This window comes from Arvicanthis niloticus, chromosome 10, assembly GCF_011762505.2.
Source record: "Arvicanthis niloticus isolate mArvNil1 chromosome 10, mArvNil1.pat.X, whole genome shotgun sequence".
Classification (NCBI taxonomy): Eukaryota; Metazoa; Chordata; class Mammalia; order Rodentia; family Muridae; genus Arvicanthis; species Arvicanthis niloticus.
Window position 1 is genome coordinate 11,024,350 of NC_047667.1, and position 72,089 is coordinate 11,096,438.

The 72,089-nt window shown below is 43.5% G+C and overlaps 1 protein-coding gene and 1 long non-coding RNA gene across 5 annotated transcripts; both read right to left on the reverse strand.

Moving 5' to 3' along the window:
- Window positions 1-5,802: 5,802 nt before the first annotated feature.
- On the reverse strand, window positions 5,803-10,789 carry LOC143443644 (uncharacterized). The gene is made up of 2 exons (XR_013112783.1): window positions 9,889-10,789; window positions 5,803-6,045 (listed from the first exon to the last, which is right to left on the reverse strand). It is a non-coding gene; the product is annotated as an uncharacterized LOC143443644 (long non-coding RNA).
- A 5,193-nt stretch (window positions 10,790-15,982) lies between these two features.
- Insig2 (insulin induced gene 2) lies at window positions 15,983-44,291 on the reverse strand. 4 transcript variants are annotated; one of them, XM_076941050.1, is made up of 6 exons: window positions 44,154-44,291; window positions 30,683-31,061; window positions 22,827-22,951; window positions 18,899-19,065; window positions 18,624-18,723; window positions 15,983-17,664 (listed from the first exon to the last, which is right to left on the reverse strand). In XM_076941050.1, the coding sequence occupies exons 2-6, from the start codon at window positions 30,924-30,926 to the stop codon at window positions 17,623-17,625; spliced, it is 678 nt and encodes a 225-aa protein (XP_076797165.1). In that variant the 5' UTR covers window positions 30,927-31,061; window positions 44,154-44,291; the 3' UTR covers window positions 15,983-17,622. The 4 variants fall into 4 exon arrangements, with proteins under 4 accessions (XP_076797165.1, XP_076797164.1, XP_076797163.1 ...); XM_076941049.1 differs by having other exon boundaries at window positions 18,899-19,077; XM_076941048.1 differs by having other exon boundaries at window positions 18,899-19,077; window positions 22,806-22,951.
- Window positions 44,292-72,089: the final 27,798 nt, after the last annotated feature.

The window sequence follows — 72,089 nt, forward strand, 5'->3', positions numbered from 1 at the left end:
CCTAATGACGTGAGTTCGAGTCCCAGAACCCACGTAGTAAAAAATAAAATTGATTTGCATGGGTTGACTTCTGACCTCCACAGCAAGTTGTAATATGTGTACCTGACACCACAGACACTGACTAGATGAATAGTATAAATAAATAATGCAAGAAAATCACTATACAAATAATCTTGCCTTGCATCTTGCATCTTGCATCTTGTAAGGCATTCAACTTCTGCAACACAAAACAGGAACTCTCAGACTCGGACCTAAGAATTACACTGCTGAAGTTGCCCATTGCACCAGTGGGAATTTATATTTGTGCAGAAAAGTTAAGCTCATGACTTTCACACATATGGTCAAATTCCATATCAAATGTTTTTTCAATAATAAGCCAAAGTAAAAACAAAGGCCTGCTGAACATCTTCACTGTGGGGTCTTAGCAGTTTATTCACAACCTTTCTAACTCTGTATTTTCATAAACATATAGCATAATATTTTTAAACAACAGTCTTTACAACATAGCTTTATTGACATAAAAGACATCAGTATGTATGAAACACACAGGGTTTTTGTTTGTTTGTTTGTTTTAGCTACTACTAATTACTGTCCTTTCCATGGATGCTTTTACAAGTAACTATTGAAGCCTGTTCTCAACTGGTTATTTACTGGAACAAACCTCTCAATCTGCATTGCTTGAAAATTAATCTCCATCTTCGACAAACTAAACTGTTGGGTTTTTTTTTTTTTTTTTTTTTTTTTTTTTAGTTATTTTTGTTTATTTGTTTTGTTTGGTGGATATTTTTGTTTGTTTTGTTGTTGTTGGATTTGTAGACTACATTCTGTTTGTTTGTTTGTTTGTTGTGTGGGGGAGAATTCTTGTGCACACCCCAGTGCAAATTGGAAGTCAAAGGAAAACGTGTGAGTCAGAGTCAGATCTCTCTGGTTCTACCATGTGGAGAACTCAGGTCATCGGGGTTGGCAGCGCAGAGTTTCAACTATCCCAGGCTGGCCTGCAAACTGCTACACAGCTGGGGCTGACCTTGAATTCTTGAACCTCCTGCTTGCACCCCTGGAATGCTGGGATCACAGACATACAGCACCACACCCAGTAGTTCAGTACTGCAGATGGATCTCAGGGCTTCCCAAATGCTAGGCTCTATCCACTGAACCACCTCCCTGTGAGAATGGAAATGTCATTGCCCTATTCAAGCAATTTAAATGTTGGATTCTGACTGTGACAGGAGACAAGCACCACACCCCTGCATGTTCTTGCTGTTCCATTTGTAAAGTGACTAGTAGAGACTGTCCTAGGTGGGGGGCATGCATGTCCTTGGCTCTGCTACCACTCTGCTCCATGTGTCAGGCAAGTATTATGGGATAATTGCATCTTCATTTTAAAGAAACTTCCTCATCTCAGAAGAAGAAAAACTGTTGTCACCTAAAATGGTTGTGTGTGTGTCTCCTTTCTCTGCTCCAGCACATGCTAAACAAGCATGAGGACCTGAATGTGGATTCTCAGGACACATGTAAAAACTTGAGAATGACCATATGTGCCTGTAAGCCCAACACTGTAGAGGGTCAGAGGCTTGCTGGATACCAGTCTAACTCTAGGTTCAGTGAGAGACTTTGTTTTCTTACAGGAGTAAGGTGGAGAATGATAGATCAGGACACTCAACATCCTTCTCTGGTTTCTATGGAAGCACACAGACACAGGCACACATACACTGACACACACAGGCACCACACACATGCACACACACACAGGTACCACACACATGCATGCACACACACAGGTACCACACACACACACACACACACACACAAACAAACAAATCCATCTTCTACCTATAAAAGGACAGAAAATATGGAGATGTGCTGACAGAACATTCATTTTTGCTCAGATTTGGAAAAACCTCAAAAATCACTTTCCCCAAATTGAAATTATTATTGTCATTATTTTTGTGTGTATGTGTGTGGTGTGTATATGTATATATACATTTTTGGAATGGGTACATGCACACTCACAGGCCTGTGTTTCTCTCTCCTCTGTGTGTATGTGCATGTGTGTGTGAGTGTGTGTATGGGTGTGTGTGTGTGTGTGTGTGTGTGTGTGTAGGATCTTTCAATAGCCTGAACTGCTCTAGGAATCCCCCTGTCTCTGCTTCTCCAGCACGGGAACTACATGTGCATGCAGCGACATCATTGTTTTACATAGTTTCTGTCTGGGGCTTGAACTAGGGTCCTCATGCTGACCTGGCAAGTGTTTTACTGACTGAGCCATCTCCCTGGGCCCTGCAATTGAATTGTGAGGCACGGCTCTAGAGAACTATGTTTCAGGTCAAACACTTCCCTTACATTTATAACCCAGAGATCAAAGTCAGGTTCCCTGGTTACTGGAAACGCGAGCGGTTGGCATACTTCTACTCCGTGAGCACAAAGCAGGCTTATACAATTATCCATTCCTGCAGCATTTATTTTGACACCAACTGTGCATTTCTTGGCCCCTTCACACACAAATGATGTCAGCTCCCATGCAATTCCATAGAATTCCTCTACCATCCCCATTTTCTCAGCTCATTTTTTGTTGTCTTGCCATCCCTCCCTCCCGACATCATAAATGTTGAACATTTCTGAGGAGCAGTCCCTTTAGAAGGGAGTCTCTCTACCGACTCATCTGTAAGGTGTTAAAGGAAAAAAAAATCTAAAAAAAAAAATGTCTTCACACAAAATGGGAAAGAGAAGAAACAAAAATAATTCCTCCCAGACTGAGTTGCTCAGGAAAGCACTGGGCATGAAGAGCCAGGCGCTCCCTGACAGATGGCAGACAGAAGCGCACAGCTAGACGGGTGGTGCACAGGGCTTTGCTCTGCTGCAAATACAGAAACAATAAAAATGCTTATTGGTTTTATGTAATTAAGTAGGACATTCTAACTGATAGAGCTTTAACCAAGGCAGAGGAGCCAGATTTGAGGCTTCTGCAAAAGGGATAGCATAAGTCTCAGTGACTTATGTTGTCAAATCTAGGATGGCAGAGCTTCCAGAATCTTAACGTGGGTGTGTGGCTATGTGTGCTCATGTTTATGTTTTTATCCAGTTGTGTGAACAGCTGGATCTAAGGTTTTATGTGGCCTGCTGCTATCTGCCATCTTCTTGGCCTTAGAAAAGCGGATATTGTGACCCTTGTACTCAGTTGCCTTGGGCAAGTAAGAAAAAGATCTGTCAAGCCCCCGGTCTCACCGTTAGAGCTGGAGTTGAGAAATTTCCCCCAAACAGCTTCAAGTCAACATTCGCGGTGACAGAAGCAAGACTATTATTTAAGGCAACAGAGAATGTCAAAAACAAACTGCGCCTGGCGTTTTGACAAGACACTATTGAAGGAGAAACACTTTTTCAGCACTTGTGCAACCGTTGGGGAGAACTAGACAATTAATATCCCAGTGTCTGGGTAACAGGATTTCCAGAAGGCTCAGTGGCTGCTTTCTGATCCACATGAAAGGCACAGGCAAGTAGAGAACATGGGCAAGAATAATCCGAGATGATGGGGTCCCTGGAAAAGAGCTGAAGTGTCAGAAGCCAGGCACCTAGTGGCTAATTAAAATGTAACTCTTCCTTCTGAAAAGCACTCTCCAGGACAGGTGACACTAAAGTGGGGAACTGCCATCACCCCTAGGGGAAAATAAGTGAGGAGAACCCATCTCATACATTTGATTTCTTTCTTCCTTCTGGGGGTCTCCCTCCTTCCTGTGACACCCCCATCTGGGCATCCCTCCATAGACAGTAGCTCCAACCTGAGTTGGCCAAGCCAGCAGTCCTCACTGTCAAGTGATTAGTGAATCAGGATGCTGACAAATGGCCAGGTTCCTGACTTCCTGCTTAGGAGCCTGTTCCCTCTCAAGGAACCCAATGCAAGACTCATTCAGTGTAGTCAGTCAGTTGACACCATGGGTTACTGCACTTGGCTTCCACTTGCTTAGACAAAATTGAGGGGTGCTGGCAAGATGGTCCAGGAGGACTTGCCATCCAGACTGAGTTTGATCCTTGGGATTCACATGATAGGAGAGATCCAACTCCCACAAGCTCCAGAGGCTTGCTACAGCAAGGATACACGCACAGGAGCACACGCACACACACACACGGGATAAGATAAATAAAATGTAATTTTTTTTAATTTAGAGAAATGACCTGCTTCACAGAAATGCTCAGTCTAGGCTACATATGATTATGTTTCCAAAAACCAAATTTGGACAGTCCTTATAAGCCAGGTCTTTTAAACAGTCATATGGGTTGTGGCTCCCTGGATAAAGTACTGGTTATAAAGGCATGAGGTCCTGAATTCAGATGCCCAGCACCCGTGTAAAAGCTGGGAATGTCAGCATGCCCCTATAATTCACGCACTGGAGGTAGGGTGGAGACAGGCAAATTCTGGAGTATGTTGACCAATCAGACTAGCCAGAACAGAGAACTCTAGATTCAGGGGGAGACCTTGTATTAAATGCACAAATAATCTGGAGAGGGATAGAGACAGACCTAGCATTAACCTCTGGATTTCACAAGTGAACATATGGGCTAGTGTTTCACATTCACCATTTACACATCCATTAACCAACATACAGACACACACACACACACACACACACAGACACACACACACCAAAGTGATATTGCATCTTTATCATGCAGATCACCGGAAGTACTTGCCCAGTCTGTCAGGAATTTACCCAGAGTTCAAGAGGTTTCTCCTGACTTCCATCCCTGGAAGAAAGTTTCTCCACCACATCTCTGGATCATACCTGATCAGTCTCAGAATGCAGTTTACCAGTGAAAGCCTGACGATGCTAAAGTGAAAGCTACACCTGTTTTGACTGAGGCAGTCCCAACCTCTGTGCCTCCTTGAAAGCCACCTCCACGGGCAACTGTCTGTCATACCAATGCAGACACATGCGATGCTTATAGATTTTAAAATAGCATTTTACAAGATCTTTTATTTTCAATCATGTATAATGTATGTGCATATGAGTTTGGGTGCCCTTGGTGGCTAGAAGAGGGTGTCAGATCTCCTGGAGCTGCAGTTACAGGCAATTGGAGACACATAATGGAGGTGCTGGGAACTGGGCTTGGATCCTCTGCCCCAGCCACCAAGGGCTCTTAACTGCTGAGCCCCACAAGAGCCATTTACAATGCCAAGAGTAGCCAGTCCCTCTTACAATCAATCTCCTACACTTTCTCTGTCTGCTGTGTTCTCTATGCCCATCTCCCAGGATCTGTTATCTGATATGTGCCCACAAACTCACAAAGGGGTTCAATCTCCAAAGTCTCCTATTAGTAATACTCAGAGGGCTGAGACATGATTTATGATGGACTAATAGGACCTCCACAAAGTGATCAATGCAGCTGTTTCTTCTGGACTATAGCATCCCCTATCCTAGAGGGAGGAAGCTCATTAAGTCTTGGGAACACTCTGCCTTCTGTTTTTTATATGTATCCATGTGGCTGACACTTAGGTCATCCTGGTCATATACAAAACTCTGCCACCCAAGACAATAATTCATTCAAGTCTCTTTCAGACCAGACCTTTTGAAAAAGTCAGAAATCAAAATGTGTTAAAATTTTCTTTACTATTCTGTAAGATTGCTCTTTGGGACTGACTGAGTCTAGGGAAATTGCAGTGAAGCCTCTGCCATGGAAAGAAGGCTGAAGACCAAGCCAAGGTGCTCAAGGGAAGAGGAAGCCACAAGGCCTCTGGGAATACTTTTGCTAATGTCTCAAAGAAACCCAGTTACACAATGGAAGAATATGGCTGTGTTAGTTACTTTGCCATTGTTGCAGCTTGTGGAGGAAGAGTTTATTTTGGCTCACAGTTTGAGGGCATAGTCCATAGTGTTGGAGACAACATGGTGGCAGGAGGGTGAGGTCACACTGCATTCACAGTCAGGAAGCAGGGAGCAGACAGGAAGTGGGGCTGGCCTATGAAACCTCAAGGCCCATCCTCAGTAGCCCACTTTCTCCGGCTAGGCTCTATCTTCTCAAGTTTCCATGATCTTCCCAGAACAGCATTGCTACCTGGGAACCAAGAATTCAAACACATGAGCCTGGGAGAACTTCACATTTAAACAATAGTCCACCTAAGGTATCTAGAAAGCCTTTGCTTTTATTATCACTGTGTATGAAGTGTGTGTGTGTGTGTGTGTGTGTGTGTGTGTGTGTGTGTGTTTGTATGGATTGTATGGATATGTATGTTTATGTGTGTGTTTGTGTACATGTGCATGTGCATATATACATGTGTTTGTGTGTGTATGTGCACGTATGTGTGGTGACAGATGTGCATATGCTAAGGTGAATACATGGTGGTCAGAGACATCTTGTAGGAGCCCATTCTCTCCATTTCCCATGGTGCCAGGAATCAAGCTCAGGGTTGATTCAAGTGGCACTTTCACCCCCTGAGCTTCTTGCCTTCCCAGCCTCACTTCTCTACAGGAAATCTGAGGTTGCTTCCTTTCATGGCAACAACAGCTGTGTCAAGCCATTCACTATCAGTAATGAAATAAGAAGCCCCTAATGGCACAATGTATTGGTCAGAGTAGCTGAAGGACTGGCAACACTGGGACAAGAAGAGGCCCAGTCCTTGAAATCAGATAAGGGTCTGAAACTCTGTTTTACCATTAAAAAGCATGGACACAGACAGCTACAAGATTATCAGTGGGGCTGGAAATGTGGGTTGGCCAGAAAGTGCTTATCCAGCATCTATGAGGACCTGAGTTTAGATTCCCAGCACTCAGCTAAGAAGGGCATGGTGATGTGTTTGGAATTTGAGTGCTGGGAAACTACAGACCAGTGGGTCCTTGGAGCTCACTGACTCAACAGTCTAAGCAAACTGGTAAGTCCCAGCTCAGTGGGAGCCTTGTTTCAGAAAGGTAAGGTAGAGGTGTGGTAGAGACAGATTCTTGACATGGACCTCCGGCATCATATGTGCACACTCAGATAGATGCATCTGTGCACACACACACACACACACACACACACACACAGAGTGGAGATTAATCCATACCAGCATTCTGGGGATTTTTATTAATTCAAAGAAGCTCTTGACATATTCCCACCCCCCCCCCCCCACTCACTTCTGCTTTGAGAGGACAGAAAAAAAAAAAAAAAAAAAGCAAACCCCAGCTTTCCTTCTCACCATCCTAGGACTTAGAGTTTTTATTTTATGTGTCTGAAACATTATATCATTGTGACAAATTTTTACCATAAAATATCTCCTTATAGTTATGCTCAGTATGCATCATGAAGAGAGAATGTTCTAGTGAAAATAGAATTTTTTTTGTTTTCACTAATGGCATGGGCATTCATAGTAACCACTCGAATACAGCTGTTGCCCCTCTGAGGAAAGGTCGTGCATCTGCTTGCTGCTGGTCAAGGCTGCAGGATGAATCAGTGTGTAAAGCAGAAAGGCAGCATGTTGCTTCTGGGCTCAGCCAAGAATGGACCTGAAGTCAATGCTCATTGGTCCCTACCTTGGCAATACTCACCACTGGGCAGCCACATACCATCAGTCAGAGCTTTTGAGAAAGGGTCTCTCCTTGGCCTGAATCGTCCAATACACTAGGTTGAATGGGCAGTGAGCCAGAGGCACCTGCCCGTTTCCACCTCTCCAGCACTGGGATTCCAGCCTCATATCACCACAGCTAGCTTCTTATGTGGATTCCAGATATTAAATCTAGGTCCTCACGTTTGCACAACAAGAGCTTTTCCAACTGAGCCATCTCCACAGCCCCGGAAGCACTGTTTCTTTTCATCCCAGACACTACTGGAGCATCCTGGCCTAGTTATGTCTTGAACACAGCATGGCCTTTGAAAAGTCAAATATATACATCACACATTTTTCACTATTTCCCTCCCCTCCCACACACATGGGGGGTGGGGGGACAACTCAACCTGACTCAGCTTTAGGATAGATTTTACATATATTTGGGAAAGATTTGCTTCAACATACATGGGGGTGTTTTCTCTTAGACATGTATGATCTTAACACACATCAGGTTTGGGGCACTGGAAAGTCTCTCCTCTTTCTCTCCTCTCTCTCTCTCTCTCTCTCTCTCTCTCTCTCTCTCTCTCTCTCTGTGTGTGTGTGTGTAGGGGAGGAAAAATGACAAACCTTGAGTGTCAACCTATCTCTGGTGCCGTCAAACTTGCTTTTAAAGACACGGTGTCTCATTTATCTAGAACATATTGATTTAGGGCTGGACAAAAAGGCTAGGCTGTAACACCATTGGGAAGGTAGAAAATGCAGATCCCTAGGGCTTGCTGGACAGGTTTTTTTTTTCTTAAATGTGTATGCGTATGTGTCTGAATGAGCACATGCCATAGGTAACTGCATGTGTGTGTGTAGGTACCTACAGAAGGCAGATATCCTGGAGCTGGAGTTATAGGCAGTTGTGAGCCACTGGATGCATGTGCTGGGAACTTAACTCTGGTCCTCTAGTAGAGCAGCAAGCATTCTTAATGGCTGAGCCATCTATCCAGCCCTGCCAACACACCTAGATTTTTGTGCATGGATTCACATGATCTGGCTCAGGTTTCTTTTTTTCAGGCCTACCAGGCAAGCACTTTACCAACAACTATCATCCACCTCTTTGGTCCTCATTTGCAATGAGCCTGTCTGAAGATTCCCAGGCCAGGCAGGTAGAGACTGTGCACAGCAGGTGTACCCAGCTGACTTGAGGTGACAGAACACAGAGATGGCTCCGTGTTCTACTGCCACATCCTGCTGTAAGATCACAAGCTTGTATCCAAGCAGAGCACCACTGTCATACTTTGGTTGAGCAGACAGAGGGTCCCCAGCAGATCTGTGAGTGGCATGTGATGACTGGGGGAGGGGTGGACTGGAGCCAGTCGGGGCAGGATGAGCTGTGTGTGTTCCATGGCAAATGGTCCCAGGGAATGAATGCACTGCAGAAACTTCTAAACAGACTCAGAGCTCGGGCTCCTTCTTTCCTTTGTCTCCCCCACTGCTCAGCACAAGGAATTGATCAACAGTCACAGTCTGTCCAAGGTTCCTCAAAAAGTCTTTCTAAAAGAATGGTGAGCTTGTGAATGAAACAATCCCGCAGAAGCTCAGTAGCACTAAAACTTCGCCATTTTCAGAGGTACTCAAAATGCATTTTTACTTTCTCATTTATTTTACAACTTCATATATGTTTGAAATGTGTATCTTGATCAAATCCATCCCAACTCTCCAGCCCTCCTCCTTCTCCAAAAAGATTGGAGACAGTTCGGTGAGTAAAGGGCTTGATTTCCAGCTGATTCCAGAAACCATATAAGAAGCCAGGCTGGGTGGGGCATTCTTGCAATCTAGCTCTGTGACAACTAAGTCACATGCATCCTGGGGCTAGCTGGTCAGGCAGCTTAGCCTGCATAGCAAGTTCTAGGCCAGTGGGAGACCCTGACTAAAAACAATATAAACAAACACACACTCAATCAAAAAAAAAAAAAGCTACCAAAGAGGACAGCACCTGAGCAGCCCGGCCCGAGGCCAGCTTCTAGCTTCTATGTGCACCCTACATGCATCTATAAGTACTTCCTGTGTGCACATGCACTCAGTTTCAATGACAGAGTTTCCCAAGTGCTGATCGCTTTTTAATCTACCTTCAGGAAGGCCACAGAACAACGGGCAGCTATATACCGTGCCATGAGAAAGCAGAAAGGGACACGGTTGTTATGGTACAGGTTTGTTCTGGAGCCAGAGCTGCCCTTGTTCACGACAATCCCCACAGAAACAAGAAACAGAGAAAGAGTGAAGGGGAGAAAAATCGCCTGTACGTGGCAATCAGTTTTGACACCAGGCTCATCAATAGCCCAGCCTTTCCAGGGCATGTCGTTATCTATCCTATCTGCCAAAGCTGATACCTAACAACGTTGTCTTCAGAGCCGTTGACGGGCTGGGAGAAAGTCTATCTTGTAAATCACGGGAAGATGACAGGTTTCCCAGATCTCATCAGTGGTAAAAGGAAACAGGGCACCCGGGAGCAGATGCTGGGGCACTTGCTGGCAAGGAATCCAAGTACTGCTTATGTTTTGAATAGGAAAATATCTCTGTCTCTATTTTTCTCGAGACCTCATAAGAAATCAGTGACTTAACCTACGTATCTCAGCTTTAACAAAACAAAAATGGAGGGCCAGTGAAGCGGCTGACTGAACAGAGCACTTGTGATGTGAGACTGATCCCCACAACCCACAGAAATGTAAAAGGAGAGACGCAACTCCTCAGGTGTCCTTGGCTACTTACCTGCACACTGTGGCCTATAGGTTCACACACAACACAGAGGGACAATGATGATTTTAAATGGAGGCTCTGAAATGTAAAGGGAAATGACTAGGAACAGCAATACTTGATGTGGGAGAAGTGACGGGCACAGGCGGGGATACAGTTTAGTAATAGCGTACTTGCCTCATATGAAATTAAGTCAAGGGTTCGATTCCTAGCATCATACAACAGAGATACACACGCACACACACAGGTTGAGTCAGGTAGGCAAAGGCATCAAGATGCAGTTTCTCCTCTCCTACTGCAAAGCCATAGAAGCAAGAACAACAAAAAGACTTTTAAAGAATTTGCATCTGTATTGCAAAAAAGTACCTTTCCTGGACCAGAACCTGTAAGGATTTCTCAGAGGAAGAAAGCAATCACAGGGAAACATGGGGAGATACCCATGGAGAAAACTGGTAAAAAGAACCAAGGACCTTCTAAGTCCAGAGGTAGCTGGTGTCCAAAAAACAAAGATGGCAACCGATCTGCTTGGTCATGAGGAAGAAGCCAGGCTAGCCAGCCAATCCTTCCGTAAGTCTCCTCTTTCCTAAGCCCAGGTAGGCAAAAAGGAATCTGCATCTACCTATTTGAAAGGCGGGGGGGTGGGGGGGCGGGTGGGGGGGAAGGCTGGCATTCAGCTCTGGCTCTGATGCACGGCAGGTCCCTAAGAGACTCAACATCTGTGGGTGGTTGGTGGTCATCAGGCCATGCCCAGCATGCCTCTTTAGAAGACTGAAGTTTTAGAATACAAAAGCAGTATCTCACTCCTATAATGTCAGCACTCAGGGGCCTGAGGCAGGAAGAGAGACCTCAGTTCAAAGCCTGAGCTACACAGATTCCAGGCTATCCTGGGCTACAGAGTAAGACTTGTCTCAAAAACAACAAACAAACAACTCCACTTCCTATCTCCTAAAAGACTTTAGAATTTATCTTCTCTGAAGTTAAGGAATAGTATAACACATTTTGTTAAAAATAGAGACTCTTTGGGAGAGCCGGCCATGTCCCTGCCCCTCACTGGCTGCAGTGGCCCTGTACATCACCTGGGTAGCACAACAGAGCTGATCCTGGTGGCAAGGGCAAGCAGGGGTGAGCCAACCCCAGGGGGCCTGAGTGTGCCATGCAGTGGTATGGGCAAGGAAGAGAAGCCCTCCTCCCACTTTGCTCCTTGCCACCTATGGCAGGCAGGAGAGCTGGCCCTGAGGTCATGAGAGCAGGCCCTACCCCTTGCTGGCTGGGACAGTGCTGTAGTGCTCACCCTAGTGGTGTGGGTAAGGGAAAGCTGGTGAGCTGACCAGCTCAGCTGCTATACAGGGCCAGATCTAGGGCTTTCAGTTGGTTCACTCCAACATCTACCCATCTGTGAACTACTGGAGTGTGTGAAGGGGCCAGTCCTGCAGAACCAAAGTGTCAGGATCTTCATGACACAGGGCAACAACAGGATATCTGAGGAGAGTTCTGGTGAGGAGCCAGTAACAATAGGGTAGCAGAAGCCAGAGGCTTTGAGCTAGACCAATGATTTCTTGCAATGAACACTTGCAAGGAAAAAAAGGTAGACGAAAGGGTGCACTGTGGAACCCACTGTGACACACTACAGATTCCATTGACAAGATTTTTTTTTCTCTAGGGAGGGGGGACATTTTTCCTAGAATTAAAAAAAAAGGTCTTTCCACAGGACTATAAAAGATTACTCAAGTAGATTTTTGGGAGGGGGGCAATGACAGAGGGCAAATATGGAGGGTTGGGGAGATAAGTGGGATTGGGGTACATGATGTGAAAATCACAAAGAATCAATGAAAAGTTAAAGAGAGAGAGAGAGTATCAGATAGACTGACTGACTGACTGATTCTGACTCTTGTTGGGCTTGGTGGCACACATTTAATCCCAGAGGCAGAGGCGGAGGCAGAGGCAGAGGAGAGGCAGAGAAGAGGCAGAGAAGAGGCAGAGAAGAGGCAGAGAGGCAGAGAGAGGCAGAGAGAGGCAGAGAGAGGCAGAGAGGCAGAGAGGCAGAGAGGCAGAGAGAGAGGCAGAGAAGCAGAGAGAGAGGCAGAGAGGCAGAGGGGCAGAGAGGCATCTGTGAGTTTTGAGACCAGCTTGTTCTACAGAGTGAATTCTGGAATTACATTGCTAAAATCTTTTTGGGGGGGGGAGAGGGAAAGATGGAGGAGAGATGAAGAGGGAGGGGGAGGGGGGGAAGAGGGAGAGAGGGGGAGGGGGAGGGGGAGGGGGAGGGGGAGGGAGAGGGAGAGGGAGAGGGAGAGGGAGAGAGAGAGAGAGAGAGAGAGAGAGAGAGAGAGAGAGAGAGAGAGAGAGAGAGAGAGAGAGAGAGAACCTGGAAATTAAAAGTGATCACTGAAAACACCAAATGGATACAGCTGAGGAGGAGCTCTGGGAGCTGGAGGAACAGCTAAGAGAATTTGTGTTGTGTTTTGTTTGAGGCAGAGTCTCACATAGAATTAACATTGAGATACAGTTGAAGATGACCGTGGACTTCTGATCCTCTTCCACCTGAGTCCTGGAATCAGCGCCATATGTCACCATGCTTGGCTTCTGCGGTGCTAGGATCAAATCCGGGGCTTAGTGTGTGGTAGGCAACCAAGCCCCATCCCCAGCCCTCTCAAAGGCCTTTCATAAGGAAAAAATAATGAGATGATAAAGACTCTTATGACAGCAAAGACTGGGAAATGTTTTCCTAGAATTAAAAACAAAAGCCCACAGGACTAAAAGATAACTTAAGTAGATTTTTTTTCTCAGAATACCTGTGTCCCGTGGCTTTATCAACCTCACACAATCTAGAGTCCTGAGAGGCAAGTCTGGGTTGAGGAACAGTGTAGAGCAGATTGACCTCTGGGCACGTCTGAGGGTATGGTCTTACTCACTGCCGCGGAAGGGCCCAACCCACTGCAGCAGCAGTGCTGTCTGTCGGCAGGGTCTGGGGTTGGGGTTGTATAGGAAAGCTAAGAATGATCTTGGGAGCAGCTTTCAACTCCACTGTTGCTGCATCTAAGTTCCAGCTGAGCTCTCTGACTGATGGACCTGCAAGCCAAATAAAGCCTTTCCTCTCTTAAGCTTCAGGTTAGTGTGGAATTGTTCCATGAGTTCCTGCCTACCTACAACCCCACAGGTGTCTTATAAAACAAGGTATATTGGTACTGTTCCTCACTGTAACCAAGCGCCTAACAAAAAGCAATTCGTCCTGGCTTGGTCTCAGAGGGTAGACCATCATTACATGATTGGCATGGTGGTAGGATAGCCTCTAGCTGTAGTGCAGGAGTGTGGGTCACTTAGCATTCGAATCTGGAAACAGAGAGACATGAATACTGATATTTGGCTTTAGTTCTTTTTCTTTTTATTCAGTCATTGGCCTTAGTCATGGTACAGTGACACAGCCATATTCAAGGTGGGACTTTTGTTCCTCAGTGAAATGTCTCTGGAAACACCCTCAGCGACACACCTGCGCCTCCTAGGCGATTCCAGATCAGATCACCTTGACAATGAAGATGAACTATCACACAGGCTATTGACCGCCTTCAGATTGCAATCTTTGACTTCACCTATTCCCTCATGTGCTCATACTAGCTCTCTTCTCCAGTTTGTCTGGATCCTATCACAGCTCTCAGTCTGTCCTTCAGACCCTCCATTTGTCTTTTATGTAGGCTAGTGCCAAGTGGACCCATAAGTATTAATTATGCTAACCTACTTTCCTGTGATTGGTTTAAATTCCCCAGCTGTTGAGCACGTACACAGGACACAAACACACCCACTGGCTCTCATGCTGTGACCTCTCTCCCTTAAGCATGCTCCTTGATGCCTGAACATCACTAACAACTGTTCTAGCCCATTTGCATGTCTATTCAAAGGTGTTGCCTGGAGCTCCATCTTTGTAACAAAGTTCTCCAGCCCATTGCCTCATTCCCAACAGTGACCCAGACTGGAAGGTTTTCTCAAAGGTATTAGTGTATATGAGATATTTTCTTATTTGCTTATCTGCTTATTTATTTAAGGCAGATTCTTGCTGTATAGCTCAGGCTCACCTAAAACTGGTCATCTTCCTGCCTCTGCCTTCTGAATGCTGGCAAGCACTACAAGATATCATGGGTTGGTAAAGTGTTTTCCGTAAGCTGGATCCACAGTAGGCATGTAACAAACATCCCGGCATGGTCGTGTGTGCTTATAAGCCTAGCTCTGGGAAAAAAGTCAAACATGTCCTTAAACCCAGAGAGGTCTGCAGAGAAGGCAGTCAGGAAATTGCACACTGAATCCCAAGTTAGAAGGAAAAAAAAAAAAAAAAACTTAAGAATCTAGAACTAAATAAACCAGAGTTTAAAAAAAAAAAAAAAAGCCTTGAGAGTAAAATCAAGTTAAAACACCCAGAGTCAACATGGCTGGCTACCTACAAACCAAGAATTATACTGACAACAGGTTCATCTTCTGCAGGGTCAGACAACACAAGACAGGGAACTGAAAACCTCCAGAGGGGGCCGGTGCCATGACTCAGTGGGGTAAATATGCTTGCCAGCAAGGCTGACCTCTGGGACCCACGTGGTACAAGTAGAGAGCCAATTTCTGTAAGCTGTCCCCTGAACTCACACATGTGCTGTGGCACACACTGGCACACTCCCAGACACACAAGTGCCAAAGCAGAAAGGAAGAAAGGGTGGACCTAGAATTCTAAAGCCTGGTAAGCTTTTCCAGACACACAGGGTTCAGAACCTACTACTCAACACATCAGAGCAAAACATAGACTGCAGGAAAATGAGCCACACGAATGCAAAAACCCTTCGTTTGATTGATCTGTATCTCACTTAATTAGACAAGATGTGTGAAACGTCTCTGTCACTCAGAGCTCCCCTGGCCTCGGTGTGGGAGGGCTCAGTATGAAGTACCAGATTAAAGCAGAGAGAGCAGAGGGCTGGAGGAAGAAAGGTACTTGCCTCACAGCCAGACAACCTGAGTTGGAGCCTCAGATCCCATGAAAAGGTAGGAGAAAATCAACTTTGTCAAGTATCAGGAGGGCTCTAACTAGGGGACCTCACTGTCTTCTCAGAATTCAGTCTCAGTTTTAGAGGTCCAAATTCCTACAGTTCAAACAGTGAGAGCAAGACACCTGGTTGACGATGTTCATCAGTTTGTCATATTCCCAAGTGCAGAAAGATGCATGGTTTAAAATATTAAAAACCATGTTTGCCAGAATCACCTTCTTTAAAATGATCATTTTATTTGATAACCGTTCTATCCCAATGGATTTGGTGAGGTTTCTTTTATCATTTCTTAGCACACCCAACCACGTGTATTTTTATAAGATTAACCTATGCTACTGTGGTGGTTTGAATATGCTTGGCCTACAAAGTGGCACTATTTGGAGGTGTGACCGTGTTGGAGTAGGTGTGGCCTTCTTGCAGGAAGTGTGTCACTGTGGGTGTGGGCTTTCAGACCCTCATCCTTGCTGCCTGGAAGCCAGTCTTCTCCTAGCAGCCTTCAGAACAAGATGTAGAACTCCCAGCTCCTCCTGCACCAGGCCTTCCTGATTGCTGCCATGCTCCTGCCTTGATGACAATGGACTACACCTCTGAATGTGTAAACCAGCCCCAATTAAATGCTGTCGTTTATATGGTGTCTATTCATAGCAGTAAGACCCACACTAAGACAAGTACAATATCCTAATATTCATCATGAAGAAAGAGGTCTAACACATGGTGATAATTACATATTTAATACAGCTTGCTTTCAACAGCAATTTTCAAAGTAAACATATCATAGACCTTATAACTTATTAAAGATTTTATAGTGTTTACAAATTTGATTCTAAAAATATACCTTATTTGTTCTAAATGAATAACATCTGAAAGACAGAATAATAAATATAGTGGTGTGCTCACCACTGCTACCATAGGCTTGTGTACACATGTTCCATAGGGAGTACTCTTGGGATGTTCACACTCTCCGCCTGAGAACAAAGCACATTACACTCCAGTGTACAAGATTTCAGTCTGACAGCATTGCTTTAAAAGGAAAGAAATGAAAGTGTCTACTTGACACTGTAGGAAAGCATGGGCACATGCACACACACTCATGGATACATTTTCCCTCACACACTCAAAACAGAAGCACACACACACCACAGTCGTCAGAAGAATTTACCCTTGTGTGCTGGACAATTAACAATTTCAGAAATGCAAAGTGAGCGGAGCATCAGCTCATATACTTGACCATAAGTACAGGCAGGTGCTGCTCACGGGATGTGCAAAGTGCGCTTTCCATCCTCTTGTCAAGGATGATGTCTGCCTTGTAATAGACAGCAGCACACAGGGAGTCAGGTTCCAGCATCCTCAGACTGCACTGGTGAAGACCACAACCTCAGCCCGCCAGAGCTGGACAGTCACAAGGCCCGGCCCCACCAGCATGGCCTGCTGTCTAGAATCCAATAGGTTATGACTGTCGCTTTGATCTGCCTGTGTTCCTTATTTATCCATGTACTGAAGCAGTGAGTTGCAGTAGCAAATCATAACTAACATCACTTTGGCTTCTGTGGCAGAGAGAGGGCTAGACAGTGTTCCCAAGCATATTCATCTAGTCAGATCCCCTCAATTTAGTCATTGATACTTTTCCAAATGTAGACTCAAAGCAGGGTGACGCTGATAAACACCCCTGTCCATCACACATCCTTCTGGAGAAATCTGGTAAGTATTCTTTGGTTCCCTACAACAATGCAGGCTTAAAACCATTCTATGGAAGTTCACTGGTACCATATAACAAGATTCAAACTCTGAAACAACAGCAACAGAGAAAACTCGCGTGGGTGCTGTGATGAACACAGCCGATTAGAACAGGAGGAGGCACACCAGCCCATGAGAGGGAACGGCCAGCTACTCATTTGCTTTGTTTGCTTTGTTTTTTGCTTTCTTTTTCGATTTCACTAAATTTCTAAATTGTTCAAAGCATTCTTATTCTCCGTGTCAGTAACAACACAGTTTGGCACATCAACATTGTGATACAATGTATGGTATGTTCAAAAAATTTAGAAATCTCATGTACTCATAAACATATCTTTCATGTAGTGCACAGGTATCTTACATTTATTGAAATCAAATACCGAAAGGTTGGTAACTGATTTACAGAAGCAATCACAGACTGCAAAAACATGTGTGTCGCGTGCATGTGTGCGCGCGTTCACACACACACACACACACACACACACACACACACACACACACACACACCAATCAAGAAAAAACTGTGTCCTCGAAATTTTCCAGTCCAAAGTTCCATTGGTGCACCTCTCACACCCACGCTGCTTTCCCATGGCTTTCCCAGAACAGCTAAGATGGCTGCCCGCTTCATTCTTGATGAGATTTTTCAGCAATAACTTTACATTCATACTGCAAAGATTGAAAGGTCAAGAAGTTAACAGATTAATCTCTTGTGAACTGCAACTTTCAAACAAATTTAAAAGCTCTAAGAATGAATGTTTTAGTATATGTTCACTTTATTCCCCCCAGAATCAAGAGTTACACAATGGTATTCTGAAGGAGAAGACAACAGTGGAAGATAGCAAAAGAGAGACAAATTTACACACTGCAAGCCACAACAGCTGGTGCTGTAGGATATAATGAATATAATATAACATATATAATGGGCACAGTGTGTTTCTTTTGTGCTCAGAGATGAGCCAAGGGCAAGCCATGAACTTAGGATAAAGCTGAATTCTAGTCATTATTTCAAATCACTCTATGTAACAATGTAAATTAAAACAACAGTCTAAAAGCATAGCTACCAAAATGTATGATGTGCACTATGCCCTTTTTGTTTTCAAGTGTTCTTTTTCTAGGGACTGAGAGTATGGCTCAGTTGACAAGAAGACCAGGATTCAATCCCTAGTACCATATAATCTGGGTGTAGTGGTGCAGGCCTACAATCTCAGCACTCAAGAGGAAGAAGCAAGAGGATCAAAAAAACACAAAACACAAGGGCATCCTAGGCTACGTGGTGAGTTCAAGGGCAGGTGGGCTACTTGAGACCTAGTCTCAAAAAAAAAGAAAAAAGATTTTTGTTTATAGAATGAAAAACTGTAAACTAATAAAAACAAAACAACAAAAGCCAAGTGTCAAATACGGTCACCAAATTCTGCCACCCTACCCATAACCTAGTCTTCCTTTTCTCTCCTGTTGTTCCTCAACTATTAATACTTCTCAGACTAAATTCATCCTAATGAGTTATTTCGATGAAAGTGCAAAAGACAGTTCAAAGAACACTATTTTTGCCAATGCTTTCCCTTGAGTGACAGCCATTTTGAGAAGCAGTGTCATGCAATTCACACACTGCATGGGCCTCAGCTTACCATTGCCAGTTGACGGCCAATGTTTCCCATCGTTATGCCTCCAGCAAAAAATATACATGGCAACCAAGAACGGACATAGAGAAAATCTGGAGATGTGTATCTAGAATAATAAAAATATTTCAATAACCCACAGAGCCAGGACAAGGGCACTCAAGACAAGCATAATGAAGGTAAGTGAGTCTGTATATTAAACCCACTAAACCCACTGAGACTCAATTCTGAATGCTGTTATTGCTGATTTACATAGGCAACCAGGCAACAAGGACAATACTTACTGATAAACACCATTGTAGACTAACAGTTGGGTGACAATGGTTGCTAAGAAAGCAATTCCAACACCAAGGCCAAAACCACTTCTAGATCTGTCAAAAGTCCACCACAGTCCTACTGACAGTGCAGCCAGTGTGAGGGAAAACTGGAAGTTGTTGTCGAAGTCTACTTTCTGAGACCAGTGCTAAGGAGCCATCAGAAACAAGGAAGCCAGTGACATTAACAGTTCACATCTCTAAAATGAAGAGGATCTGTTCCTGCTGGAGAGTCCTCAACCTTCTAACACAACGACGTTAGGTGCCAATAAAACTATGTCTAAACACCAAATACAGAGGGCATTAATTAAAAGATCCTACCTTCTTGTAACCGATAAGGGAAAAAAATAGGCTACACACACCTAATTGCAAAGTCAGGTACTCTTTAGAACGTGCTTTTATAGCCAAACATCTAACTGTGCACTTTGGATAGTATAGCTGAAAAAACACACCTTTCGAGGGGGTGGGGTGGGGGAGAGAAATTAGAAAATTAAGAAAGGAAGGAAGGAAGAAAGAAAAGAAAACTAATAATACTTCTCAAAAAGGGTTAGAATTACTTGAACATCATACTGGAACTTGAAAATAGAAAAGCTGACAGCTATTTAACAGGGTACCACACTGGCTGTGTGATTTACTGACAGACACATTTTATAATAATGCAGTTCAGAACAAGAGTACCAAGGACATAGCATCCCTTTCTATTATGTCAACTGCTCTGGTTTTAATTTGTTGAGGATAAAGCCTTGAAGTGAACATTATCTTCCCCCCTGCCAAGCTATTCTGGTGCCTGTGACTTTCTAGCAAGGCACTTTGCTCTGATGATATTTTATTTCTGGCACCCACTTAAGTCTATTCACAAATGTATAGCCCCTTTTACTCAAAAATCTCTGAGCAGAATGGAGCCTTACAAATTCAATTTTCTTATTTTTTTCTTCTTGCTAGAGGATTACACTAAGAAAACTAATTTTGAGTGTCATTAAAAGGACATTTTCTATGCCCCAGAGGCTCCACCTTAGCTGACCTGACCAAACTAACTGGCCTTGACAGTACTACAGCAATGTCTCCTTTCTCTGCCCGTGAAGTTATTTCCTGATTCCAGTGATACTCCATTTCCCCCTGACATTCCCACAGTCTCATTAAAGCATACCAACCCCCTGCCAGCTGAATCCTTGGCATCTGGAACTGTTGTGTGCCACTCTCTTAGAGCAGTGTTTAAAGCTGGGCATAGTGGTGCATGCCTTTGACCCCAGCATTCTGAGGCAAAGGCAAGTGGATCTCTTTGTGTTTATGGCCAGCTTGGCTACATAGTGAGTTCTAGAACAGTCAGGGCTATACAGAGAAACCTGTCTCAAAAAGCAAGCAAGCAAGCAAGCAAGCAAGCAAGCAAGCAAGCAAGCAAGCAAGCAAGCAGATCAGCTCTTATGAGTGGCTGATTTAACAGGAAACTAACAGTTCATCTGAGTAAGTTTCTCTCTTCTTTTTGTTATCCTTATATGTAAAATCCAAAACACAGGGTTCTGAGCACTGATTCCTTTGTGCAAGAGGCATTCACATAAATAGATGATGGGATACAATACCATCCCTGCTAACTAAACTATTTAGCACAGTAAGGAGGTTTCTACAGCAAATAAGTCAAATACATCATTTTCAGAGGCTGCATCTTATAATTTTCCAAAGTCTACATAACTTAATATGAAAAATGTTTGCTATAAATTTTGTAAACATCTTAGGTTTTCCTTAAAGGATAGATGTGACAGCTAAGATTACAATGCTTAAGTAGTTCTCTTAGAAACAAAGGATAAAATGAACAAAGCCAAAACTGCATTTAAAGTTCTAGAAAGGGCTACTTAAACTCATCCTCCTAAAGAGACAAAACAGTGCGACTGTGGGATGGTCCAGTGAGGAAAGGGATCACAGGAAAGCAGGAGGCCTGGGTTAGGATCCTAACACCCACAGAGGAGCTTGAAGGCAAGGAAGGCTGGATGGAAAAGCATATAGAAGCTTAGTAGTTTATAAGCCAATTTTAAAATTAAAGTTAGAGAGAGACTGAATTAGAAGGAAGCTGTCCTGCATTTCTGGATAATTCTGGTCCCAAGAACCAAGGTCTGCCAAATGAAAATCCCATTTCTCACAAGGAAGTGAACACTTCCTTGTGAGCTGTATTCCTCTTGTTACTCCTTTGGGTTACTGACCAGAACTAGTTGGCAATAAGACCTTTTTGCTGAAGATAACATACAGTTTGCTTGATTGCAAGGTGAATTAAAATCAAACTACAACTCAGTTGGAAGCATCTCCTTGCTGGCTAGCTTTCATAAAGCTGAAAGTGTTATACCAGTGGTTGGGGGGAGAAAAGGCATCATACCGAGCTGTGAGCCCTACAATTTACAACACCAACCTGCCAGGCAAGATGTGTATACAGTTGCACTAGTGGTATCACTGTAACAGGGGTACCAACTACTCTGCTTGGATTCCAAACTCAGTTCAAAAGAAGGAATTCATATCTGGCACTATAAACCCAGTCAAAACCCCAAGGCTATGGAGGACTTAGGCCCTAGAGTTGACACTAGTTTAGCTAACTGTCACGGTGCCATGCTGTCTTCTAAATATTTACATTTATACCCATAGATAAACATCATTCCACTGCCCCCATCCTTAATCTCAGAAGCTTCTTTCTGCAATGAAATGAACTGGGTGGCGGGGGGTGTAAATACAGAACAGATGGCTACTCAAAGTGGCAAGAACTAGGGATGACTGACTGCTCGCTCCTACACAGACACCTATGCGGATGTGGATGGATGTAAAGAGCCTGGCGATGGGGGGAAGGGCAGTAAATACTGTCTTCCAGACAGGACACAGCTAATGCTGAATTTCACAGGTATGGCTGCCTACAAGGGACCTATTAATAGTCAACCATGGATGGGGAGAGGCTCACAGCCCTACCTCCACTTCTGGGTACTGATAGACTGTGAATAACCTTCTTCAGAAGTGTTCCCACTGAGGAGCCCACCAAGCTCCAAAGGCTCCTTTCAAGTGTACAACCATACAGGTGATCCTGGAATTCAGTGGCTCTCCAGATAGACAGATAGAAAGAAAGACAGACAGACAGACAGACAGACAGACAGACAGACACACACACACACACACACACACACACACACACACACACTTTGGAAAAGTCACGGATGTGGGAAAAGGACTTGTAGAGAGAAGAGATAACAGGAAAGAGAAAAGAGTCATAGTGATCAGAGTGTGCTGTATACAAAGTGTATGAAACTCAATAAAGAACAAACTCAATAAAAATTATTAAAAAGAAAGAAAGACAGATCAGAGGTCAGGATGAGGGGCTCAACCAGACTGCAGTGACAGGCATTTAGCAAGCTGGTCACATTTCAAATGAAAAGTAAAAACCAGAAATGTTGAAACAAAACCCCAAAAGAAACGACCAGCCACAAACAACACACAGCATGCTGAAGCAGAAGGGTCTAAAGTCAAGACCAGTTGGGGTTAGCTAGCACAGTAAGAGCCTATGTTATAAAGAAGTATATGTGTGGGGGGGATACTTCTCGGTGTTGACTCTAACCAATAAATGACAGTATAACTTCTTTAAAAATAGACTTTTAAAAGAGTACCTGAAACTACCAGGGTCCTTACCTGCAAACCCTAAATAAAGAAAGAAAAGAGGTGAGGAGGTGGGGCTTTGAAAGTCAATTTTTGAGTTAACAAAAACACATGTAAGAAGTTTAACAGCCTAAGGAGCAGAGTGTTAGCATGTGACTGAAAACCAGTGTATCTACCCCTCAGCAACGGGGTCAAAATTGTGGTGAGACTGAGGGGGACATCAGGTTGATGGAAGGGAGGTTGCAGGCTGTCTTCTTACTGCATGTTTGAGAAAGGATACAGCACTGGCGTGATTTATACCCACGAACACCGCCACACAGCGCATGACACTGGACCACTCTCTCTTAAATTTATGTGGCTCTCCTAGATGCCTGTCAATGCATGGGTATAACAGTCCAATCACAGCTGTGAAAAGAATAAAAAAGAGTAAGTCAGCAGAACTGCAGAGGCAGCAACTAAGTCACACAAGTCCCTACAGCTACTGCTTTCTGGATTCTTCCAAAAAGAAAACAAGTGACTGACCACCACTGTGTCTTTAAACTTACCTTCCAATTTGCAAGAACCCAGGAGTGGCAGCCCACTGCAGACAGCTGTGGCAGAGCCACAGCACACACTGGGGAATGACGCACAAGGAGCCAGAGACACTAACTGATGTAGCTCCTAACAGTACCTTAGAGACCTGAAAGCACCAAGTCAGTCCACAGTATGTTCTCCTCAAACAACACAGTACTTAAATATGCTATCAACACACAACATCTAAAGCAAAGCTAGTAGGTAGGCCTTGAACTCACACAACCATGTCCCCTCTACACTAGGCTCCCAAGGTCCTGACCATCCTGTTCTGCAGATCAGCCCTGCCAGGCCAGCCTCCTGTCTGCACCCAGCACTCTCCTGCTCTACTTTCCACCTCATCCTCTTACCAAACCTCTCTGAAAACAAAAGGCTACAGGTACAATTCGGTCTACACACAGAAAGAAGGAAGGACATGGTGAGAATTACAAAATTTGCTAGATAAAGCAGTGCACACCTTTATTCCTAACACTGGAGGAAAAGGCAGGCAGATCTCTGAGTTCAAAGTCAGGTTAGTCTACTTAACATATAGTCAGATCACTGTGTTAAAAACAAATGAAAGTCCTACAAATTTACAGATAATATGTAAGTCTGCTGTTAAAAGGTAAGGAGAGGCCATCTCAGGGACAGCTCTTGGTTTGAGAATCAATATTCTTGACCACCAAGATATCCATGACTAAGACCTAAACTATTCTGTCTATCCTGAACTTAAATACTTAACAAAGACATAAAATTTCTGTGTATACTCTGTGCATGTTTCTGAATGTGTTCACAGAGCCACGTAGAGGCCAAAGAACAAGCTAGGGTGTCATTGTCCAGCTACCACCCACTGTGTTGCCTGGATTTCTCGATGACCTGAACTCACCAAGTCAGCTTGATTGGCAGCCCAGTAAAGCTCCAGAGACCCAGCGGCACCCATCTCTTCTGCACTGGATTACACACAGGCACCCCCTTGCCTAGCTTTTTTTCTTTCTTCCCTCCTGCCCCTTTCCCCTTCCTTACCTCTCTTTTGTTTTGAATGTGAGTTCTGAGAGGTCAAACCAATGCTAACAAGGAAAGCACCTCACTGACTGACCTTTCTCCCAAGCCCAGAAGAAAATTTATTGATTTGCTAAAAATTATTTATTAAATTTGTGTCTACATATACATGTATGCCTGCTAGTATTTGCAAGTGCATTTGGGTGCCCATGAAGGCTAGAAGACATAAGATCCCCAGAATTACAGGAGGTGGTAAGCCACCCAAATATGGGTGCTAAGAAACAAACTTAGGTCAGGTTCTCTAAAAGAACATTAAACACTCTTAACTGTTACACCATCTCTCCACAAAAACACACATCCTTTTAAATTTTAAATATAAAATTTAAAGGGTAAAGAAGAAAAAGAAAACTGGAAAACAATTAGTATTACAAACCACAGGCACGCAGAGCAATGGAACAGCATGGGGAAGAGACAACCAGGCTACTTCTACCTAGACATGAGACTGGAGCTCTGTGGTTTTTTCACCTTAGCTCTGGTGACTATAGATGGCTCACAGGCCATCATCCTGACACCAGTGACAAATCACAGCAACACAGAGATCCAATGGCTGCTAAAATGTGTAAGTTTCAGGGTCTGGGTGATGGCTCAGTCTGTGAAATGCTTGCCTTGCAAGCCCAAGGAACTGAGTGCAAACTGAAACAAGAAAACTTAAGGTGGACTGTGCCTGAGGAGGGACAACCGAGGGCGTCCTCTGGCCTCTATATACACACACGAAGAGACACATGCACACACACAAAGAAATCCCTCATTATGGTCCTGTTTAAAACACAATACTGAAAAATCCCATTGGTTTAAGTGACAGCATTTCAAATTTCTACATGATTAAAGTGACAAGCATGCCTAATAATTGAAACATGTCTAAATGGTATTTTTTCCTCAAGGGGGGTCACAAAACAGCTCATTTGTCATTCCCTGATTCTCTGTATAATAAATGCATACACATACATAGATGCATACTTATATTGATACACCTACCTACCTATCACCTGTCTGTCTGTCATCTACCATCCACCCATCCACTATCTATTATCATCTACTATCTACCTATATATCAATTAATTTATCCTCAACCCCTGCCATCTTTCTCCTGTTTGCCTGTGCCTGAGTAAAAAATTCAACCAGAGCAGGCATTCCAAGTCAATTTTCCTCAGCAGCTGATGCCATTGGTAAAGAATTATCACGTAGAGATGCTGACATGTATGTGCAAAGGTGTAAATAAGTAAAACTGACTACATTTCTGTGCAAGTGAGAGACAACTGAGAAGAGAAAGTGAAAACACAAAGAAGGAATTTAAATGGCTATGCTGCCAACCTTGGGATTTGCCAATAAAAAAAAAAAAAAAAAAAAAAAAAAAAAAACAAAACCCAAATCCGTTGAGTATGCATGGTGCTCAGCTGCTCACTGAGAGGGAGAATTTGGGGAAGCCTGTCACTTCCCATTATATGTCTTTCTTTCTTTCCTTTAAATAAAGGCATGGCAGAGCCTGAGAGGAATATACACAGTGCAGTGAGGCTCCACTGTCTGAGAGCTCAGTGGAGTATGTCTGGGCTTCCTCTTCTCTCTCTGCACCATTTTTTTTTTAAACAAGAGACTTAAAATCATGCTGTGTAAAATCATATGCAAATGCAACCTGCTTAATCAGATGGCTCTCTGATGTAAAATCACATGTCTTCTGATATCTTTAAGTGATTCCCAGTAACAGTCTGCCAAGAGTGAAGACAAAAGGAGTTTGTGAAGCACTGGTAGTAAGCCATCACTCTCTCAGGGTGCTGCGCTCAGTGCAGTGAGGCAGGAAAAGGAACACAGTTAAATTAGACATCTAACAACGAGGGGGCCTGAAGAAAACCACAGCACTCAGCAAGACACACTTCCACGGGAGACTACAACAGAGGCAGGTCATGATTTCATTCAGCAGATACTTAAGCCCTATAATGTATCTGGCTCTTGATACTTCCTAGAGATTTAAAGAGGGCTGGGGAGATGACTGGATTGGTAATGTGCTTGCTCTGTAAGCCCAAGGATCTGAGTCTGATCTTTAGAATTTACTTCATTCTCATTCTCTTTCTCTCTCTCTCTCTCTCTCTCTCTCTCTCTCTCTCTCTCTCTCTCTCACACACACACACACACACACACACACACACACACACACACACACATATACACCGGCATGGTGGTGTATACTTGTAACCCCCCTTGCACTGAGAAGCAAAGACAAGCAGCTTCCTGGGGTTTGCTGGCCAGCCAGCCTATCCTACTTGCTGAGTTCCATGCCAGTGAGAAAGACTGTCTCAAAAACAAAACAATACCACCACCACCAAAATAGAAGGCATCAGAGATGTGACAGTTGAACTTGTCCTTTGGCACATGTGTGCACACAAACACACAGGCACACATGGGCACAGACATGTACACATTACTAAACAAGAGGATGTGCTTCCATGGCAAAGAGAGTGACACCACTGAATGCTGGATTAAGTACTGACAGGATACTGAGGGGTTCTTACTCTGTTCCTGCACATGAGGAGAGGGAAGGTTGGCAAAGTGAGTGACACCACTGAATGCTGGATTAAGTACTGACAGGATACTGAGGGGTTCTTACTCTGTTTCTGCACATGAGGAGAGGGGAGGTACTGGGCCGCCTAGAAAGTTCCCATACAAGGGAGCCTGCAGGCAGAAGCATGGAGACAGCCCTCTAACAGAGGGAGGCACCTGAAGGGACTAAGGCACAGCTACAAACAAGCAGCATTACCAGGAAACTGTAAGGTTTGAGCATGAAGGGAAGCTTAGGGTCCAGAAAGAGTCAGAATATTACAAAATGTCACAAGAAGGCTTTAAACCTGAGAGTGGTAACTAATCAGGAAAATCATGTCACCACATTCTGCGTCAGAAACAATCATTCTTATATCCCAGAGTTCAACAGAACGTGGGGAAGTGGGATAGGTCAAAATCGAGGTAGAAAAAAAAAAATCTCCAAGCCCAGGGGATTGGAGCCAAGACACCAGTGGAACAGTATAAACTCTGTAGGCTCACCTTGGACGGTGGGAACTGGTGAGGACAGAGACCTCTCTAGGAAAGGAGTGAGAACTGTGGGACTAGCAGGATCCTTTAAATGACCTTCTCAGGCTTGCCTACCTGTAATTTTTGAGGTAACTTCTCTACTTCTTTTGCCCACAACACAGAAATTGTCTTTTGAAGTGTTTATTCTTCAGAGCTGGTAATGTTAAACCTCAGTACTAGCACCCAGGAAATGAACGCAGGATAATCAGAAGTTCAAGACCAGTCTCACCTACAGAGTGAGCTTGAGGCCAACATGGGATGCATTATTTTATTTCTCACCTATAACAAGACAATAAGAAGGTATCCTTTATAAAGGCTCCTTGGTGACTCTCCAGCTCTGGTGCACCGCATATATAAAGAAGGGAGTCCATGACAATGCCAGCTTAGGTAAGCTTGCTTAGACCTTCCTGGTGAATACATCACACTCTTTAGTTACAAGGCATGGAGAAACCAAGCTGGTACTGACGGGAAAGCTTCCTCCATGCTAGCTAGCTGGCTGAGAGCCCTGCCCTGCAATGACTGGCACCGTAAGATATGCCTATGAGTGCGACAGTGGCCTGGATGGTACAGGGATCCCCTGCCTAGAATGTCAATCTGACCAAGAGTGCAGAGCTGGTGGCTGGCCCAGGGCTGGACCTACTACTGTTATTTTGCTAAGTGGACATCCTATCAAGCTGCCCTGTAAACCTGCATCGCTGTGGCCACAGACTTAGCACAGCTGCCACTTCTCATTGGAGGTTTCACTGTGCAGTGGATGGCAGTTAACACAAAAAAAGAGCAGAGTATCTGTGGAGTGCTTAGCCACAAATGGCCCCTCACTCCAAGACTTAGGAACTATCAGAGAAGTCAGGGTGGAGAGACTGTGAGCACCAGTGGTCGGGAGGACCTGGTGAGCCTATCTTTTAGGCGTCACAGGGCTGCCGCACTAATGACTCCCGGCAGCTGTGGCAGCCTACATATTGTGAAGCCTGTCAACAGTCAACAGTCCAGCACAGAGCAGGAAACAGTTTCCCTAACTGAAGAGCCAAGGACAGTTGCAAGAGAACCAGTTTTCTTTAAGCATGTGGCCCCAAGCAGGTCAGCCACTATCATTGGATTGTTATATAGGAAGCACAAATTGTCCTTGGACTCAGAGATTTAAAAAGAGGGGTCAAGAGTGGAGATGTGAAGCTGGGATGAAGAAGGGGAAAAGGCAAGAGTAGGAAGTGAATGATAATCAAAATGGATTACATGTGACGGCTATGGGACCCAGGCTTTAACCTCAGTACTCGACGTGAAGGGAGGTGGATCTCTGAAGAGTTTGGCTAGCCTGGCCTGCATTATGTGTTCCAGGTCAGAGTTACACAGTGGAACCCTATCTCAGAACAAAGAGCAAAATTCCATAGTATGAAATTCTCAAAGAGTTAATACAAATCTTGTATTTACTTGAAATATATACATATGCAAATAACATGTGAACAAAACAAGTTGTGTTTATATATTTAGTATATGTGTGTGTGGGGGGGAGTAAAGTACCAAAGAAATAGGGGCCATGAAACTGAGAGAGTAAGGCAGGGCTAGAGGAAGGATAGAGAAGAGGGAAAACAATCATATTTTAATAAAAAAAAATTACAGAACTTCTCCAAAACATCCTCTTAGAAAAATAAAAAAGGAGGAAGAGGAGGAAAAGACAAAAAGGGAAAAAAGAAAAGGAAAGAAAAGAAAGATGAAAAAAAAAGGAGACTAATCCACAGAAGCTTGTGAAACTTCCCCAGCAATACCCCAAGAAGCCACCATCTTCCCAGGACCCCACTATAGGGACAGGTGACTCCTGTTCCTTTATAGTAAAGTGATGAATCTGGAGACCCTGGTGTGGTCTAAGAACCTAAGTCAGGAGGATGCAGACTAAGCTGCATCTAGAAGGGGTTAAAAGAACTAGCAGCTACTAGGAATCGTTTTCTCTTCTGAGTTTAAGTAAAGGAAAATACAGGCAGATTTGCAGATACAGCAAAGAATAAGTTCGCTTGTCTATCTGGACTACTTCCTAGAGAATGATAACCCTGGGGAACAAGGCAGTGGTGACTTCTCTTAATTTAAGGGCTCCAATCGATTGACAGAGCTATCTAAGCCATATGGAATCTGACTGCAACAATATCCATCTGTCCATGTAGCAGGGTTACATTACTGTCCAGCAGGTTTCACAAAATGACTTGATGATATCCTACAAGTCAACCTCAGCTTTGGACAGACATGCCTGCAACCTCTAGCTCTAGGGTGTAGGACAAAAGTACCTGTGCTGTGTCGTGAGGTATTCATGTACACTAAGCATACACAGTCAGAATTATAATCATCTTCTCCCACACGGCTATGACTACCTTCTATTACTTGTTATATAAAGCAGGGTTGACCCATTGACCTTGGTATTAGACACAACTAAAAGCTGTCCATTACAGAAGCTCAGCATCATTTGAACATCAGGCCATGTTCCACTTAACCATCAACTGTCCATTATTGAGAATGGTCAAAGTCACTACGAGGACTATCAGGATTTATGTAAAGACAGTCTACCTCATCATGTCAAGTATTTATTATTCTTCTGCTACATTTAAAACCAGGCAGCAAGGACAAAAGCATACACAAAATTCTAAAAATACAACATCAAGTTTTCAACTTGAATAAAATTATTCTACTTATTAAGTCTGTGTCTGCTTCAAACAAAATTATAGCCCTTACATCAAAACACTTAAACAGCAGTGAATATTATCAAAATAACTTAGAATAAGATGTAGATGAAGTGAGAAAAAAAAGATGTTAAATGCTTCACCCCCATGAGAATTGGTTTTATGGCTAAACTTTAAAGGTGCAGGAATCAGGCACTGAGAGTGCCTACTGGTTGAGTCCAGGCAGAGATGAGCCTGGAGGACAGGAAGCACAGCTACTGCAGCCTGAAGCATCGATACAAAGGAATGAGGGCATAAGAGAGCCTGGGAATGACAGAGATGCCACTGTTGGGGTGTTGGGGGACACTACGTGACACCAAGCACACTAAACTTCATTCACAGAGGTCCACTGAGCTCTATTTAACTATATCCTCGGAAAGGTGGGGGTGGGGGTGGGGAGTAAATTGCTTTCCACAAAAGCATGAAGACCTCAATCCAGATCCTCACATCTATTATACAGTCACTGTGGTGACAAACACATGTAATCCCAATGCTGGAGAGGTGAAGACAGGCTGGACCCTGGAGCTCAATGACCAGCTAGTCTACCCAGTTAGTGGTACCCAGGTTTAGTAAGAGACTGTCTCAAAAAATAACTTAGAGAATAATTGAGGAAGAGGGGCAACACTGACCTCTGGCTTTGACATGCAGGCACACATACATCCATGCAAACCCGCCCACATGTGCAACTCCCCCCCACACATACAAATACACATTTGTTACTTAAGCAGTACCTTATTCACATGTAAGCCACACAGAAATGACTCACACATACCTGAGGCTGTGCCGCAGCACGGTGGAACCCACCAGGCAGATGAAAAGATGCTTGTGATCACATCTGGTGGAAAAAGTGTCACGTTTCTCTGAATCTGAAGCAAATTCAAAACTAATGCAAGGAAGACTCCAATGAAGAAGAGTACCACCCCTCGGATCACCACGTTCACATTCTGGCTGGTGACAGAGGAAATGTATGGGCCACACTTTTTAGGCCGAGGTGACTCCGTCTCTCCTTCCGCCATGGTTTCATAAGTTCAGTAGGCCTAAGCCTTAAAATAAAATGAGGCTTCCCAGTGAAAAAGGTAAACTGTGAATTGAAGGAGACCAATGTTTCAATGGCGCCACATCTTGTCTGAACGTGAGACCTACCAGAAATCCTACAAGAGATAAAAATAAAGAATCAGCATAGGCCTGATATACGACTGCACAAGTTTTCACACTTCAGTACTAGCAGAAACAGAATCAAACAATGAATTTGCACAGTAATTTATTTAAATTATTTACTCCATTAAGAAAATCCTTCAAGAAGCCTTTATATGCATGTTGTAAAAAAAAAAATAAAAAGTAACTGTTGCAAGTGTATTTACTATGACACAACAAGTGACAAGGGACTGAAGGGACCTCAGCCAGAGCTAGAGAGGTGGCTCAGTAGTAAGAGGTCACGCAGAAGACCTAGGCTCCCAGCCCCCACAGGACAGCTCACACATGCCGGTAGCTCTAGTTCCAGGGGAAATAATGCCATCTTCTGGGCTCTGTGAACACCAGGCATGCATGTGATACACATACATATGTGGAGGCAAAACAATCATAAATATAAAACACACACAAATCTTTACAAAGAGGAAGTCGTCTGCAACAGGGTCTGAGATGAAAGCTCAGTTAGTAAAGTGCTTACAGCACAAGCATAAGGACCTGAATCTGATCCAAGCTCTTACATAAAAAATCCAGGTGTGCTGCACCTGTGATACCAGTGGTGGAGACAGAGAGACAACAGGATCCCTCAGGCTCACTGGCTGGCCTGGCTCTGTCTCAAAACCACAGTGGAAGAGGACTAAGGCAGATATCCACTGTCTACCTCGGGCATGCACTGTGCCACTGTGCCAGTAGAGGAAGCAGAAGAAAAGCACCAAGAGAATGCAGCACAACCCATTGACCACCTTTGAGGGTCAGCCTGGGGGTTCATTTACTCCTCTAACTAAACTGATTGCTGGGGTCCAGCTGGGATCTCCTCAAGAGACTGCTATGTTGTCAGTTTAGGGCTCCCTGTGGAGATGTTGGGAGATGAGACTGGGAAGAGGTAGGATCTAACCTAGAGGTGAAGGTGGGGTAGGTGGGGATTTGGTACATTCTTATAACAATGATCAAGAATTCAAGGTCACCCTCAACTACACAGAAAGGTAGAGGCCAACCTGGGCTATAAGACATCTTTCAAAAGGGAGGAGACACACACATCAACAGAATGTTCTTAGGCTAGTTGGGGGCACTGTCCTGGGAGGGAAGAGACTGTGGGATCCCAGACCCTCTGTTTCCTATCTGGTAGTGCGATCTGACCTTCTCAACCACACTCATGCCACCCACTAAGGTCCCCACCTGAGCACAGATGATGCTAACTCGTCACACCCTTGAATGTCCAGAGTGCTGAATAAAACAAACTTGTTCTCTTTACAAAGTCAGCGTGCTTTCAGTATTTCCTTGCAGTAACACAAATTAATCAGCTAATGCAGCAACCCTTGGTGTGTGTTAAAGATAAGTAACAAGCCTTTGCTTGTACTTTTCCAAGCATGGCATGGGCAACTTGACATGGGCAACTCATTAAATCCTCATGATATCACCAAGAGGATGGTGTGGTGGTGCACATCTGTAATCCCAGCACTTTGTAGGTCTAAGTAGGAAGATACAGAATTCAAGACCAGCCTGGGCTGTATAGTGATACTGTTTCAAAAACTAAAATAAAGACAGTAATAATAACAGCAACAACCCTGAAGCTAAGTATATTATAAGTGAAGCAAGCATAGAAAGGGCACTTAGTCTATGCTATAGTCTATGCACTTAGCAAGAAGCATGGTTTGAATCAAATCCATTGTTCAGCTCCCTTGCTCTCAGCATGACCGTAAGCTTCTCAAAATGCCAGGTCCTTGTTCCCAATACATACTAACAGGTTTGAAACGTGAAAACACCAAGTAGGCATCTCTTCTGTCATCTAGTTTTGTCTTACTCAACTACACCACATCTACTACACAACTCCTTCACTACATCCTGGGCATATCTGTAAGTCAGTACCTAAGGGGTATGGCTTGTGGATCCTCAAACATTTTACTTGAATGAAGTTCATTTTATATACACATATGTGAGTGGACGAGCTTGCCATAGTTCACGTGTGGAGGTCAGAGAACAACTAGTGGAAGTCAGTTCTCGTCTTCCACCATGTGGGTCCTAGGGGACCGAACTCTGGTTGACAGACTTAGCTTTACCCGCTGAGCCATCTCACACAGACAGAACCTCTAATAGCCAGCTTGTAATTATCTGTGGAGCTGCTTTATAGGATATAAACTTTATGTCAGTCTTATTCACCCATTAGCTCTCCACTGTATCTTTCCATGCAGCAAGCTTCCTGCTTAGCACACAGGAGTAGCTGCTCCACATAGCTTAAGCCAGGTTCATTCCTCTAGGATCAAACTCTCTGGGCTCAGCAGTCCTTGGAAAGGTAAATCTAGAACCTAATCATGTAATCATGCCTTTTAAATGTCTACTTCTCAAACTACCTTAAATGCAAATTTTAGAAAAAAAAAACTCAACGCCTAAATTTCAGAAGAGTGCTTATATATGGTCCATAGCCATATGGGCCCAGCAAGATATCTCAGTAGGTAAAGGGGCTTGTCACCAAGGCTGATGACTTGAGTTTGATTCCCAGAACCCATATGGTAGACAGAAAGAATCAGCTCCTGCATGTTGTCTTCTGGGCTCTACACACATATTATGGCATGTGCATGCCCACATGTGCAAGTACACACATAGACACACAGATACAAAGAATAAATGTAGTAAGAAACTTTTAAAGAAATAGCTATTACGAAATATGAAAACCCATAATTTTCAATACCATTTAATGAACACTTAAACAACAGGCTTTTCTAAGGGTTTCACCAGCTGGTCAAGGTAGATAGATCTTAAACTTTAGACCCTCCCACTTCCACCAATCCCTTCTAAATGTAACCCCTACTCTTAGAGCTGAGATTATATGTGCTACCAAATCTGGTTTGTGCAGTGCTAAGAACCAAACCCAGGATTTGATTTTTACTCACTGAACCATCTCCCAGCCCTATGCAATAAAAACATAAATATATCAGTGTGGAAAAGATGCTTTAAAGTATAAAATAGTAACAAACAAACAGAATACCTCAAACAGCTCCCTTACATATTGCATGACACCAGTAGTGGGCCCTGCTTCCTTGACTATGTAGGCACAGCTATCCTACCCTTCCACAGAGCATGAGTAATAAAATCAAGAAACCACTTGTTCTGTCTGTGCATTTTTCCAAAGCAGAACAGCAACATATAACTTCAGTTCAACAGTATTTTTAGAAGGGTAAATAGCTTTAATAAACTAGTCTCATCTATCTCCTAAGATAACTGGTCAGAGTCTGTCAGAGATGCCTTGGCACTTAGGTCAGAGCACCCCTTGCTAGATGGAAACTGTTCTGAGCGCTCCCACATATTATTTAGCATCCCGGGCTCCTACCCACTAAATGCAGGCCTCCCCCACTTGTGATGCCCAAAATTGTACCCAAAGTATTTCTAACCGCCCTGGGGGAGGTTCTGTCCTCCAATGGAGCTGCTGACTGCTGGAGACTTCTTTCTTCATTCTGCTGGTCTACTGAAGACATTTTGGGCTGTTTATTTGTGTTTTCTCCTGCTGCTGTTTATTTGACCTTTCCTGGCAGCCCTTCTTCAGTTTCCCACTTCACCCCCCACAAGTTTCCTTTTAAAATAACACAGCATTTGTTTCATGTTTATTTGAAGCAGAACCAAAAGACTAAGTGTGGTTATATCATAGCACAATGATACATAATTACCAGGGACAAAAATAAAGGCTACAATGTCCTAAAATTTTAGGACTGGAAGGGAGCCAGGAGACTATCTATTCCAGGCTATATTTGAGCTTCATGCAAAGGAAAAACAAAAATGTGTATGTGTGCATTTTTTTTCAGAGTTCACACACGTACTCAAAAAATTTCAGTATCCAACGTCAACCAGATAAGGTGTAGTGGCCCAAACCTGCTGAGAAGGAGCACCTCCAAATTCTATGTCGGATTGGGCTACACAGTAAATTTCAACCAGCCTGGGGCTACACAGTAAATTTCAACCAGCCTGGGCTACTGAGACCCTGTGAGAAAAACAAAATAAAAAGAAGGAAGAGGAGGAGGAAGAGAAGGAAGAGGAGGAAGAGGAAGAGGAGGAGGAAGAAGAAGAGGAGGAGGAGGAGGAGGAGGAGGAGGAGGAAGAGAAGGAAGAGGAGGAAGAGGAAGAGGAGGAGGAGGAAGAGGAGGAGGAAGAAGAAGAGGAGGAGGAGGAGGAGGAAGAAGAGGAGGAGGAAGAAGAGGAGGAGGAGGAGGAGGAAGAGGAGGAGGAGGAAGAGGAGGAGGAGGAAGAGGAGGAAGAGGAGGAAGAGGAGGAAGAGGAGGAAGAGGAGGAAGAGGAGGAAGAGGAGGAAGAGGAGGAAGAGGAGGAGGAGGAAGAGGAGGAAGAGGAGGAAGAGAGGGTTGGACGGACAGGCTGAGAGATGCAGGCGGCCCAATCAACCTAATAGTTCTGTCAGTCACTTTAATATTGTCACACACACACAGTCTAATAGTTCTGTCAGTCACTTTAATATTGTCACACACACACAGTCTAATAGTTCTCTCAGTCACTTTAATATTGTCACACACACACACACAGTCTTCAGGTGACTTGACAAGATAAGGAAAGAATTACTATAGTGTGCACAGTGGGGCAGGGATGTAATTCCAGCAAGTGGGAGGTGGAGACAGGAAGATCTGGAATTCAAGGCTGTCTTCAGCTACACAGTAAGTTCAAAGCTAGCCAAGGATACATGAGACACTGACTCAAAACAAAACAGAAAACTAGATCTGGGGAAGGAGAAGTCATTTCTGGGTCCTCTTACCACAACAGTAAGCATGTACAATAGCCTGGTTGGTTAAACACATAGGAAATTCCAGAAAAGCACCTCCTAGACAACAGTGAAGTTCCTTTCCAAAGAAAACCATGTGGGCTGGGGAGACGGCTCTGAGAGTAAAGGAGCCTTCGATACAAGCCTGAGTCAGATCTCAGAATCCCGAGGCGGAAAGAGAGATTTAACTTCTCAAAGCTGCCCTCTGGCTTCCGCATGTGTGCTGTCTCTTGCAACCCTCCCCGCCACACATACACATGGTCAGTCATAGTAAATTAAATTTTTTTTAAATAAAGTTAAAAACGCATTTATAATCTCAGCATTAACTAGAATAGTGGGGTATATAGTAAATTAAAAAATTTTTTAAATAAAGTTAAAAACGCATTTATAATCTCAGCACTAACTAGAATAGTGGGGTATATAGTAAATTAAAAAATTTTTTAAATAAAGTTAAAAACGCATTTATAATCTCAGCACTAACTAGAATAGTGGGGTATCTTAGAGGCTCTGGGAACAAACACAGCACAATTTATTTTAAAGATTCTGTAGCTATCAACAGTGTCTTAAAACAAATATAGCTATCTTTTTAAGTATTATTCTTACATCAAAATGAAATTAGGTTCTCTAAAATTTTTAATCTTATTAAAAAAAACTTAGAAGCCAGGCGGTGGTGGCACACGCCTTTAATTCCAGCACTTGGGAGGCAGAGGCAGGCGGATTTCTGAGTTCGAGGCCAGCCTGGTCTACAGAGTGAGTTCCAGGACAGCCAGGGCTACACAGAGAAACCCTGTCTCGAAAAACAAAAAACAAAAAACAAAACAAAACAAAAAAAACTTAGATCGTAAAAAAAAAAAAAAAAATGTAACCATAATTCCTCAATGGCTCCTAACGAGTCAATGGTAATAAATATGCAGGTGTTTTTAATTTCCACTGTACAAAATCAGATAGGCTAATATGCCATTTTCTTTTGTTGTTTGAAACAGGATTTCACTTATGTAGTTAAGGCTGGCCTCAAATCTCTTCATTCTCCTTCCTTGTTCTGAGAGTGAGGGGATTACAGACTTGAGCCACCAAACCTAGCTTAACCTTCCAAGATGGCCAAGTTGTTACCAGGAAGCCGTCTGGGCCAACCACTTCGTCTCTATGAACAGAGTTCCTTCCACCTCCCTGCACAAACACCATACAAACATTGTAGGTATTGCACAGGAAACTGTTTTTAAGGTCCTCATGAACTAGTAACTCCAAAACAATGCTTCCTACAATTTAAGAGAAAACTTTACAAGAAGACATGCAGTAAGTATTCTACCTTGAGCCCTGAGCTACAGTTTCCATAAAGTGCATGGATGAATACAGAAAAAGGTTTTGTAGTTTAACTAGATCAATGACAAATTATCAAAGCTGGAAAAAACACCTATGTGACTTAATGCTAATGGATCCACACCATTACTTTTAGACAGAAAAGAGGCCTAAGTAATTCTAGCGTACAAGTAAATCCAGGCTTATGTTCACCATCAAAATAATGCTTACAGGTAATAAGCATTTGAAGAAATACAGAAATGAAATATAGTTAATTTAAAAACTAGTTGGAATGTAGGCTTTTTTTGGGGGGGGGGGGTTGGGGTCCTAGGTCTTTGACCTCAATCTCAATATATAGCCAAGGATGAACTTATGATTCTCCTGCCTCTACTTCTCAAGCACTGGGATTTCCACCATGCACCATCGCACCTGGTTTAAATCTAGTAATTTAAGAACCATTTGGTTGGAAGCAAACAGGATTATTCATTTTTCAATTACTAGTGGTCACATTGGTAAGCTTGCATTCTCAGATGAATCTCTCTTAAGAGACTGGGTCAGATACATCTCCAAATAATGATGTCAAATTACTACCGCCCCCCCTTTTTTTTTTCCAACGAATGCTATGCTCATTAGAATGGCATTCACAAAACAGAATAAACATCAGCACTACAAAAGCACAATTCAATGACATGGTTTAACCCTCCTTAAATAAAAGCACACAGATATGACTCTCAAAAGGTGCATTAGAACTCTAGGAAGAAAAAATGCATTTGCTCAATACACTGAAGCTCTTCTCTCTACACATTAAAACCCAAACCCAGAAAAGATTAAGCAAGCAACAGTCACACAGCTTACTGCTTTAAACAGAAAGCTTAGTCCTTAAAAAATGTTACTCTACTGTCTGGTGATAATTTTCTAGAAACAATGCAAACACTGTTTTTACTGAACTACACATTATCTTTTCCTTTTCAGCGTCTCTGTCTAAAACACAATTATCAGTTTAAAAAGCAACAACTTTCCCCAAATAGAAATGATTCACAGATTGGTCATTGCATAAGAGATGTGAGCTGAGTACTATGAAAACAGATAATATCACAGGTTACAAATCCAGAAAAAAGGATGGAAGACGAAAACATCAGTTGTTTTTCCCTATAGGACGTTAATTAATAGAGGACACCCCTTTATTCATTTTCATTCAGTGGTTCACTATCAGGGCCAAACCCCAAAGCTGAGGGTGAGGCTGGAGCCACGCATGGAAGCCGCCTTCTTCTTCTTCTTTTTTTTTTTTTTTTTTTTAACCCAGAACTGGAGACTGTCCTTCATTGTGGTGGTCGGCTTCCCTGCGACACCGAGGTAGCCGACTTCAGTGTGTCAACTGTCAATTCAATTTGTTCTTTCTCCAAGAATTCCCTCATCAGTCCTACAGAACAGCAAACACTGCAGCATATCTTTTTCACCCAGTTACACAGCTAACACCAGCCGGGAACAACTTTTCACTTAACTTTTAACACATTTCACGTCCCTAACCCCATCCTCAGCAAAGCACTGTTTTAAGCACTGTTTTCCTTTACCAGACAGCGCATCCCCACGGAATGACGCTAAAACCTCAATTACTATCACCAACCGACTTCTAGGCCCTGGCAACAGCTCTTTGGCTGCACCCACTGATTACATATACCTAAAAGGTATTTCACGTCTGATCCAAAACCCCTACTCTTCACCTCGGGAGTCCTCTTCTTTCGGTAGATCCTAAACTTACTACGGTTATGTACCATCTCCCATACGAGTCCGAGTCTTTCTCCCATTCTGCAAGGCACCCAAGTCCTGTCAGGTGTGCACTGGACAGCTGGCCCATCTCTGTCCCCACGCAGACCTCCAGGGTCGCCCTTTCCGCCGTCCTCCAACCTTCTTCCACTCTGACAGTCTTCCACTGTCCTGGGACCTCGGCACTCCCTAAAGCCTGCCCCACTATGGGCCCACTGTCCCCTTCTAGATCTCGCTGACCTCTCCCAGGTAAGCCGGGACCCCTCACCCAGCAGGCCCCACCTGCGGGTCCGGGATCCCCCAACACCTGCTAGGAGGAATATCCAGCCTGCAACGTCACAGCATAAACAGCTCCTCCTCCCGAAAGCCACCGCCGTCCTCGAGCCGTCCCCCTCCACATAAGCTCACCTGAGCTCTGCCGGGAGACCCCCAGTTCACCCCCGCCTCCGCCATCTTCAGGGACCAGCCCCCGGACCTACTCCCCTCCCACAGCTCCGCCTGAGCCGCACTGCGCCTGCGCGGCCGGGGCGCTACGCGCTGACGGTAGGGGCAAAGGAGCTTCCGGTTGCTGCTGGGCGCACGGTCTCCGCTCGACAGGGACCGGGCAAAAGGACTTCCGGTGTGCGGGGAAACTTCGGGCTGGAAGGAGGCGGGGACCTTGTCTGGGAGGAGAGGCTGTGGAATCAGCTGTTGTTGGTGGCCTCGGTAGTCCAGGGTTCTGACGGGCGCCTGGACTCTGTGGGCGGAGTGAGGGAATCGTGCGCGCCCGCACGCACGCACGCACGCACGCGCAGCCCGAGACTCCACCCTCTGCGTGGGCCGCAGTTGCGAACTCGAAGACGGGCTCTGCCTTTCTCGCTTGCAACTTCTTCCCGCCTTGGCGTGTGCCTCCAAAGTGTCCTTTCTGAATTCGGATTAAAGGCAGCTCTTTTTTTTTTTTATCAGCCGGGCCCTCCAGAGATTTGCATCAAAGAAGAAGCGACCTTGTCACCTCTTAACTGTCAAAACCTGCTTTTAATTAAAGCACTTCCTTCTTGAGACAGGGTCACACTATGTAGCCTTAGCAGGTCTGAAACTACCCAGGTAGACCAGGCTGGCCTCACTGAGAGCTGCTTGCCTCCGCTTCCTCAGTGCTGGGATCAAAGATGTGCGTCGCCACGCCCAGCTAAGACCTTCTTTTTAGAACAGGAACCAATCATTAGAAAGTGGATAGTGTGCACTTTGGAGATTGCGCAGATGAACTGTTGTTGTGGATGGAAAATGGTACAGAGAAGTTTTCCTTGAAAAATTTAAGCACTTGGAAGTTCAAGTGGGGAAGTGGAGTGAATCTGGGAGATGTGTCAAGGAAAGTAGGGAGTAAATACGAAAATACATTGTATGAACGCCAAAAGGGCTCATATTTTTTAAAGAAAAATTTCATACATGTATACAATGTACTTTGATCATTTTCCCTGTCCACCACTACATTCCTCTACAGAGTGTTTTTAAAGGCTAATACCAAAGTCTTTCTTGATTACCTCCTCTAACTGGGCTGTACCATATATCATCTTTTTCGGGGCTTAGCCAAAAATATATTATGGTTGTAGTCTGATTACATCTGTCTGAAGGAGAGTATTTTGTAGGAAATACGGGCTGAAAGTAACTGCTATAATTTAGCAAGAGAGTGTCATTTCATTAAATGCCTTTGTTTTCTTTTACTTTGAACTAACAAACAATCAGATGCATTTTAACGGTTTCTGACCATTTTATCAACACATTTATTTCTTAAAAATAAGAGAAACTAAACTTGGACCAGAAGTCTCAGCATGTACTAATATGACTTTTCACGTATTTCTAATGGTTTTTGCCTAGCTCTTAAATTTAATTCTTGCAGGTTTTTACACATAGTAATTGAAAGCTAATTGTGCTGCACAGATGAAGAGTTTTATAAGGAGAAATAAAAGAACACACGGGATGGTTGTCTTTGTCAACTTGGCGAGATTGGGAACTCCTCTGGGTGTGTGTCTGAGAAGATGTTCTTAGAGACATTTCAGGAAAGAAAGAAAGAAGCATGTGGATGTGGGCAGCCCCATTGGGGTCTTCAGCTGAATAGAAAAGAGGACGCTCAGTTTCCTGTCTCTTGCCTGTTCAGTCAGTGTGACCTCACACCACCATGCCTTGCCTATCGTGATAGCCTGTGTCCTTCCTTAATGGGAGCCAAAAAAACCATCCTCCCTCAAATCCTTTTGCCAAGCATTTGTTTTTCACAGCAACATTAAAATCCAAGACAAACTGATGTCAGGTTATGACTTAAGAGGGCAGTGAGATCATGTTTACTTTGGCTTGCTTTGAAGTTGGTTCTGTGCCACTGGAATGCTGAAGAAGACTTTTTGAAACCTCAGTTGTGTCTCAGCACTGACACCATATGTGAAGTCAGGTCCAGTCGGTTCTTTTTTTTTTTTTTTTTTTTTTTTTTTTTCAAGGTTTTTCTTTTTATAGATATTTAGTGAAATAGTGAACCCGGTGATTTTAAAGTCCCTTTAATCACTAGGAATATCAGGGATTTGATAGTTCTGCTGCTGCCCTGCCCCAGTAATACTTACTGTTTGATCTTTCAGTGAAAGAGACCTCTGGGCAAATTAGAAAGGACAAACACTGTAGCTAAATATAAGCAAACATCCAGAGAAGTCACTGGACTGCTTTTACTTCTCTAAAAGCTTCAGTTACTTCTGTAAAGCAAGCAAAGCAGGAAGAAGTTTTGCTTTTTTGAGATTATAGGATGAATCATTTACAAGTTCATGTATCTCTTCTACAACTACAACTTGAGCAGTTAGCAGACACTGTCAGACTTAACAGTAGTGATTGTATGTGGGCTGACACTTCAGTAAGCCTAATTCTAAGTTTCTTGAGAACCTGGCACTTGGAAATCTTACACAAATTAAAAGCATCCAGATATTAAAACCAAAGAGTATGGCAAGTTTTTTTATTCAGTAACTGGAACCCCAAATACTAGAAACTAACTTATCTTTCTTTTATGGTAGTTTTGTTTGTTTCTTTGTTTGTAGTCATAATTGAGTCAAGATCTCACTGTGTAGCTGAGGCTGACCTGAAACTCACTATGTAGACAGGGCTGGCCCTGGACTGGTAGAGATCCTTCAGCCTCTGCCTCCTAAGTGCTGGGGTCCTGGGGATCATGTACCTGTATCACCAAACCTGGAGGTTTTAATGTGAAATACTGCTTTGGTTTGGTTATAGCCTCTCTAATGCCAGGTTTATGGAAATTTGCCCTAGTGTGGAGATATCAACTACTGTAGTAGAACCTTTAAGAGGTAGGTGTGGCCTAATAAACAGCAGTTATGCAATGTGGACTCCACTCTCATGAATGGGGTGATTATAATGACTGGTATGAGTAGTTTTGTTATCAAAGAGTAGTTTGTTATTAAAAGAGCAAGCCTCCTGCCTCTTAGCAAGTTCCTGCCCTCTCACATATGTCTCCTCTATACCGTTTACCATGCTGTCTCATAGGTAGAAGGCCCTTGTCAGGCTCAACCAGCCTGGCCAAGTGTCTTAGACTCTGACCTTCCAAAACTATGAGCTAAGTAAAAATCTTCTCTATAAAAAGGACCCAGTCCCAGGTATCTTAATATAGCAAGCAAAACAAAACAGACTAACACAGATACATATAATTAAGGGGCCTGAAAAGAAATTTTGCCTCTTTGAGATCATAGGATAAATCATTTCTTAGTTCATCCCTTCTACAACTGTAACCTGAACAGCTAGCAGACATCAGGCATTGGGCGGTAGGAAGAAAGTAAATGGACAAATTCTCTCTCTCTCTCTCTCTCTCTCTCTCTCTCTCTCTCTCTCTCTCTCTCTTTCTACTTACAGTCTAGTGAGAGAACCACAATAAATGGTTAAATCGATATACAATAGCAATGTTAGTTATTTCTCTCGTCACTGTGACTAAATTACCTGACAGGAAATGACTTGAGGGGAAAAGAGTTTATTTTAGATCATGACATAAGAAAGGCTGCAGTCTGTCATGGCGAGGAAGACAAGGGGACGGGAGCATAAGTCTGCTGATCGTATTGGAGAATGAACAGGAAATGAAACTTAACTATAAATCTTCAAGGCTCAACCAAGTGACCAACTTTCTCCAGCAGGCCTCCACTACCTAAATGCCACCAGCAGCTAGAAACAGTGTCCAAACATGTGGGCCCTCAGGGGAGATACTGCACATTCAAACCACAAGTGCTAAAAAGATGTACCTTGAATGAGCAGAGATACTTGGAGACAAAATTGGATTTCAAGTCAGAGTTGAAAACTGTGTGAGGGATCTGAGGAGGGCAGCCTGAAGAACAGCTATGAAGATACGATAGCTGGGAGCTCAGTATGTTCCCAGAGTGAGCAGAAAGGCAGAGTCTCAAGGGCGAGTGGACAGAAGAGGGAAGGAGGATACTAATCAGAGATGGGAAAAGCTACAACTGAAGACTGTATATTAGCATCATGATTGGCCTTGTATTGTGTGTCAGGTACTGTGGTATGTGTGTGTGTGTGTGTGTAGCCAAGAAGTGATACTTGGTGTCTTTCTCATCATTTTCACCCCACCTTATTTTTGAGGCAAGGTCTCTCACTCAACCTGAAGCTCATGACCTTGGCTCCCCCGGCTGGCCAGCAAGCCCCAAGGATCCTCCTGTTTCTGTCTTCTCAGGACTGAGATTACAAGTACATGCCACCGTCCCCAGGTTTTATATGGTTGATTCATTCACGCTTCTGTGGCAAGGACTGTACTACTGATCCATCTCGGCAGCCCTTAAATTTACTTTTACATCATGCATCCTAAACCCTTTGAATTAGACACCTGAGTAGTTCTCAACCCTAACTGTAGATTAGAACCACCTGTAAATTTATTAAAGTAATGTGTGTCCTGTGTATGACATCTTTCTAGAACCCAAGCTGTACTCTCTATGTATTTCAGTTTAATTGCGCTGAAGGACAGACCTGGGCCCTTTTCAATAAAGTTCTTATATAATCCTAATATACTCTTAAAGAAACCCTAATGCAGACAGAATTCAGAAGCACTGTCTAGCTTCATTTGGCAGTAAAATAGAAGAGGAGACAGAAATTCAACACACATCTGTTCAATGCCTGTGTTCAATGCCTGTGTTCTTAGCCACTCTGTACAGCCCTGTCAACAGTTGCATACAGTAACAGTTAGAAACTCACTGGGACACAGAAATAAATGAGACAGAGCACTTACCTTCAATAAATTCGTCTAGGGAATCAGAGATGTCAATAAAGCAAACCAGTCCACCTCACATAAACAGACACAAGTAAATGGAGAACTCCCATTGAGATAAGACATGTCCTGTTTTAATCCGGATTGGTGTGGAAGGTGACCAATGGCGGAGGATGTAGGAAGGCAGGATTGCAGGTGTCAGCTGGGAGATGGTGCAAGCATTTACTGAGGCAATGGCAGAGGTCACAGAACTGGCAGAGCTAACTGACCCCTTATGTGAAAGTGACGAAAAGAACTGAGTGGAAGTGGCTTTCAAGTTCTGAGCCAGGGAAGTTCAGTGGACCAACACTGTTGATTCAGCTAAAGGGTTGAGAGTTAAGTTGGGGTTCAACAACTTCAAAAGACTTTGAATGTTCAGATAGAGATGACCTCTAGAGCAGTGGAAATGTGAATCTATAACTCAAGTGAGCAAACATTCATAAATTAGGACCCTAAGATGGTTCACTTGGTACAGCATTTGACTTACAGGCATGAGGACCCAAGTTCTATCTTCAGAAGCTATGTAAAATGCCAGGTGTCACGGTGTCATGTGCTTACAGTCCCAACACTGGCAAGGTAGAGATGGGTGAATAGCTGGGGCTTACTGGCCAGTAAGCCCAGCTGAATTACAGAACTCTACCCCAAAGATACTATGTCTAAAACCCAGCAATGTGGAAAGCACGTAAAAATGAGTGACATTTGAGGATATATTCTGGCCTCCTCATGAATGCACACATGCAGACACAGACACACACACACACACACACACACACATACACACACACACACCAGAAAGGGAGGGAGGGGGGAGGAAGAGAGATCACGCTATGAAATCACTGGCTGTTAGTGGGTGGTTGAAGACACACATTGCACAATGTGCATGCCATATATGATTTTTAAAGAAAAATATATTGGGGATAGAGAAGAAAAAACTCCTGACCTTGCCATATTGAATATGTCAATAAGGTTATTCATCTGTGGTGACAGTGAACACAGTCCCCATATGATTACCCATGATGAGTTTTAACACTTCCCAGACTGACTGGGAGCACTGCAGTGTTAGTGGATGATACAAACAATGGCTAAATATTTAAGAATGCTACACGATGCATAATGGAAATGCCCTACCACTGTCCTCTGGTGTTTTCACATGATTTCCTTTTATGGATTTTATTTAACTACTTATTTTGATCATAGTATAAAGCCTACTGTAGTTACAATGTTCTAAATTTAAATTAAGATAGAAAGTTCTTAGGCTTAAGCTCATGAACATATAGAAACCATTTCATAGCACCTCACAAGCACAATATAAATACTGAAACTAATAGTAATGTAAAAGACATTTTTATGATGTTATATGGCATAAGTGTTGTACCAAGTGTTGTCCAGGTTATTTTGAAATAAAAGGTGTTTTTAATACACTGCCCTACGGTGGTGTGATCTCTACTGGTCCCTTGTTTGTTCAGTCTATCCAACCATTATTTGGTGTTTATTTAAAACACATGGCAATTTACATTCCCTTAGGGAAAAAAAATGATGATTATAGCTCTTTTTGTTCGTTTGGTTCATTTGTTCTTTTGAGAAGAAGACCTTGTTATGTTATTCAAGCTGGCCTTACACTTGCAATTCCCCTGCCTCAGCCCTCTTGAGGGCTGGAAATACAGGCAAATGCCACCAGGTCTGGCTAGAGGCCAATTTGAGAGAAACCACTGCGGCGATATCTTGTTCAAATTGGTTCTACATGGTCCAGAGCATGAAGAAGGTTATTGTGTTGTACAAATCACATCACTACTGGCTTGGGAAATTGTGGGACATTGAGAATATGGTTCTGTCCATCAAAATTCTACAAAAGGCTTAGTTAACTTTTCTTAGTTAACTTTTCTTAGTTAACTTTTCTATTGCTATGTCAAAACACCATGACCATGACAATTAAAGGAAGTGTCTTGTCTGGGAAGTGTGGCCTCGTTAGAATAGGTGTGGCCTTGCTGGAGGAAGTGTGTCACTGTGTAGGAGGGCTCTGAGAACTAGTGCTCAGGCTCCACCCAGTGTGGAAAGGAGAACTTCCTTCTGGCTGCCTGCAGAAGCCAGTCTCCTGCTGCCTTTGAATCAAGATGGAGAACCCTTGGCTCTCCCAGCACCATGTCTGCCTGCATGATGCCAGGCTTCCCACCATGATGATAATGGACTGATCCTTTGAAACTGTAAGCCAGCCCCAATTAAATTTTTTTTCCTTTTAAGAGTTACCTTGACCATGGTGTCTCTTCACAGCAATGAAACCCAAATTAAGACCTGAGCTTATGGTGTCAGAGGGTTAGAGTCTATGATGGCAGAGCAAAGGTATGGTGGCAGAACAGCTGAGACCTCACATCCTGATCCATGAGCAGGAGGCAGAAAAAGCTAACTGTGAATGACATGAGTCTTTTGAAGGCTCAAAGCCCACCCCAGTGGCATACTTCCTCCAATAATGCCACACCTTCTGTCCTTTTTAAACAGTTCTACCAACTGAGGATGAAGTGTTCAGACATGTGAGACTATGGAGCCACTCTCATTCGGACCACCACAACAAACTGAGAAACATCTGTGCCTCTCACCTTAAGACACTGACAGACCAAAGAATGATTCTACCAGAGTTTGGTGATGACCTAGTAAGTTTATTGGACATGCTTACAGGAACATAAATGAAGGGTTGCTTACTTGTATGTGAGTGACGTCAAAGCAATCACATCACCAAAGCCTCACATCTGCTTGGATGTTGATTTCACTATAGCTGCACAGATGGAGCACCCTCCTTCAGCTAACTCCCATCTTCTGTAAACTTCTACTTCCTAGAACAAAGAGACCATGCACAGCTAGAACAGAATGTCATACAGGTGTCAGGGAGATGCAAGAAGGCTGGCTGAGGTCTCAGGTGAGGGCCTAATAGCCCTCCTCCTCCCCCATAAGGGAATTTGCTTCTCTTCTGTATAACAGATTCCAAGGAGCTAATAGATAATTCTCAGTGTGTTTGTAGATAAAGCTTTACCCATGGCCCTAGTGTGTTTCAAACGTGTTCTTAACTTGATGATAAAAGTATACCAAGATTTTCTGATTTAGAAGTTACGAATGTGAGCTGGTTTTACAAGGAAACTTGGGTTCTTGGTTAAATCTATAGAGTCATCTGATGGTTTCTGCCGTTACTGGCCTTAGTCTTGTGTGAGCTAATACCAAACTGGACTACACTCTAATAAACAATGAAGGGAAATACAATGAAAATGACAGACATACTCATAAATTGATCTGGTCACAAGCAGGCAAGCCCAGCTGAATCTTATGGTTGTGTGCGCCCAGTCTCTGAGTATTACTAAGATCAATACTGGCTCCAGAAAAAAATAAAATGAAATGAAAGGCATGTATTTGAGGGCAAGGGTTAGAAATCAGGGCAGATCACCAAGGTTCTAAAAAAAGAGGGTGGTTAGGGCATTTATCCTCTAGTGTTGTAATGCAGATGTTTTCAGATGATTATCTAGGAAACATTGGCAACTAAAATCAATAAATAAAGTCACATGGTCCTCATGTGGCCTGAGATGTATCATCACTCAACAAAGAATAAACAAAGCTTAAAGGAAACCAGGTCACTGTGGATGAGCAAGCAAACTCTAGCTAGAAGTCACTGAGAAGGTGACAGGAGGATTATACATTGTAAACTGGTAGGCCGTGACAAAGACCTAGAATGCAGAGGTCACATTAGCTGTAGTTACCAAAATAGCCCATACAGTTTGAAGTCAAGAAAACATAACAAAGTGTTCTCTGAGAGGTTTCAAACCTGCTGTTGTTTGGTCCCTGGGTACACAGCCATTAAAAGGGAATTCACACCATGGGGTTTGCAAAGTTCAGGTCTCTCATCTCTAACTGAACCTAAACTCTTAGTGGGCCGAAAATAGACATTATCCAGGTGGTGTGGGCATATGTACACACATGCACACTGTATGGAGGCCAGAGGTCAATGTAGGGTGTTTCTCCCAGTCACCCTCACCTTATATTTTGAGACAACATCTCTCACTGAACTTGGAGCTCACCTGCTGGCTAGATTGACAGGTCAGTAAAACCCAAGGATCCTCCTGTCTCCACGTCACTGGCACTGGGTTGGGGCATGCATCACTATGCCTGGCATGTCACGTGGGGTCTGTAGATGAGACTCAGGTTCATGTGCTTACCACAGATTCACTTTATTGACTGAGCCCTCTCCTCAGTTGTCTTTATAAGAGACTGACAGAAGTGGGAGAGGATTTCCTTTTATTCCAACTATAGATGAATCTGTATAAAGTTGTCACTTGAAAGAAGATAGAGCACACATCTGATCCAATAGTTACACTGCTCCCAAGAATATATGTAAAAGCCAAACCATGTGATGGGCGTTGCCCACATCACAGGAACATAAGGACTTGGATTTAGATTTCTTCTGGGATTTGAACTTGCCTCAAACAAAAGTCTATCTATCTAATAAAGAAAATACCGGAAAATGATTTTGAGTTGGTCTCCTTCGGAATTTGAAAACCATCATCATGGTTTTTTTGTTTGTTTGTTTGTTTATTTGGTTTGTTTTTTTTGTTTGTTTGTTTTTGTTTTTGGATAGGGATTCATGATTAAAAACCTCAGACTTTTTCAGCACATATCTTAGGTGCTCTTACTACCTGAATTGCTCCAGCCCCAAATTTTGACAGCTCTTGAATTATTCCTACTGCATTTTCACTTTTGCTCTTTTATTGACAGAGGATAGAATTTTTGATAAGGAGTAAATGATTAAATGAGGGATTACAATTTCTGTAGGGAATTTCTTTGTTATGAAACATATTCATAATCACTACCTCTTGAGAACTTTATGGCATGAAGTCCATCACTCAACAGCCTAGTGGTCTTCTCATCTTTATTGTTCTAGTTTTGTTTCTGTTGCTGGGATAAACAACTTACTGATGAAATACAATAGAGGGAAAGAAAATAATTTATTCATCTCATAATTCCAGGTTATTGCAGAGAAGTCAAGGCAAGAACTTAAAAGTACCACTTCCACAGGCAAGAGAATAAATGCATGGATCCTTGCTGCCTACTACTTAGTTCTCACCTAGTCTTCTCTACCCTCATATACCTCCTGGTCCAGCCTAGGGAATGATGTTGCCCGTAGTGAGCTGGGTCGATCAGCATTCAGAACAATTCCCCACAGCATGCCTACAGACCGATCTGATGCAAATACTTTCTCAATTAAGACTATTTTCCTAAGTGATTGTAAATTGGGGTAAGTTACTTAAAACTGGACAGTATGTCTTCTGCAGCTGCATCGACATGCCATAAGACTACCTGAAATGTACTCCAAAGTCTTAGTAGATTTAGAAATGACAGCATCAAACATGGAGAGCTCTAGAAGAATCTGCAGGCTTGCCTTTAGGAAGATGTAATGCCATTTTCCAGAAAGATTTCTTTGCATACAGCTGTTCCAACTATACAACCAGTTCTCATCATGCAAGGCAGAATGATTAAAAACTGATGGATTCATACAGAAATCCAAGTTAACAACTTCATCAATCCATGTGAAGGCTTTTGCTGAGGACCAAAAAACAATCATCTCATAATTTAGGCTAGATGCCAAGTTCATCTACCTGAAGTTTATAGGATTCACCTTTACTATAAGAATAAGACTTTGGGGCAGTGTCAGATTTGCCTAATTCGCTGGGCGGTGGTGGCACACGCCTGTAATCCCAGCACTTGGGAGGCAGAGGCAGGTGGATTTCTGAGTTTGAGGCCAGCCTGGTCTACAGAGTGAGTTCCAGGACAGCCAGGACTATACAGAGAAACCCTGTCTCGAAAAACAAAAAACAAAACCAAAACAGATTTGCCTAATTCTCAAACGTCCTAAAATATTGGTGGCAGTAATTATACCTTAACCCTTTTAGTGTCTAGAAAATACACCTCAGCTAGACATGAGCTGCATCCGTTCTGAACAGCCAGTGCTTCCTCACACTTTGCTCACTCACCTGATGTTTACAAGCCTTTGTTAAGCTGTTCTTCCCTGTCTGGGGAGCTAAACTGAAGAAGACTCAGGGATAAAGTCAGCTAAACCATTTTGCTTCACTCCTCTTAACCTTGAAAGTGGCTGAGGCCATCGGTCTCTTTCACATTGGAGAACATTCAAGAACATTCATACAAGGACATTCACCTCTTATGCGTGCATGACTCTCTACACCAGCCCTTGGGTTAGTGATGTTACTGCTGTCACAAAACACCCAGGAAAGCAGCTGAAGGAAAGACAGAATGGTTTATTTAGGCTCTCAGCTCTAGGGATCAGTCCTAGTGTTAGTCAGTATGCTCTAAAGGAATAGAAGTGAGTATACACACACACACACACACACACACACACACACACACACACACATGCACACGTGGGAAGGGGTGGGGGGTAACTTCTTAGACTGGCTTACAGTATATAGTCTGTGTGTCCTACAACAGCTGTCTAATAATAGAAATGCCAAGAATCTTGTTCTTGCTCAGTCCACAAGGCTAACTGTCTCAACAGTCTCAATGTGGCACTGAAGGCCTGGAAAACTCTGAAAGAGCTGCTGATCTAAAGTCTATGTTGGAAACCTGAAAAAGTGGATCCTAATACCAAGGAAGGAATGCAGCAGCAGCAGAATAGATAAACTTGCCAGCAAGAGGGAGAATAAACAGGCAAAAAACAAAATTTCCTTGCATGTTCTATCTGGGCTGCCAACAGAAGGTGTCACCTAGTATTAGTGTGGGTCTTTCTGCTTCAAATAGTCTGATCAAGAAAATCCTTCACAGGATTCCACTACAACTATCCCACATACAACTGCAAGTCCATGATATATTTTAGAATAAGTGGCGAAATCTCTGAAAAAAAAAAGCCTTTTAAATATGATAACATAAATTAACAGCCCTTAACCACTGCTGCTATCTCAGTGGATGTTAAATTATATGATTTTATATTCATTAGTTAAAATAAACATATTTTAGAGTAAAAAAAGAAACAGAAGAAAGAAGATGAAAATATAATAATCAACATGTTCTCAACCAAATAAGACAGAAACACTCTTGTCAGTTATAATCCCCATTTCTACAACTGGTCATGTGACCTTAGCTGCTGCTCGTGAGTACATTCCCCTACCACTAGCTGATGTTCATAGTTTCCTTCCTCTACTACTCAGTTTGTATTTCCTCCACTCTCGCAAGCACCTCAGAACGTCTTGACACTTTTCTTGGAGGAGTGACCCTTAACTCATTCCTGAAGGGTTTGTGACCTTTGTCATCCTGCCTGTATTAAATTGCTGTAGTTTCTCATTGATCTTAATTATAGGACATGGTGATACCAAGAGATGCCCTAAAGGATCTCCTGCCCCAGCCCGCGGGGATTCGACGAGACCTTAGGGAAGGGGGCGAACGAATGAAAGGACAAGAGACACAAAGAATGAGAGCAAGTCTGGGTTCTGATCAAGCTCTGAAACTTTAATTTTGGGGGCAGGTTATAAAGACACAGCAAACCGGGAAGTTTGGGTGAGGGTCATTGCTTAGGGCCATCCTACTATGGAATCCTTATTGCCCTAGACCATCCCACTCTCATAACCTTATTGCCCTAGACCATCCCACTGTCATAGCCAGCTCCAAGGAAATGCCAGACGTTCTTTAGGTTCCTGGGACCTGAGACCTGTGAATGTCCTTTCTTAACCTTGTACTGACTAGACTTTCTAAAACAGCAGGTAATTTCCTGAGTTTGGCTCCCAGCATCTGCTCCCTTTTAACAATTTTAAGCGAGGCTGGCAGGCAAATGCGGACATTAAGAAATCTCATTGGCAGATAAATGGGCATTGACCAGAGGGGGAAAGCATTGACCTGATCCTCTCAGTATCATTTGTAATGATGTCTTTTTGGGGAGGAGAGGGTTATTTATCTCATGGACCATGTAGGATATGGAGGGTCCTAGTTGGCTCCTTTGAGACACAAGAAATCAACACCAACCTCTATGCAATCAGGTTTGCTTTTCAGGGGACTCAGAAGTGGACAATTTGGGTCCTCCCCCTGCGGTACCTTGTCACGCACCCCTTGCAGGTACCCATGTTGTGTCCGTGCCATGCTGAACCAACGTGCATAGATCTGAGTTCTATGAAGCTCCTAAAGGAGAAATCGCAAGGCTCAGCCAAGCCTTTATCAGCCAAATCAAGTCTATGATAATGCACTTGTAGATGCCAAGGAGTCAATTTGTTGTTTTATAAAGCCAGTGAGTCTGTTAAAGGCCCACAGGTGGAAAGCCAAAAGGCGAAGGGAACTGATCACAGGGCCCAGGATGGAAGGGAGAAGGGTAGTAAGCCAAGGAGAGGCAGAAAACTACTTTTTCTTGTTCTCACTGTTTCTTCTGACATTCTAATCTCTTTCTGATCTTGACCACACTATCTCTAACTACCCCAGTTTAGTCAGTCAGTATAAAAACAGCATTCCTCCTTGGGGGGTGGCACAGAGCCCCCCTTGCTGAAGGAAAAGCAGATGAGAGATTTTTCTCTGATGCCAATCTCTAGCTGTTCGATGTCCTTGTCAATGGCCCGTCAAGGTTCTAGGTAGTACAAGTCCCAAGGCCTGCATCAGGATCAGAACTTCCAACAGCGAATACCATGGGTGGCTCATTTTTATCTGGAAAGGAAAAAGAAGGGAATTCTCAGGGAGATTTCTCTTCCCTGGATTTCAATTGTTATCCATTTTATCTACAGTTGGGTCTGGCTTTGTGGAGGTATCTGTTTGTTTCGCCAATCTTTCTGGCAGCCATCTAGCCGCGCCTTTTTTGGTATCAAACAGACATATCAATCCATATGAGAACTGAATCTAGGCCGTTCCATTTAAAGGTAAAAAGGTCCTTCCATATAACTGTGGCATAATTTTTATTAGTCTTAGGGTGCCAGAGGTGATCGGCAGCAGATTTGCCATGAGCGTCCAGATTTAGAAAATTGAGAACAACAAAGCATGATGGAGAATATTTCTAGGAGACCCCTTCTGGGGGTATAACTCCCAATCTTTGGTTTTTTAAAAGCCAATTTTTTTTTTTTTGAGTTTCTTGCAAAACCAGGGCAGAAGCAGCAGTAGCTGCTCCTTCCACACTCAGAGAGTTATGAAGATATTATTTTAAAATTCCACAATACCTGTTTCACAATACCTTGTCCTTGAAGATTATAAGGAATCCCAGTAATATGGGTAATATTAAATTGTCAACAAAACATCTCAAATGTCCAACTGCAATAGCCAGTTCCATATTTTCTCTTAATCTGATATGGAACACCAAGCATAGAAAGATAATTTAGGCAGTAATTAATTACATTTTTAGTTGCTTCTCCTCTTAAAGCAGTTGCAACTAGAAAGCCTGAAAAGGTGTCAATTCACATGTACATGTTTTAATTTTCCAAAATCAGAAATGAGTAACATCCACTTGCTATAATTGATTATGTATAAGTCCTCAAGGATTAACAACATTATGAAAAAAGTAAGGACACAGAGAACAAGTTTTTGCAATTTGACTTGCGCACTCTCTAGAAATATCAAATTATTGTCTTAAGGTATTACTATTTTGATGATATAAAGAATAAGATTGTTTGGCCAATTGTTACTGTGAGGCTCATAATCTGCCTGGTATACAAATCTGCTGTGGCATTGCCCTGGAGTCTAGGCAACCCAACATGAGCTCTTAAATGTCTTATAAAGTTAAGGAAAAGTACATGTTTCTTAAGTTAAGCTGTATTTGTAAAATTTGAGAATTAGCAATATCTTAAAGATGAACAATTTTAAGCAATTATAAACCATGAGCTATAATATACTGGCTGTGAGTATACAAATTGAAAGCTTGATTTTTCAGCATTTCAAACAGTGGCTACAGCACATAATTCAATTATTTGTGCTGAAGCAGGGGAAACTTAAGAAAATGAACATGTGATCCAATTATATATATAGTCTTTCCATTAGGTGAGCTGTCTGTAAATATTTTCTGCCTTTGAATATTTTCTGGAGCAACAAGCACTCCCAAAAATTTAAAGCTCGTTGTATGAGCACAAAGGCTTGCATTAAAACTCCTTCAGAGAGATCAACTAATAAAATACCATGCAATGAACAATATACACTGAAAGATTCAAACTCTTAACTTTTTGTATTAAAGCAACAGCAAATTTTGTACATAATATCTAATGATATCATTTCATGGGCTCTCAAAAATTATAAGCATACTTACTGAGTGCAAACCCCTCACCTTCACCAGGATGTAAAGGAACGGTATAAAAACACTGTTCTAAATTTATAATAATTCTATATGCATTTTTTAGAATGGCAGCTGGAGTAGGCAAATCAGGCTGCGATATCCCACAAGTTTCATAAATCTTAAGTTTGAACTTTGTTTTGGATTAATTCTTTGTTTTGAGCAATTCTTTTATTAGCAGGCACAGCTATGCTGTAGAAGAAAGCAGGCATAATTCTAATTTCTCTAGCATGATCATTATATAACTTCTGGCACATAAATTGTTGTGAATGTCTTTGGGTCTGAGGCTGACCTTTCTTCCCCAAGGAAGAAGCAATGTAATAAACTAATTCTGGAAAACACCTTTCTAGGGGCTAGTCAGAGTGACCATGACAAAAGGAATGTCACACAATCTTTTGCTAAGCCCATTCTGAACTTTGTCTTAACTCAAGTGTGAGAGTTCTTAATCTGGGCCTATTTCTTGAAACTTGGCCCAATGATTATCCTTCCTGTACTGAGGACAAATTCCAGGAGAGTGATTCTGCTGTCTGTCTATGCCTCTATTTTTTGGACAGTCTTTCTGAAAATGACCCATGTCTCCATACCTAGAACATTCCTTATCACCTCAGTGCTGTGAAAGCATGGCTTGGACTAAAGTTAGCATTCTCATAAGCCAAATGTGTAAAAAACAACTCCTGCCTGGGGTCTCTAAAATTTCTACCAGCCCTTTTAGCAGACTACCTACAAATTCCTAAAATGGTTTATCAGAGCCGTGTGTGTTCTAGATAAAACTCCCACTGAGATCTCAGTTTAACTATATTTTTGAGTTTCTTTTGCAATATTAGAGTGTAACCATAATTTTGGGAAACAAAACCGATTTTTAACAATATAAACAATTTATTTTCTCTAAAATCAACACCAAGTACATTACTTTCATGTTACTAAGTTTGGCTGTCAGTTCTTATATATGAATGCATGATAGTGCAGCTTTTAATACCTCTTAAAGAGACATTGTTTTAAATCCTATCTTTATACATCTGGTTTCTGAATGACTCCAATCCTGAGTTACCAGTTTTAAGCCAACTTTCTGTTATCAAAGTTGCAAAGAAAAATTTTAATCATACCCAATAACTTATAGGCAAATAATCTATATCCAAGACATGCAGAACATTTTATACTTCTGAAACCAGTCCGAAGCAAAAATGAAGTAGCTGTACATATATTTAGACTAAACAAAATTTTCTTGCTTTTTCTAGCTGTAATTTCAAGAAAACCACCTTGTCACCTGTTGAACCCAATAATCATAGTCACAGATTTTTCTAGGAGAAACATCCATTAGCTCCTTACCATTGAAGCCATAAAAACCTGCAGGTCCGTTTAAGAGCAGCTTTTACATCAATGAGACCATGGCAGGGCCTCTCCATCTGTGCTAGACTCCTAACCACAAGTGCAGGGCTCCAAAGGCCAATTGAAACTGTTTTTTATTTTTACTTTTTCTTCTCTCTCTCTCTCTCTCTCTCTCTCTCTCTCTCTCTCTCTCTCTCTCTCTCTCGCTCTGAAACTAGTTAAAAACTAAATCAGGGGCTTAACAACCGGCAGATAAAGTTTTAACCATTTTCTTTTAAACATGAAACATGGAACAACACTCAAGCAACGAAACAAAAACACAGACATAAACTGACAGACATGGACAGACTGGTGCACCAAGGACAAAAAACAGACCTAGAGAGCAGTACTGAGGGTCTCTCCCAGAGGAGCCAGAGAAAAAGCAGGACAGGCTCCTGATCTTCTCCTGCTCCCAGGAGGGCTCTAAAATTGCCTTTTTCTTTTCTTTTGCTAACACGGCCAGAGAGTGGACAACTGCATTAGCCCTTTCTCTCCCTCATCTCCAAGGTTTAATGTTTTTATCTCCTTAGGAGGTGTAGCTTTTTTTTTTTTTTTTTAATCAATAGTCTCCTCTTGGGGAAAAACATCAACAAACATCACCAATGAAATCTTTTCTATTTGGGAAAAGGGAAAAATTCTATATTCTAACTCTCTATTCTAACTCTATTCTAACTAACTTAACTCACTATTCTAAACTAACTCTATTCTATTTGTCTTTTCTAAGATCCTTTTTTCTTAACCCTTACTCCTCGTGCCTTGAGGGACTCCTTGAGACCCTTTAAGAACAAATCATGTTTGCTCAATGCTTGTCCCATAATTGCGTTGCTTTTTCTTACCTTCACCGGATCAATCTCACAGGCGGGTGACTCTGTGGCGATCACAATGCTGATCTTCTCTCTTCTCTCCGGAGAAGCGTCGATCCTATGCTTTTGGGACGTCCCTGTGGAAGCAATGTTCGATCGGACCGACCCACAAGGCCACATGTCAGGCGCCAAGTGCCCCGGCCCGCGGGGATTCGACGAGACCTTAGGGAAGGGGGCGAACGAATGAAAGGACAAGAGACACAAAGAATGAGAGCAAGTCTGGGTTCTGATCAAGCTCTGAAACTTTAATTTTGGGGGCAGGTTATAAAGACACAGCAAACCGGGAAGTTTGGGTGAGGGTCATTGCTTAGGGCCATCCTACTATGGAATCCTTATTGCCCTAGACCATCCCACTCTCATAACCTTATTGCCCTAGACCATCCCACTGTCATAGCCAGCTCCAAGGAAATGCCAGACGTTCTTTAGGTTCCTGGGACCTGAGACCTGTGACCTGAGATCTGTGAACGTCCTTTCTTAACCTTGTACTGACTAGACTTTCTAAAACAGCAGGTAATTTCCTGAGTTTGGCTCCCAGCAATCTCTTCTACTCCAGACATAATCTTTACCACCATTGTAGAGAAGCAATGCACTTTACCCATAGGATGGTACCTAACGCTGGTACGCCTTCCTCACCTGCACCTGAGAGTAACATGTTAAAAAGCAAGTATCCTTGGTGAAGATCGTATAACCCTCAGGGCCAAAAGGCAACATATGGAGATGGACCTGTTGTCCTGCTGCCGATTGGCTCAGACTGGATAAACAAGAAACGTAGCCTATTGCAGAATAAAGAGCTGGTGGCTGAGGCTGGGGCAGAATGACTAACAGGGCAGACAGACTGAGCCAGCATACAGAGATGACAAAGAGAGAAGCAGAATGGGACAGAGCAGAGTGGGGGGGAGAGGGAGGGAGGGATGGAAGGGAGAGAGGCAAGAAGGGCAGGAGAGAGAGAGAGGTGGAAGTCTGGCTAAGTTAGGAGGTTAGCTGAGTGACTGTCACCGCAAACAGGCCAACAGCTTCATACTATATAGATCTCTCCATGTCTTCACTAGTAAACCTCAAGTGGGACCCCCCCCCAGAAGCCCCACAATACCTTTGTGTTGCTTATGTGTGTGCTTCTGAATGCTCAAGTTTTATAGACCATCCCCAGTCTCATTTCATGTCTTTTTTTTACACTTTCCCTTTTGCCTTATCTTTCCCATGCTTTGGTCTGACTCTTTGGTTTCCAAAAGTGAATACCACACCACAGCAAGTGAGCTCCTATGTTCGGGTACATACTCTGAGTCCTAACTTTTTTCTGTATGATCTAGTTTGCCTGTGTACCTATCTAATCAAGTAGCACACACCACCCTTCAGCCGTCCTCTGTCAGTCAGTGAATTCCAAGATCAACATCCTGGAGCCAAGAACTGGACCAGAGAGCCAGGGATAGTAGGAAAAATACAAACCATTCATGAATAAAGAAGAGGAAATTGCTAAGAATGGAAGTTGTCCTGAGAACTGGGAAAGGTCTGAGGCTTAAAGGGCCAGTGTGATGAGAGTCATTGAACACAAAGTTCTGGCATTTGGAGGGAACGTGTTTGCTGTTGTTTCGTTCTGTGTTTTGCTTTTCTGTTCTTGCTGTTTTGTCCCATTCAGCCCACTGTCAGAGGGGTTTTCATTAGTTATTCTCCTGTTTCAATCTTCACGCCTCTGGCATTTCTTCCTTCCTGCCCTGTGTTCCTTTCCTATCTCAAAACCTTCACCAGGGCCTAGACTTAAAGAGAAGAGTGTGATACCTCATCCTTCAACAAGAGACACATCAGAAAGATTTGCAAACATGTTTGAAAAAAACCTTCAAGCGAGACATTTGTTACCAGTTGCCTTTTACTTTGCCTAAATTAGCATTTTTTTCATGCAGTTTACTTTATTCTGGATGCTAGCATTAAAGATTCTAGCAGGTTTACCTTGCCACTCTGTCTTGAAATGTGATTGCTTGTCAATCTTCTGTTTGAGGTCATCCAAAAACATCTTCTGAATTTATATAGACATATCAGGTGCCAAATGTTAAACTTTCAAAGTATTTCATTCCTTTTATTTGCATCCTTGTAAATGGAGTACTATCAATTCTTTCTCTTGTCTACATTGCCTGCTTCACACACACTCACTCACACACACACACACACACACACACACACACACAAACAGGAGCGCACACATGGGGCAAGTGGACCGTGCCACTAGACAGAAGACCTGGTGAGATTGAAGCCAGTTCAGAAAATCGAGGAATCTCAAAAATAAGAATGGCAGTCATTGGAACCAGCTCCCCACAATGAGGCTCTATCTGCCCTGGAACCAGTAACCACAACACCCCATTGAGAGGGCCATGACAACCAGTCACTTAGGGACAACATGTGACATCCTTCCTCATGTAAATAAAGCATCTCTAAGGTTCAAACTAAGAGCCAGACTCTTACTGGGTTCAGAGCTCTGCTGAACCCAGACTAAGACAACAGGAAGCATCTACCCCTGGATCCCCACCCTACTCCCCAATGTTTATAAGGTTCCTATCCACATTGAATAAAGTGCACAAGTTATGTAAACAAGAACCATCTTTGGGGGGCTGTTTTATTGTTCTGTAACATTCTCAAGAGTGTTCTTTCCTGAAGCATTCATCACCAGACCTGGGCTCCACCCAGCAGGCTGGTCTCATGCTATCCACTGCTCACCCAGCAGGCGGGGCTCACGCTATCCACTGCTCTAAGCTGTCAGTTGTAGCCACAACCCGCGACACTTAGTGGCTCTGACTACATCTTCTGGACACTGGCTGCAGCTTGAAGATAACAAAGAGATCTGGCTGCCTTCCCCACCCAGGCTTCCCCCTCCCAGAGTTGTAACACTGGCCATTTGGTGTAGGCCAGAGCCCTGCTGAACCTTTCCTGCTGGCCAGGCTAAAGATCCTCAAACTGCATCCTATCTACCTGAGCTGGCTGGCCGCCAGCAGTGCCCTGCATCCTGGCAGTGAGGCAGACTTGCAGTCCCTCTCCTGCCCCCACATATATGTGTGCAATTGAGTTACAACTTGTACATGCTTGCCATCTTAGATAAATTATGATGGAATAAAGGTCAGACAGACATAAATTTTAGTTTCTGTTACCTTTAAGAATCTGTGTAACTTGAGAAAGTTATTTTCATTCTTACAGCCTCAATCTTGTGTGTGTGTGCCAAATGAAGATGATGACAACGACCTAAATAAGTGGATATACCTAAAGAAGTTGGGTATTGGAGGGATACTTCATTTGGTGAAGTGCTTGTCATTTAAGCAGGAGGACCTGATTTGTGAACACGTATATGAAAAGCTTTGTGGTAGCCATGCTTGTAATTCCAGTCCTGGGGAGATGAAGCTAGGCAAATCCCTAGGGAGAACTGGCCAGCCCGCCTAGACAACTTAGCAAGCCTATGAGAAACCCTGTCTCAAAAACAAGGTGAATGGCGTCTGGGGTTGTTCACTGGCGTCCATATGTCCATGTACCCGTACACATAAGCACCTATATACCAGATCATGAACACAAGAGATTAACACATGCTAGCACATGCTAGGCATCCACTGAATGGTAATCTTTCTCATCTCTATCCTTTTAAGATTATTTTTATTTATTCTTTGAGAAATCCGTATGCACATACAATGTATCTTTACATCTACACTGAATTTCCCCTCCCACTCAGCACCGACACCCTTCAACACACCCCTCTCCCACTTGCATCCTGTCTCCTTTTTTAAACAACCCACTGAGCAGTTAGCGATGCTGACATTCTCATGACTGTGGGGATCATGAATGTTCGGACATGTGAAATTTAACATATCCCAAAAGAGAGTGACTCACCCAGCAAGCATCAACACCAATGGCTCTTTAGGGGTGGAGATGCCTCATGAGCCCATCTCCCATCCATTACTGAAATTTTGACTGCTTTGATCTTGTGACAATCACCACAGATGCTGCGTTCACATGTGCTGCAGCCATGGCATGTCCGGAGGAAAGCACTTCCCAGCTGTCCCCCAGTGTCCTCCCGCTGTTAACAGTTTTTCTCCCCCTTCCCCCCACTCCTTCCACAGTGCTCTGAGAGGCTTGCTGGGGTTGACACAAGCACTGGACACTCACTTGTTCTCACCATTTAGAACAGTTATAACTTCATCCCTAATCATTTTTATTAGAAACCATGACAACTGTTCTGTTCTCTGGCTCTACATAAAACGTACCCAGCAAGTAATCTTGTAATACTGCATGTTCTTCGTGGCCATTGTTTTGTTGTGTCTAACTTGGTTCACATTTGCAGTGAAATCTGCTGGATTCATCCCATCCATTCTTTGTTATCGCCTTGTGTAAGCAAGCTTTCCAAGGCTTCGCTAGGTAACCAAGCCCAGAGGTGCCACATACAGATCGTGCACTGCTCCTACACTGAACAATCTGATGTCAGAGCCAAGCTCAACGGTCTAGCCGATTTCTCTCTGTCACCAGCTATGAGCTGCCTTCCTACGGGAAGCTAATGTAGAGGAATGTTGCTTGTCTTGAATGCTTGCACTGCTTGCAGGTGTATAATTAGTCACTAGTCAGTGTGTAAATACTCCATAAATCGCTTTATTTGTTCATGTAAAACGCTCTGCAGAAAGAGGAGGTATTATAGCAGCCAGGGCTGAACATGAGCGATAAGGCATTGTGGGAAGAAGGCGCAAGAGAGGCAGCACTGCCATGTGTCCCTCTGCTGGGAGGGAGCTTACAGGTTCTCACTCCTCATTTCCTAACAACATTGACTCCCCTGGGTGAGGAGTCTAAAGGACAAATTACCCATCTCCTGAGTACCAAAGCTGGCCACAAGCTGAAACTAAATCATATCATAAAGCTCTACAAGAAACCGGAGGAAGGTTTAGATACATAAAACCGAAAGAACCCAGAGCTAAGTATGAAATATTACTTAGAATCATGTCCTTGCCTTTCAGTGCTGATGAAGTAGAAACCCGAGCAGTATCCCTTGTAGACTTAAAGAACCGCTATCAAATAGTCATCGCCACTGCTCGGCAGTGGTTGTGGCTACAGTTTCAGTTCCAGTGGAGTATTGGAGGGAGGCAGAAGAGAGAATGTGATGTCAGCTTCATGCCCTGGCACTGTAGTTGACTCCCAGGTGACCTTCAGCCAGGCACTTCCCAACTTGGGACTGCATGCCTGAATCTTCAGCTTGAAATGAGATGAAAACACAATTTGTGCTTTCAATCCACTCCCCTCCCCGCCCCAATCAGCTCAGATGACCATGAGCTGATAAAAATATGTCACTTAAAGCGTGGACAAGAGGAGCCAGCTCAGCGGGTAAGAGCACTTGTTGCTCTTGCAAGGAACCTGAATTCAGTTGTGGGCAGCTTGCAAGAAACTGTCATCCCAGCTCCAGGGGATCTCATACCTTCTTTTGACCTCTGAAGGCACTTCCTCCCCCACCCCACCCTCTCTCTCTCTCTTACACACACACACACAAACACCACATAAATATAAAAAATAGTCTAGAGATATAGCTCAGCTAGTGGACTGCTTGCCTAACGGAACTGAAGCCCTGAGTTCCATCTCTAACACCACATAAAACCAGACATGGTGGTAGATACAATCACCTGGCCAGGAGATAACCCCTCGGGAAGGCTAGTTCCACCTGAAGACATGCCAAGGAGATGGGAGGAATAATTATCCCTTAATGAGATGAAGTTCTTGCCCCTCCCCGAAGCCCCTCTTCCTGTAGTTGCTTACAGATGTCCCCTGCTAAGCCTGCCTACTCTCCTGGGTTCTAGCTCAAAAAGAATACATTTTTCTAAGTCTACTTTCAAGCTATTTTATCAAGAAGACCAAAGAACCACAAAAAGGAGCCCCCATTTTGCCCCATAACAGTATTAGGTGTCATTATGGAACTTCAGGCATCGCTCTTGCTGCCTCCTTCTCTTCCTCCATTGTCTTCCTTTGTTGAGCGTCCCAGCCTCAGTGTCCTACTCCATACGCCATCTGGATCTTTTTGCTCCCTCTCCAGTGGTTCTTTCCTTCTCCTATGGTCTCTCCTTTACAGTTTCATAACCTATGTCAGCATCCATTCATGTACATACACATGAACATTCACCCAAAGCTAGGTTACACACATGGGAGAGAACTTGGGATTTAGAACATATAATAATATTCTTGGTGGGGTTTTTTTTAAAATCTTCGTTCATATATGTCTTAGGGTTTCATTGCTGTGAAGGAGCAACGTGACCAAGACAACGCTTATAAAGGAAAACATTTAATTGGGCCAAGCTTACAGTTTCAGATGTTCAGCCCATTATCATCATGGCAGGAAGACACGGTGCTGGAGGAGCCCAGAGTTCTACATTTTAATCTAAAGGCCGGCAGGAGGATACGGTCTTCTGAAGGCAGCCAGGAGGAGAATCTGGTTCCACACTGAGCAGAGCCTGAGCAAAGGAGACCTCAAAAACTGCTTACACCATACTTCCTCCAAGGCCACACCTCCAATACAGCCCTGCTTCCTAATAGTGCCACTCCCTATGCCCAAAGCATTCAAACACAAGAGTCTATATGGACCAAACCTATTCAAACCACTATGGCGCATATAATGTATTTTAATTATATTCACTCCCTTACTCTCCCCCCCCAAATACGCCTAGACTTGCTACTCAACAAACCCTTCCTCCCAGCTTTATGACCTATTTTTTTCTTTATAACTCAGAAAGTCCAATCTGTGCAACCCATCCAGCGAAGCACAGTCAACCTGCTGGAGACCACACTCTTAAAGAAAATTGATGCTCCCTTGCCCCTGAAGCCATCAACTGTCAATAGCGCAACTAGGGATGGGGACTCACGAGCCTCTCTTCCTCCCATGCTGCCGTGTTGCCTAGCTTGATGTTGTTTTGGGTTTTGTTCAACTTCATCTTCTGTGAACTCATGAGCGCAGAGGTCCTATCATGTTCAGGAGACACTATTTCACTGTGGTCCTACCTGGCTCTTATGGTCTTTTTGTCTCCTCTTCCACCATGGTGCCTGAGCACTGGGGTGGAGAATATGGTTCAGCTGTCTCATTCGTAGGTAAACACTCACAGACAGTCTGTACTTTGACTGTCCTTGAGTTTCTCTATTAACCATTGTCCACTGCACAAGGAGACTTAGGATGAAGTTTGAGTGCTGCATTGGGTATAGAGATGCAAATTCAAAGGGCAGTTTGACAAAAACTTATAGGTAGTAGATTCACCCTGGAGCCTATGATCTCCCCAATAGCTGGTCCTTGGCCAGATTTACAGTAGCAGGCATTTGTTCCTATGGAGCAGGCCTTAAATCCAATTAGAAAAAGACTGTCTAACCCCATAAAATCCATGCCACTGTTGTGCCCATAGGCATAATTTGCCACATCAGTTGTTATTGTAGCTCACAGGGTTCATATCTGGGTAAAACTTCTGATGATTTTTCTCCCCTGTAGGCCTGTGTACTGGAGGATTTCCACAGAGATCTCTGGCCCTGACAGGTGCAAAGATTCAGGCAAAGGGGAAACACAATGAGCAAGGAGAGGGAATCACCTCCATTGCAGCAGCTGCCTCCACCTGTCTCCTCAGTTGCTCCAAGATGCTGCACCCTTAGCTCTGCTCTGAGTCTGGGGGGGGGGGGGGGAGGGGGGGCTGAGCCAGCGAGAGGCTATCTAGCCAATAAGGAGTGCGGGGCGGGGGTGGGGGGGAGGGAGCTCTTGAAGGCTTTTCGGGAGAGCAGATCTCTTTCCAAGTGGCAGTGTTTCAGCTCTTAGGACAGAAGCTCTCAGATGACAGAGTAATTCTCGCACACCTTTATTCCTTCTGGATAGGATTCTTATACATGGTTTTGGGGTGGGTCAGGGTCTGGCAGCAGGTACCTCCTATTGGCTTGGTCTGAGAGCTTGGGGATACCTTATCTACATGTGGGAGAGCCTGGGGCATTGCTCCTACGTGACTGATGACCACAGACCTCTCTGCCAGGGACTAGGGGGTCAGGGGTCGAGGGGGTGAGGGGGGAGAGTGGTAGCTATGTGAAAGAAGCCAGGGGCCCAGGAGCATAGCCAAACTCCTACCATCCCTTGCAGCAGGTCACCTGCGGGGTCACTGGGGTTTAAAACCTGTGCTGGACCAGGTACCCAGCTGCCTCTCACAGCTCACTGTCCCACACTCTTCCAACAAAACCCTGTGAGCAAAGTTGTTTTTTGTTTTGTTTTGTCTGGGTTTTTTTTTTTTTTTTTGACTGTTTGGCTGGTTGATTTTTAGCAATATGATCTTACCACCAAATTCTAATCAACAACCAAGAGTATGGCTATGTCCTGTATTGTCATGGAGAAGGTGTGTCTGGAACATCCCTGAGCAATAACTTAAGGAGATGTATCCCACACCTGACTGGAATTTTTATTTGACAATTTATGGCATTTGTTAGGAGCCTGTGTAGGGTAACCCCAATTCAACATTTATATGAATATATGCATTTATGAAACTTATAAAAAGCTTCTATATGGCTTCTTCAAATGTCCTTAGTGTTAGTTATTCCTTCCCCAACCATTCCTCTGCCCTCCCCTCCCATTCCTCTCTCAACGTAACCTGTCTCCCCATTATTCCCCTGTTCCCCTTCATATCACCTGTATTTTACTATCCCTATTCCCTTCAGATATTTTTCTCCTTACCACCAGCACCCTCTTTCTAGTTGCCTAGATTCTTCATAGACTTCAAGTTAAGAATACAGATCTAAAAATTCAGTGCTAGGATCCACTTATGGGAAAATTTCATAGTTATATTTTTTCTTTATAGCTGAATAAAAGCCAATTGTATTTAAATACACTTTCGCTACTCATTCACCAATTGATACACATTTATCTGTTTCCATGGATCCTATGTCCATTTAGCAAAATTGTAGTAGTAGATTCACCCAGGGGTGCTTGGCTGGTTGTATAGTACTCGGCATGTGTTTCCTCCTTGGGAGTGGGTCTTAAGTCCTACTAGAAAGAGGTTGGTTACCACCACAACATCATGTCAGTATTGGCACCTATGGGTGTAACTTCTCACCCAGGTTGTTATTGTTTTCCTGTCCTAACTATTGTGAATAGAACATAAATGAACAATCACTGGTCTCTGTCGTAGGATTTAAAGTTCTTGGTGTATAGTCTCAGGAGTAGTATAGCTGGGCCATAGGGTCAGCCCACTTCTTGCTTTCTAAGGAATGCCACACTGATTGGCACAGTGGTCACACCAGTCTGCAGTCAGCAGTGCCTGAGGGATTCCCTTTCCAGGCATCCTCACTAATACTTCCTGTCTTTTGTCGTCTTAATCCCTTGGGTAAGGCGAAGTTTCAAGTGCTACTAATCCTCATTTTCCTAATGGTTGATGATGGTGAACACAGCTTAAAGCGTTTCTTAGCCACGTGTATTCCTTCTTTTGAGAACTCTCTATTCAGTGAATTTTTTTTAATTGAGTTGTTTGCTGTCTTGGTGCTTTTTCTTTTCAGTTCTTGCATAGTCTAGAAAGTAATATTCTGTCCGATGTGTAGCTGGCAGATGTTTTTAGAGCATTGTTTTTCTTTCTTGGCCTTGGTCACCTCTCAATACATTTTACTGAGCATCGGAGCATCGGCCTTTACTGCCTCAAAACAGTTTCCTTAACACTTTTTAATAAGAAGCCGGGAGATACGGGGGCAACTTGGGAGACAGAAAACCTTAACATTTGGTGCTATAACACTGCTCCCCACCCTGTTCTGAGAGAGGAGAGTGTTGGGGACTGAGAGGGCTAGGACCACTCTGTGTCCAAAAGCCAAGCAGGACTTTAAATATCTAAGATTGGCCTCTGTAGAGGAAACTCACCCCGCCTGTGCTGAAATCAAATTCCAAATACTTCATCATGTTGCCTGGGTTGAGGGAGGAAAGATTGTGAAATGGTTCATATTTAATCACTGCCAAGCAAGGACATTGGTAAATAGCCTAGCGTCCATTCTGCTGCCTACGTGGCAGGTAGCTCTAAAGCAAAGGAAAAGTCTACAGAGCAGATGCGGTTCTGTTGGGTGCTAAGACTTAGATACTGGAAGATCTAAGGCGTGACCAGGTTCTAGCATATGAAACTTAGCTATGTCATTATGAACTAAGTGTTTTTAGCACTGGCTGCCACGACCAAGCAGAGGAACAGAGAACTGAAGCCCTAAAGGTCAGTGATGTTGGTGAACTCATAACCTATTTGATAAAGACTACAGCAAAGTCCACTGACCAGAGAGCTCAGACAACTGGAATGTTCCAGGTCTTTGGATTTATTAGCTAATAAAATTTCAAAGGGGGTAAATATAGAGACAAAAAAAGACACAAAATAGGAGATAGATAGAATGATAATTAGATGATAAATAATTAGATATATAATTAGATTATCGATAGAGATAGAGTGACAGATAATTAGAAAGATAGATGGATAGATAGATGATAGATAGATAGATAGATAGATAGATAGATAGATAGATAGATCATAGACAGGTAGGTTAAAAAAAAATAGGACCACATACATAAAAGACAAATGTTCTATCTTTAGTCCACAAAAGAAAAGCACCCATTATCCATTCACTGCCATATCACTTCTTATATGTGTGTGCCTGTGTGTGGAGATCAGAGGACAAGTTCTTTCGTGAGCACCATCCAAGCTCCCTTTTTTTCCTTCTTCCTTTACCTCTGTACCCCCTTTTCAGATAGTCTCTCTCTTAACCTAGAGCTAAATAGGCTAAGACAGATGGTCAGAGAGCCCCCAGGGACCTACCTGTCTCTGCTTCCTAAGTTCTGGGACTATATGTGTGTACCACCATGCCCAGATTGTCCATCTGAAGTCTTGGGATGGAACCCATCTCCTCATGCTTGCAAGCAGGCTTTTTACGGGCTACAGCCTCCTGCTATCTCTTTAAATGGATCCTTTCCCTCAGAAAACACTATCTTACAACGCAGGACAGTCTCTGCTTTAGGTTAAATTGCTAGGACTTAGTCAACGTTCTCTTCTTTGCTTTTCTTAGTGGTGAGAATTCAGTGAAAACTTCATGCTGGGATGGAGACACCCTTTGACCTGCTTCTGGACACTCCTCCTTTTGTTGAGATGCTTTTAGGAGTAAAGGATAGTCACTCTTTCGGTGACTATTCCAATCTAAAAGTTCCTCAAGGCCCACTGCAAAGCCTCATCCAATACCTTGAAGGTTTTCCTGGTTGTCTTTGACCATGACATGCTTCCTTCTCTGAATTCCTACAGCCCTTGCAGTACTGGCATATAATCTAGGGTTTAGTTTTGTCAAAAGGGTTTTTAGACTTTAGAGTGTTTGAGAGGTTACAGTTTCATTTGGAGGGCTTGCTTGCTTGCTTGCTTTTGAGATAGGCTCTTGTGTATTCTAGGCTGGCTGAACTTACTATGAAGTCAAGGATAAGTTTAAACTTCTGAACCCCTTGCCTTCACTTCCTCAGTGCTGAGATAATTGGCTTGAACACTACACCCTGTTTATGCAGTGCCTGGCTTGAACCAGTAGCTTCCAGCGTGCTAGACCAGTACTCTATTCAACTCTGTCCTCAGCCTTAGCTGTTTCATGTTTAAGCTAAAACCTAAGTTTTGTTACTGACAGAAGCACCACATTAGACATGTCTACAGCAAGTCCTAGGTAAGGCAAACAAAGCATAAAGTGCTAGAAAATTGGATGAAGTCTTGAAGTCGACAGCCTAGAACCCCGCCTGTTTTCGTCAGATGACTAATACATTGAAAACAACCGAGAATTACTTCCAGAAAGGGACATTAGCCTTTGCACTTTCGTATTATCCCTTGCGTTCCACAAGCTAAGTAAACATCTGAGCCGCCACTCCCTCCCCTTGCTCAGACGGCCTCTAGTTCTGATTTGGGTTGAAGAGCAGAATCCAAGATGACAGAGATTTTCCTTAGACATAGGCAATGATTTTGTGGGTCATTAGCTCTGTAGTTTAGGAAATAATCCAAAGAATTCACAGATGGAATTGCACACACCACAGTAAAAAGTTTCCGTGCAGCAAAGCGAACAGAAGGGTAAAGAGAAAAGAGACAGACTACAGTGCAAAATAAGTGAAGAGTCATTGCTAGCTAGTCATCTGGCAGGAAATTAATATCCAGAATTTATAAGGAATGCCAAAATATCAAATGTCAAACGGATAAATATGCCAACCAGGAAATGAGCAGGTCAACTGAACAGATACTTCTCAAAAGAACAAACAAGGCTGGAGAAATGGCTCAGCTGGTCAAGTGCCTGCTATGCAAGGAGAGGACCTGAATTCAAATCCCTAGAACTGTGTGGAAAAATCCAGGGTGCAGGGCTGGGGTGGTGGACACAGCCCTCCATGTCCCTGGGGTTCACTGGCTAGTAAGCCGAGTCTACTTCCTGAGCTCCAGGCCAACGAGAGACCCTGTCTCCAGGGAGATGGGTGATATTCCAGAGAAAGGACAATGAAGACATGATGTGTGCCCACATACACACAAGACAGTTTGTACACACAGCAAAAAAAAAAAAAAAAAAAAAACCAATGGCCAATAAACACTTGAAAAATGCCCACTGTCTTTAGCCATCATAGAAATGAGAATGAAAAGTATGCTGAGATTCTCTTACCCAGTCAGAATGGCTGTACGTGTGTGTGTGTGTGTTTGTGTGTGTGTTTGTGTGTGTGTGTGTGTTTGTGTGTCCAAAGGGCAACTTGTGGAAGTCAGCTCTCTCCCTCCTCTATATGGGTTCCAGGGATCACACTCAGACCCACCATACCTCCCTCCCAACTTTAAATACCCACCTTTAACACAGGTATTTTCCACAGAGTCCATGAGTGCTGTTCCACATGCACGGGTGTAGGGTCATTTACTGGGGCATGAGCAAGTTTTTCAGCACATGTGTGGGCCTGGGGTCGTCCACTGGGGCGTCAGCAAGCTCTTCAGCTGCAGCATCAGGTGGCACAGCAGGACCCCCTCTGTCTTCCATGCTGGAACTGTTAATTGGCTTGATCTTGCACAGGTCCTGTGCAAGTAACCATGGTAACCACAGCTGCTGTGTGTCCATGTGTGGAAGAGCCAGGCCTATCCCGGGGACAGCAGTTCACAGCACTCTGCCTCTTCACACATTCTTTTTATCCCCTCTTCCAAGAAGTTCCCTGAGCCTTGGGAGGGGACTTGATACAGATGCCCTATCTATGGCTAAGCATTCACTGTTACTTATTGCCGGCACTTTAAGCAGTAATGCAACTCTTCAGGACCCACAATGCACTGCAATAAGAAGCTTCTCGGAACAAGGTTGGGAGGACCACAAATGCATCTACGGTTATAAACCTAAATATTCATAAGGTGATTTGGCAACAACCGTTTAGAAAAACAATGTCAAAAGGCTCTGCCCTGAGGCCCATGGCTTTCCTAGCCATGGTTTTGGCTGTTTACCAGCCATGAATTCCCTCCTGCAGAGCAGGCCTCACATCCAAGGGAGCATCTATAAGCAGTTGTGCCACGGTCACAGCCACGGCCACGGTCACGGCCACGGCCACGGCCACGGTCACGGCCACGGTCACGGTCACAGGCACACCTTGCCTGGCGGGTCAGTACTGTTGCATGTAAGACTCAGCGCTGGATAAGACCACCAATGTCTCCCCTCCCCCAGCAGCAGCTTGCATAGGGTTTTCTAGCACTAGGAATGGTAGCCAGCAGGGAGAGTTTTCTGATCAGTTCAGGATCGATTTCTCTGTGTCCTGCAACAAAAGCATGTGTCACCTTCAGCTAGAGGGTCCTGTCCTCCTGCTCCAGTAGGCAATCAAGAGCAATGGCAGTAGCCTGTATGGGGTTTGATGCCACTGGGGCCCTTTTGGCCAATAAAACACAGGGAAGCAATTCATGCCCAGCACTGAGATATGCATTTAATAGCACGTATCTTCTGGGAGCAGGATTGCTCACTAATATGGAGGACTCGAGTTCAAACTCCCTCTAAAAATTACGCTTTTAATTAGATGACAAAACAGGGGGGCTTCATGAGGCTTCTTCATATTTCCTAAATTTTCATTAAACAGCCCCTTAACCACCCTGTCTCCAAGCCCACTTAAACCTTTATTCACAGTATTCGCCCCGCCACCCCCGTTCATTCATATTGACTATGTTGTACAGTTTCTTCATTAAATTGTTTTTATTCGGATAGCGAGATCGTGTAGCTTCTTCATGCACCGTTCATTTTGGTTAAGCCTTCCTCTGACTCTGCGCTCCCCCAGTCCCTGTCCCTCCACTGCCTGTTCCAACATGTCTGCCCCTGTACTTCTGCTCTCTACTTTTATTTCACCTATATTCTGCTCACACCAGAGCGGCACCACAGCCTGCACCGGGCCTGCCCACGGCTCCCAGGAATTTTACACCAGAAGCCTAGCCCCTCACCTAGCTCCTGTACCAAGTTGGGAGCTCAGCTTCTGCCTAGGCCTGCTGTAAGGCACCCGATTAAACCCCGCCTCCTGCTGCTTAGCCCTGTCTATACCTCTCCGGAACTTCCCTCCAGGTGCCAGTTCTGCCAAAAACTTCTGGGAATTTTGTGACAGCTGTCCAGCCCACATGGCCTCGTGCACCAGGCTTTTTATGTGAGTGCGGGGAATGGAAGCTCAGGTCTTCACACTTGCACAGCAGACAAGCACATAGCTGACTGAGGCATCCCTGCTGCTTCAGGACCATGTCCTTTTAAGCTTCCCGTATGTTGCCCGCTGTCTACAGACTTGTCACTGGCTCTGCCCACGCAGATGTTCAGGAAATGCTTGCTAACTGAACGTTTTTATGATCCTGGGTAGAAAGATGGGGATTTTTTTTTCCCTCACTTGAGTCACCCAGGAGCATCGTTCTCATTCGGAGATGACCACGTTTCAGAAAGAGGGTCTCATAAAACATACAATTTAATGAAGCCATCTGGGAAGACAGTCGTCGTATAAATGCAAGATATTGATATTATCTGGCTACTGGGGGAAGGACCATGTAAATTAAGGTGCGGCCCAGCTCCATAATTCAAATCTACTATTGATGTACAAGGTCTTTGGATGATAGACTTTGCAGATTGATATTTCTCACAAGTCCAAGGCTACATCTCCTTAGCAATTTTGCTAGCTACTTTTGCAGAGAGAATTTTTTTTTCACTTTTTGGAAAATAGATTAGACATATTTTTAACAGGACTTCATTAGCATCCTCTGAGAGTCTCGGAACAGTTTTTTTTTTTTTTTAATGCATGTCTTTATTGCTTTTTTTTTTTTTTGATAGCTTCTCTTCTTTACAAGCAAAAAATGCTACAAATTAGTTAAGCACATCATTCCTGCTTGACTAACTACCGAGAGTGCCAAGCAGGTATTCAGTAGTCTAATCAATTCCACTTCCTTCTTCTCCTCTGGACTCCTCTCTCACAAA

Excerpts from the sequence above, each read along its gene's own strand:
- Insig2 (XM_076941048.1), bottom strand. The coding sequence starts at position 30,926 with ATGGCGGAAGGAGAGACGGAGTCACCTCGGCCTAAAAAGTGTGGCCCA. Across the intron at positions 22,952-30,682 it reads GTGCTGCGGCACAGCCTCAG|CTGTGATTGGACTGTTATAC; the intron begins GTATGTGTGAGT and ends TTCTTTTCACAG. Across the intron at positions 19,078-22,805 it reads TATCCTTTCTCAAACATGCA|CACTGGTCTCAGAAAGTAGA; the intron begins GTAAGAAGACAG and ends ATGGCTCCTTAG.